At 41.0% G+C, this 72,089-nt stretch overlaps 1 protein-coding gene and 1 long non-coding RNA gene across 2 annotated transcripts; both read left to right on the top strand.

Annotated features, from left to right (window-relative positions):
* The first annotated feature begins 12,349 nt into the window (after window positions 1-12,349).
* On the top strand, window positions 12,350-27,999 carry LOC126281378 (glutathione S-transferase 1-like). The gene is made up of 6 exons (XM_049980296.1): window positions 12,350-12,419; window positions 14,957-15,110; window positions 17,846-17,904; window positions 18,000-18,141; window positions 25,194-25,361; window positions 27,719-27,999. The coding sequence occupies exons 2-6, from the start codon at window positions 14,970-14,972 to the stop codon at window positions 27,875-27,877; spliced, it is 669 nt and encodes a 222-aa protein (XP_049836253.1). The 5' UTR covers window positions 12,350-12,419; window positions 14,957-14,969; the 3' UTR covers window positions 27,878-27,999.
* A 36,803-nt stretch (window positions 28,000-64,802) lies between these two features.
* LOC126281379 (uncharacterized) lies at window positions 64,803-65,980 on the top strand. The gene is made up of 2 exons (XR_007551259.1): window positions 64,803-65,079; window positions 65,351-65,980. It is a non-coding gene; the product is annotated as an uncharacterized LOC126281379 (long non-coding RNA).
* The last annotated feature ends 6,109 nt before the right edge of the window (window positions 65,981-72,089 follow it).

The raw sequence follows: 72,089 nt of genomic DNA, 5'->3' as shown, positions 1-72,089 counted from the left end.
GACGTCTCTGTCATCATTGCAACAAGGTTGCGAAAACATGGCCGCTCTCCCGCGTGCAGCTGTGACTCCTCAGGATACTAAAGAAACGGCTGCGGTTACCACAAAAATACAAACGAGCTTCTCCGCCTCCATGACAACGCCTCACACGTCTGCGCACCCGACAGGAGCACGCAAAACTTGCTCGAACTGTTCTTCCTCATCCGCCTACAGCCCAGATCTCACATCTTCCGTCGTCTAATGTTTAGCCCAGTGAAGGACGCACTCCTGGGAAGCAGTGTGTGGACGATGGGGAGGTTATTGATGCAGCAGGGCGTTGGCTCCAACATCCACCAATAGTGTGGTACCATGCGAGCATACAGGCCCTTTCAGTAAGGTGGTGTAAGGCCGTCGAATTGAACGGAGATTATGTTAAAAAATAGGGTTTCGTAACTGAAAGACTGGGGAATAACATGGTGTTATGGAATCCTGAATGAGACCAACCTGCTTTCAGACAAAAAAGTGTTGCATTACCCATTGAACGCCCCTCATATAGTCTTCAGTGAAGTATGTTATAAATGCAGTAACTAACTATAAACAGAGAATTTTACAGGCATTAAAAGCCTTCTTTGAGCGTTTGTATAGTTAAGTGAATTCGAGACAGATGTTTAATAATGAAATTAATGACGTTCTTGGTGTGAAGAAAGGGAAGCCGTCAGGAAATGTTATGGTAGAAAGGACAAAAACCTTGCAAAATTATTCACAGATTGTTTCAGACATAACTGTGTTTCCTCAAAACCGAGATAATGCTGTAAGCATTCTATTTCACAAGAAGGACCACACGCAAAAAACAAAAGAAGCTAGAACCATCAGCCTCCTCTTCGTAATGTACAAGATTTCTGAAACTTCCTGGCAGATTAAGACTATGTGCCGGACCGAGCACCTGCCGGAGAAAGTCAAAGCGGAGTGTGCGTTGATATAAAATTTTCTGGCTGATTAAACCCGTGTGCCGAACCGAGGCTAGAACTCAGGACCTTTGCCTTTCGCGGGCAAGTGCTCGGTCCGGCACACAATTTTAATCAGCCAGGAAGTTTCATATCAACGCACACTCCACTGCATAGTAAAATTTCATTCTGGACACAAGATTTTTACCAGCATTACAGAAAAAAGCTCGTATACTCAACTTACAAAGGAATCAAATGGTTTCCTAATTGTAGAACAATGGACCCCTTGCAAGCCGAATGAAAATGCCGAGATAGTTCTTTTAAAAACGGCACAGTCACTTTTAAGTACCTGTCCCTGACCAATTTAATCTTCCGTATATGATACTGTGATGTCGACATGGAGTTAAATCGCACTGTTTCTTTTTTACCACCAAAACGTTCTGGTACAACATACTCAATTACATTGCTTAAAACTGCAATATTGGAAATGGCAGCAAATAACACAATTCTGTTTGCTGTGCGTATAGTAAGAAGAATACATAACTAAATTTATGGTTGATTTTATGGTGTCTATGGCGCGAAATTTAGTGCACAGAGCTGCCACCTCGGGAAACAAAAATGGCTCTAATCTGTCTGTGGAACATGTCAAACTCAGGTTGGATGACGTATAATTACATTATTGCTTGTTGCTTCAGCTCTATGCTGGAATTCATCAATTGTAGTAGGTGGTGAGTGGTGGAATACCATCCTCCCTGTCACCCACTACGAAATGGTTTCACAGGGTGAGAGATATGGAGAGCGAGCTGCCCGAGGCAACAGTCGAATTTGCTCTGTATCGAGATAGGTCAGGACGGTACTGAAACTTGTTGTCTCTTGTTGTCTTGTTGAATGAGATTTTGAAGCTAGGGCAGAGCAACCAGCCTCAAGAAGGCACAAATACAGCAGCTGCTGTCCAAATTACCGGCAATGTGAACTAGAGGACATCGTGTTGTGTCCCCAGTGGAACGCCATCCAACCACACCCGAACTTATGAGACGACGGTGAATACAATATGGTATCATTTGTCCTCATTAGAGCCCCCAAACACGGCCACGAGGGTAGTTTGATAAGTGTAGGAAATTTCCACGAAAGACTGGAACATTTTTGTTTTTCCATCACAATTTGTAAGACTGATTGTCCCAAGAATCCTATAAATAATTTCAACAATGTACAGCGTACCTATCGTTGACAGCCGTCTGAACTGGTCTGTATTGGTGAAGGGGAGGAAACAGAGTTGCATGCTGTTATTAAACATTTCATTTGAAGGGCTGGACTGCCATACAAATGAAAACAAAATGTGCGAGGACACAGCACCATCATTGGAGACCATTTATTTTTGGGCTAATGAATTTAAACATGGGTGAGCGAGCACCAAAGATGAAGCACGCTTTATCCGTCCAATTAAGGCCACAGGAAGAAAAGAACTGACAAAATCCATGACATGACAATGCAAGACTGTCAGACAAAAATTCTTGGAATTGCTGAGACTGTAGGCAACTCAACTGAGCGAGTGCATAACATCCTGCACAGAGAATTGACAGTGAAGAAGTTGCGTGCGAGCTGGGTGCCGCGATTGCTCACAATCGACAAAAAGCGCATCCGACACGACATTTCAACACAATTTCTGGCGATCTTTAACCGCAAGGCATTTTGTACCGATTAGTGAATTCATAAAACCTTGATGAATCATTGCACATCAGAGTCAAAACGGCAGTCAAAACAGTGGACGAAGGTTGATGAAAGTGCACGGAAGAATGCAAACACTATTTTGTCAGCTGGTAAGGTGAGGGGTACTGTTTTTTGGTATTCACAAGAATAATTTTCATAGATTACTTGGGAAAAACTGTTGACGCGCCCATTTCCTGGCACTACGTGCGTGACAAGTCTGTTCGATCCTTCACGGTCGAGCGAACAGCATACCTGTCCTGTCGGGCACTGGTCACATGGAGCCGTTGAGATCTGGCATGACGGTGGGTATGGCCTTCTCGAACAAATATCTTGGATATTGCATTTACAGTTTTGGCCTCGACCAACGCGAGCAGCAATACTGCAAAAGAAATAAACTGCTGTTTCAATAGGCCCCACACGAAGCGTAACGCGATCTTCTCACGAACACTATCCAAATACAGCTTACGAAAGAGAAACCCGTTGATTAATTCTTCCTTAACTCTTTCCGCCCTGAAAGAATGTTTTAACCTTATCTGAAATATACCAATTTCCATTCATTATAATCTGTAGAATCGGGTAAAAAACTGAAAAAAATTATCATGGTGACCGTTTATTCAAAATATCTCTAGCATGATCGTGCTACTCAAAGTACAGACAAGAGTAACACCCAAATGGCACTTCATGCATTTGCTGAAATATCTTATATATGTTAAGTAAAACCTTACCAGCCTAAAATTATGCAGGAATTCCCTTAAACTAACGAAATATGCGAAAATATGTTGTATTTACCTCGGAGACGCATGCCTCTGTCTTGTTTAAGTTTTAGGTGATATGTTGCCCTCCGGTAGTCACAAAATGGAACAAAAAAGCTGGCAAAACCGGGAACTCGCAAAATCGTTGCAGTCTGGAGTGACACAGAAAAGTGATGTAGTTGACCCGCGGCAAATTAAAAACCAAACCAAAACAATCGTGAGGGCCAAAGTGGAAAGAGCAATATATAGACTGTAAATGCAATTACTCCCAACTACTTCGAGCTGTTGCATGAAATACTTTTCATTTGTACATCCAAGCATGAAGTACACTTCATGCCAAATTGATATCTGTTGCATTCTGTCTGCATGGTGTTGCAATGTCAATGACCAGCAGCGTATGTAAGAGTAACTTCCGTGCTGAAACTCTGTTCACTTAATAATAGATCCCGATATTCTCTTCAACTTTTACTAGGCCTGCTGACGTAGCGGACTCAGTCGGGAGTACAAGGTCAGATTCCCCGTTCGTCCATCGAGGTGTGTATTTCCCACGGTTTCCCTGGATCGCTGAAGTCAAATACCGGAATGGCTCTTTTCAAGAGGATACGGTTGGTTACCTTCCCATCTCTGTCCAACTGGAGAATGTGCTCTGCCGCTTAATGAACAAGATACGAGCATAGACCAACTGTGTGATTGGACTGAACAGTGTCTAGCAAACAGAACATAGCATGACATAAAAGTGACTTCAGGCGTTCTCCAAGGGACTGTTAGGTCCATTTTTCACAGTACACGCAGGGTGTTTCACAACTACACCGAGAAACTTCGAGGATGTAGAAGATGACTCCAGAACAAAATGAGGATAGGAACCGTGTCAGGAAACGTCATCGAACCACGCTAAGGAGCGTTGAACTCGAAGACGGACGATGCCTGTGTACCTATAGATAGAGGGCGATTTGTAGAAAGTTAGGATACCTCTGTCAGTTAAATTCATGTGCTGATACTGTTGTTGCTAAGACTGAGCATACGCAATTTGCAGAGGCGGTAACATGGACCAGAACATAACAAGTCCAGTAAACAAGGGCCGTAAAGTGCATACCGTGATAGTTATGAGCAATTGTTCAACAGAGATGTGTTTCACAGTAGTGAAGATGAACAAGTGGTCGTAGCCCCTCAGTTATGCATCTTTTAACTCATGCGAACTGGACATTTCTTCTTGTTTTGGTCCATACTACTTGCTTTGAAAATTTCCTACCCTAAAATCTTAGCAACAACAATATCGGTACACGTATTCCACTGCCCGAGGCATCAGAACGATTTTCGATTATAGCTACAGACTCAGTCGTTTCCAAACCAGATCCCTTACCTCAAATTGATACATTTACATTTCTCCATCGTCCCTGAATGATTGTAACTTCACGGAATCAAACTGTGTTTACGTACATATAAGGGGTCGGCGCATATAGCTTCAGCGCTTTGTAGCTTCGTTGGATGAGACCTTTCGCATATGATGTTGTTGTATACAAAGAAGTCGCAACGCTAGAAAATTGTAACGAAATGCAGAAAGACCTGCAGAGGACAGACACTTGGAGCAGGGAGTGAAAATCGACCCTGTTCGTAAACGAATGTAAGGTACTGCCTACACACAAACAGAACGATCCGTTAGTGTAGGATTACACGATTGCATAAAAATCACTGGGAACCGTTACTTCCATAAAATATCGGGGTATATGCGTAAGCGGAATTCACAGCGAGCCACGCAAAACTAATCGCAGGAAGGGCTGATTATTTATTTAGCATATGTGGTTTTCAAGTACAAATGGATTCATGTTTAAATACATACAGACAGATAAAGATAAAATCAACATACATTATAACACATAAATAATGTCTCGTCTTATGGACATTCAATTAAGGATAAAGTAGGCAAATACAGGTGGTTACAATAAGGAATCTTGCCACAGATAAGATAAAATTATCATATAGAAGTTGTTGCTATAAGGTAATTCAGCAATCAAATGTGTGGAATCTATAGAGTCTCTTTAAAGTTCTATGTCTAGGTTTTCCATCCACTCAGCGGCTTCAGGGGAGGCTGCATAAAGTTCTCGAATGGATCCTTTAAACGCACGTTTAAGGCATTCCTGAATGATGTGATGGATCGTTTGCTCTGGATGTCCACAATCGCACTGTGGTGAATCACGTATGCCCCATCTACAGAGCATCTCGCCACTTCTGCCATGACCAGTTCTGAGTCTATTGAGTATAACCCAAGTTCTTATTGGCAGGTCTGTACCAGGTAGGTTTCCACCAGGCGATGTTTCATTGCAGTTCTTGGATAGTCCAGTCTGAGACCATTCATTTTTCCATGAATCCATAGCATCGTAAGAAGTAGCCATAAGGTTTTGAGCTGTTCTCCATGGTGGTTTTCTAGATCTTAGTCGGGAAAGATTTGGGGCAATGACCTGAATGATTGGAAGGTTGGTATTGGAGGAGATTTTACGCCATTCATTAACTAAGGCGGTTTGCCGCCTAAGATGTGGTGGAGCTGCACTGCAGTGAAAAGGAAGCCAAGGTAGTGGGGTGGATTTAGTGGTCCCAGTTACGGTTCTCATGGTATTGTTTAGTTGAGTATCCACTTTAGACATGTGGCTGCTGTTAAGCCAAACAGGGCTGCAATATTCCGCAACAGCGCTACAGAGGAAATCTTCAGAGTATATACATCAGCTCCCCAGCTAATATTGGCGAGTTTTGAATAATATTATTTCTTGTACGTATCTTAGCAGCAGTATCTATTAGGTGTGGTTTGAATGTAACGGATCTATCCAATTTAATACCAAGATATTTTGGGTTTGGGTTATGCTTTAACTTTCTATCAGCAAAGGTAACGTATAGGGGTCGGGTTGCCTGTTGGTTGTTTAAATGAAACACTGTAACTTTATTGGGTTAGGAATTATCTCAAAAATGGTTCAAATGGCTCTGAGCACTATGGGACTCAACTGCTGTGGTCATTAGAACTACTTAAACCTAACTAACCTAAGGACATCACACACATCCATGCCCGAGGCAGAATTCGAACCTGCGACCGTAGCAGACGCACGGTTCCGGACTGCGCGCCTAGAACCGCGAGACCACCGCGGCCGGCAATTATCTCCAAGATCTGAAATATTTACCCATTACTCCATTGGTTAAGGGAGTTTTCACACTGTTCAAAACTTTCGTGTTGCACAGCCAGGGCCATGTCATCTGCGTAACAAAACTTCCGCGCATTTGTTGTTGGTATGTCGCTTATGTACACACTGAAAAGTAATGGTGCCAATACAGAACGTTGTGGTAAGCCGTTGTTTGAAACAATGGTTCGACTCTTCTTTCCTTCTAGATGAACTTCAAGGGTTCTATTGCTGAGCATATCACTTAGTAATTTGTACAAGGTCTGGCAAGGGATAATCTCAAGTATCTTGCTAAGAAGACCATGTTTCCACACAGTATCATATGCAGCGCTTAAATCTACAAATGCAACACCTGTTTTAAGTTTCCGTTCATAACCGTTCTCCATATGTGTTGTTAAAGCCAGTACGTGGTCGCAACAGTTACGTTGTGGTCGACAACCGCCTGTTCGATGGGCATTCTTTCATTCACAGTCGTCCCAATACGATTATACAAGAGTCTCTCCAAGAGTTTGAAGCAGGTGCTCAGGAGAGAGATTGGTCTAAAATGTTCCGGCTTGTCTGGTGTTTTTCCAGGTTTTAAGATTGGCAATACTTTAGATCTTTTGAACATCTTAGGCACTCAGCCTTCTTCAAGGATGTTATTACAGAAGTTCACAAGCCAGCTGATGACATTTTTCCTACTATACTTAATAAATTCTGGGTATAACTCATCTGGCCCAGCTGCCTTCCTAGTTTTGATGTTCGAGATAGCCGTTTTCAGTTCTTCCACTATGAAAGGTGCTGGAGGATGTGGTCTTTCAGTATCTTGTCTCCACCGTGTTTTAATTACTTTCTTAATGTTTCTGGCGGTTTCTTTGTCAAGAGGTGCCCTGGGCATATTGGCTATACGGCCTGCAATTGCATTGGGAGTGGTTTTTGCTCTTTCACAGGGATTGTATGCACCAGATTCTAGTTTGCTGAGTAGGGCCCACGCTTTTCGACTGGACTTTCTAAAGTCTATACCTTCCATGGTTTTTCTCCACTTTTCTCTTCGGACGCTGTCAAGTGACTCGATAAGTTCCTCTGCCACTTCCCTGTCTCCCGACTCCTTGAACTCGTTATAGAGGCGTTCAGTTGTTTCATTCCAGGCAGGAAGGGCTGATGAGAGACTGAGATTCATCGGCCGAGTCATCAGGAAAAGAAATCTGTCAAAAAATGAAGTAGCTTGCAAAACCCTCGTTCTCCCAGTACCTGAATGTTGCTCCTCAGTATGGATCCGTACCAGATACGATTGATAGAGAAAATAGGGAAAATCAAAAGAAGAGCAGAACAATTCGTTACAAGTTCACTTAGTAAGCACGAAAGCAACACAGACATCATCAACCATTTCCAGTGGCAGCTGCTGCAAGAGAAGCTTTCTGCATCACGGTGTAGTTCATTGTTAAACTTACGAGGGGTACGCTCCTCTAAGAGTCGACAAATATACTGCTTCCTCCTGTGAAGATAAAATTACAGAGGGTCGAGTTCACAGGGAGAATAACTGTCAGTTGTTCTTCCCTCAAACTACTGGAGCAGGAAAAGGGGGAAGTGATAGTGGTTCACAAAGTAACCTAAGCCACGCACCGCAAGGTAGCCTGCCGAGAGTACATGTAGATGCAGATGAATCGAAATGTTCCTTTCTTCTCTCCAAAATTTTCAGATACTGACTTTTTGGGGATCCACGCAGTTCCTACCAGTATTCACAAATATTTTTGAATTCATGCAATTCAAATGCAACCCGAAGGCCATCTTTTCACTCGTTTTTGCGTGCTTCTTGAAAAAACTTCAAAACTCCTCTTTGTTTCTCCAACACAGAACGTATCACAGTTTCCATAGTTAACTGCTGATCTCTCTGTCTTTCGCGCACTTTTCGCCGTCACTTTAATAATAGTTCTCACGTGTGCTGGGTTGAAACTGGAATTGCTTGACTTGAGAAAAATTCCACTACTGTTACATTGCTGGACTGGCCCTCCGAGTTCATCGGAAAAAATCTGAGACCAGCTGCAACATCCGTCATGACACAGACTTAAATGGCCTAACTGTTAAACGTGGTCACGTATCCTACGGCTAAAATCTTACCCAACACATTCCACAGTCAATTGGAGCTCTCATTGGAGCTCCTGAAGATGTTTTAGTCTATTAGAACCATGGTTACAAATACTTAAATAGTTCGTTGGAATTAGCGGCCTCGATAACTGGAGGGGGGGGGGGTGAGTGGTGATGGGTGACAAATGAACGTATCATTACACAGTCAAACACAGAGCGCTGACAACATTTCTTTAGTTTCCTGAAAATTCTGAAAATAGGTTGTGGTGACATATTGATCTGTAGCGTAGCCCGAGGTCTAGGTTTGGTGTGAACGGTGAATTGGCGAAGCGGTATCGAACGCTTCAGTTAATTAATTTTTGTTACCCAATAGGCACTTTCTTCATAACAAAATGATCACACACTCACATATGTACAGGCCGAATTAGGAAAACAGCAATCATTTGCGTGAGTTAGAGGAGCTATCTTTCTTTAACACTGGACTGATTGCGCGCTTGTCTTGCTGATTTCTTGATAGTTCACATACAGTGCGGATGCCTTGTGCGAATGATGCACACTTTCATTGCACCACATGCCCAATTAACTTGGTAAGTTCCTGGTTTCCGATGAAGGCGTCATGTTTTGTACCAGTTCATTTAGTGTGAAAGCAGACTCGATCTGTCTTAGCGCAAAGACGACAAAGTGTGAAACTTCCTGGGAGATTAAAACTGTGTGCCGGACCGAGACTCGAACTCGAGACCTTTGCCTTTCGCGGGCAAGTGCTCCACCAACTGAGCTACCCAAGCACGACTCACGCCCCGTCCTCACTGCTTTACTTCTGCCAGTACCTCGTCTCCTACCTTCCAAACTTTACAGACGCTCTCCTGCGAACCTTGCAGAACTAGCCCTTCTGAAAGAAAGGATATTGCGGAGACATGGCTAGGCATCATGGACGACAAAGTGTGCTACGTTTGTTCATATTGAGATGGTATTGGTAATTTAAAAGCCTTGTCTGTTTTAAGACTGCAAACACGAATAAAAAACGATCTTCTGCTCATCTCAGAAATGTCACATGGGTGGGAATCATGCAGAGGAAATAAAATAATCCACATAAATCTCCTGTCCTGCAATGGATGAAAATAATTACACTAGTTACTAGAAACGGTTAAACGCTTCACATACAGTGACCTTAAAATTCTATAGGTTCTTTTCTTTTCCCAAGATTTATCCCCATTTAGTAAAATTTATTTCAGTTCTTAACTTTGTGGCTAGATGCTCTTTTAATACCACAATCTTCAATGTAACGTAAGGAAGAGAATATCATTAATGGCGACAGTGTCTGTGTTTATGCAGCAAAAGTATTTGCTACAGTGGAATGTAACAAATGCAAGTACTGCGTAAACAGGACAGTGTCACCATCCATGATAAACACTGAAAAGAAAAAAAAAAGTCATGGGATAGCGATATGCACTTATACATATGGGGGTAGCATCGCGCACACAAGTTACAAAAGGGCAGTGTGCATTGACGGAACTGTTATTTGTATTAACGTGATTCATGTGAAAAGGTTTCATCCGTGATTTTGGTCGCACGACGGGAATTAACGCAGAATGGTAGATTGGAGCTAGACACATGGAACATTCCATTTCAGAAATCGTTAGGGAAATCAATATTACGAAATCCACAGTGTCGAGAGTGTGCCGAGAATACCAAATTTCAGAAATTATCTCTCAGCACGAACGAGGCAGCATTAACGACCGAGAGCAGCGGCTTTTGCACAGAGTTGTCAGTGCTAACAGTCAAGCAAAAGTTCGTCAAATAACAGCAGAAATCAGTGTGGGACATACGATGAACATTTATTTCCGTTAGGAGCGTAGCGAAATTTGGAGTTAACGGGCTAAGGCAGACGGCGAAGGACGCGAGTGCCTTTGCTATTAGCGAAACATCGCCTGCAGGGCCTCTCCTGGGCTCATGACGATATCGGTTGGACTCTAGACGACTGGGAAACTGTGGCCTAGCCAGATGACCCCGATTTCAGTTGGTACGAGCTGAGGGCAGGATTTGAGTGTGGCACAAGCCCCACGAAACCATGCACCCAAGTTGTCTACAAAGCACTGTGCAAATTGGAGGTGGCTCCATAACGTCGCGGGGTGTGTTTACATAGAGTGGTCTGGGTGCTCTGGTTCGACTGAATCGATTCGATCATTGACTGGAAAAGTTTATGTCCGGCTACCATTTTCAGCCACTCATGAACCTCGTGGTCGCAAACGAAGATGTCATATCAGAGTCGATGGTTGTTCGCGATTGGTTGAAGAACATACTGGACAATTCGAAAGAATGATTTGGCCATCCGACCGCCCGACATGAATCCGACAGCCGGCCGGGGTGACGGAGCGGTTCAAGGCGCCACAGTCTGGAACCGCGCGACCGCTACGGTCGCAGGTTCGAATCCTGCCTCGCGGGTGGATGTGTGTGACGTCCTTAGGTTAGTTAGGTTTAAGTAGTTCTAAGTTCTAAGGGACTGATGACCTCAGAAGTTAAGTCCCATAGTGCTCAGAACCATTTGAATCATTTTTTTTTTTTTAATCCGACATGTGTGGTACATAATTGAGAGGTCAGTTCGTGCACAACATCCTTTACTGGCAACAGTTTCGCAAATATGGACGGCTATAGAAGCAGCGAGGTTCAACATTTCTGCAGGGGACTTCCATCAACTTGAGTCCATACCACGTCGGGTCGCTCCACTACGCCGGGAGAAAGGAGATCCGACACGCTATTAGGAGGAACCCCATGACTTTTGTCACTTCAGTGTGATCGCGCTGGAAGTGAATAAGATGACGACACAGAAACATCGCTCTTCCTGTGCTTAGTTTCAAATATGTGCGAGCATTTGTATTATGGCTACGTGACATACGGAGGTTTCGACCGCCAATGGTGGCTCGGTCGGATGGCCGAATTGATTACGGTGACTGCTCATGACAGGTGGGAAATAAGTGTTCGAGTCCCAGTCCGACATTTATTTTCATTTGTCAGTAGTGCTACTCGACGATGATATTATTGCGCTTGGGCTCCCATGGCTGATATCGGAAAGATGAGGTGGCGTTACAGTAACTAAATACAGTGGTGATTAAGGAAAACGTATCGCATTGTGAATGATTTCAGGACACTTGTGCATACCGTATCAAACGGTTCACCTTGTCCTCTTGAAGTATCACGATAAAAACTCACGATAAGCAGACCGAAGTGCGCTCACTCCCAGGTGCAATAATATTGAGCTCGACTCTTAGCTAACGCTAATACATATTCGCAATACGTAAATATATTTCATAAGAGAAGGAAAACGTGTGGGCACCTGTTGTGAATCGTGTATGCTTTGTTTTGTGTAATCGAACTTTAACTGTTTGAGTATCGTATTACCTGAGACGTAAATCCATCATTTGCTTAAAACAGCGTGGAAAACCGCCTGAAAGAAGGGTGCGCCAGCACACGATTGTTAAGTCGCAGCGCGGATTCGATCCATGCCTGGCCTACCTCCCTGTCCCGGAAACTAGCGCTCTGCCCGTTACGCTAGGCGAGCACGCCGTTGTGACCTTGACGGCAGCGGCCTTAAATAGCAAAATGACTAGACGAATTTCCTTGATCAGTGGCAGGAGAGGAAGTAAAGACTCCAGTGTTTTAAACGACGCGGCCCGATTGCTTCGTCAGGAACACCCACGTGTAGGTGACTCAGCGTTTCGAGCCGGGCAGTATATAGGGCACTGCCAAATCGGTGGGAGGCAGACGTGCTGTGTGCATCAAGGAGCTCACCTCGTTACTGCTGAAGTCTCGCTTCTCTTGTAAGTCTCCCATTTCAAAATTCTGTCAGTGTGGACCAATGAATGTTGTTCGTTGCCTAAAGTCAAAAGCACATTCTGTGTTATACAAATGAAGGGTATAAATGTCAAACTTTCTGACTTTTTAACAAAACGTGTTTCCAGTGCTATTGTGTTCTCTGTTGCATGCCCCTAGACTTGTTACAAGTGCCAAATAATGGAGAGGAAATGTTCCAAACAAACATTACGAGAAGGCGTGTGATTTTTATGCCGAGCAGTGATTTCCTCGGGAGTTCCAAGTGCTATATGTAACGGTTCCTTCCATTTAGTAGATGAATTGTATGTGTATGTGGGCGAAATTTTATTGCCAGGACACTTAGAAATGAAACAGGTCTATTAAAGCAACTGCCTACACGACACTTGTTCGTCCTCTGCTAGAGTACTGCTGTGCTGTGTGGGATACTTACCAGATAGGATCGATAGGGCATTGAAAAAGTTCAAAGAAGGGCAGCACGTTTTGTATTATCGTGAAATAAGGGAAAGGGTGTCACAAATACGATAAGCGAGTTGCGGTGACAACCATGAAAACAAAGGAGTTTACGTGGCGGCGACGTCTTTTCAAGAAATTTCAGTCACCAACTTACTCCTCTGAATGTGAAAATATTTTATTGTCACCATTCTACATAGAGAGAAATGGTCATCATAATAAAATATGGGCAAACAGAGCTCGTATAGAATGATTTAAGAGTTCATTTTTCTACACGTGCTGTTAGAAATTGGAACGGTAGAGAAATAGACTGAAGGTGGTTCGAAGAACCCTCTGCCAAGCACTTAATGGTGAACTGCAGAGTAGTCATGTAGATGCAGGAAATCTTGCTGCACGCAGTAGTTCTCAGGTTTCTTCATGCTTGTTTAAAATCGCCCGTTTGGGGCTAGTTACACGTAAGACACTTGTAATCTGCTCAGACCACTGTGTTGACCAAAATAAAAAGAGCACAGCTGTGTTTTCTATGGTGTTTCTGCTAAGCCTGGTATAGTTTGAAGAGGTAACACACAAGTTTTTGTTCATTTTTTGGGGGGTACTGTTTTTTGACCTGCAGCAGAGATTTTGCAATTATAATGAAACGAAGAAACGTAAGCACGGCCTGTGTTTGGCAAGATTTAAACAAGATTGTTGAGTTAGCTAAAGCTGTGAACACACTCCATATAATTGCAATGCATGCGGATGAATTCTTTGATTTGAAAGATGCTGCTAAAACATGGTCAATGCAAGCATGTAACATCACGAACCAAATGCAGTTTACACGTTGTCAACTTAAATTAAAGGATTAAGTAACCACTAGTACGAAAGCTAGTTAATACGTTCAGCTGAGCAGTGTAATTTACAAGGTACCTCCGTAGCCAAGGGCGCTTGAAACTAGGTTAGGCGATGTTTTGCGCGGAACTGAAGGTGTGGTAGCTGTGAAAAAGTCCTGGATTAAATTCCAAACGACCCCGCAGTATCTCGTTAAGTGAAAGACTGTAAAAGAAATTTTTTTTCATGTTCCTTACATGTGTTCCATGCTAGTCTTGGTCACAAAGACAACATCGAAACGGTAGTCTTTCACGCCATTCATTCTCAACTTTAAGTAGGTCGTCAAATCGAGAGCATTGGAAATGCGAATTTTGTGTTTTAGAAATTTTTTCGGCAAAGGAGACATATTTGCAGGGTCTTTAACAAAATATCGTCAAAAAAAAAGCGTGAGGTCCGGGTATCTAGGTGGCCGAGTACAGAATGCAGAATGCAGCAAGTACGACCGATCCAACGAATCTACTTCACTGTGTTTGCTCAAAGATCGAAATTTTGAGCTTTCTTTTACATTCTGTGTAACTATTATGACGTCTCACTATGCATTAAATTGTTACTTCTGTTTGTAATTTCTGTATTCGTTTTGTGTTGCCCTGTCCATGCACATAAAGGCTAATACCACGTTTTGTACAGCTCAATACGCACTCGGATGTGCTAGATTCCCACTCTAAATATTTCCCAAACTGTTTAGAACTCGAACGTCTGATCGCTTTCACCATGGGCGTATTTATTGTCATTGTGTATGCAAAAGATGCGCCACTATTTCATACACGAAAGCGGCGTAAGAAACTAGCTATAATATAAATTTGCTCTCGTCGCGGTGTGGGGCAGAGGTAAGCCATTCGATGCCGGAGCAGAAGATGGCGTCGACTTTGTCCTAATAATTATTCTTAGTTCATCAGACACAGTAAGGAAAGAAACGGAAGTAAGATAGCATCTACAGAGGAATGCACCAAAAGAGTGTGCTCGTAGAATTAGGCGTACCGCTGATAAGCGTTCGAAGTGTGAAATCGGAATGACGTTCCGTATGCACCGACTCCCAATAAAATAGCGGAAGAAACGCGACCTGCCAAATATAAATTTTACAGTCACAAGAACAAGTTGCCGACTGTCAGTGAAATGGTACTCCAGCACTTGAGTTTATTAACAGCAATGCTTGACGTTGTAACAGCAATGCCCATACTGATTTAGGTTGATTTCGGTCTGTTTTCAGACTGTACGCAGGCATGCCTATTACGCTGTACTATTATCCAGCAAGTCCGGGTCCGAGACTGGTCCTGGCCACAGCTAAAGCAATCGGCCTAGATGTCGACATCAGACTTGTTGATCTGCTCGCGAAGGAGCACCTAAAGGAGGAATATCTCAAGGTACGTTGCTCAGGATTTTTTCCAGACCAGCTCAACTTAGAGGTACTATCTTTGTTTAATCTTTCTATTACTTCAGACAGCCATTTTCAGAACTCATGTTCATTAGTTATCTTAATGTCTGTTGTAAAGGGATTGCCGGTCGGGGTGGGTGAGCGGTTCTAGGCGCTACAGTCTGGAGCCGCGCGACCGCTACGGTCGCAGGTTCGAATCCTGCCTCGGGCATGGACGTTTGTGATGTCCTTAGGTTAGTTAGGTTTAAGTAGTTCTAAGTTCTAGGAGACTGATGACCTCAGAAGTTAAGTCTCAGTGCTCAGAGCCATTTGAACCATTTTGCAAAGGGATTAAAAAGTCACCCCAAGAGTACTTGGCAAAATTTTACGAGGGCTATTTGGAAAGGAAGATTCGATCGGTCACGAATGGAAACCACAGTGAAAATCAAAAATGTTTTATTTGGAGCACCTTCCAGCTACTTCTCTACATAGTTGCCGCTCCGACTTAGACATTGGTCGTAGCGTCGTACCAACTTCCCAACACTCTCGCCATAGAATTCAGCCGCCTTTGCTTTCCGCCACTTCTCTACGCTGGTCTGCAGTTCTTTGTCTGTGGCAAAATGCTGTCTTCATAGCCAGCGTTTCGTGTGAGCAGAGACGACTGTCAGAAAGGGCGGTATGGTTGGTGATCAAACACTTCCCATCAAAAATGGTGTCCTGAAAGCCCCTGCAGTGTGCGGCCGGGAACTGTCATGAGGAAGGAAATGCATGACAGGAACGTTTGTGGGGGTTGCGTGAAATCAGGCGTAACCTCGCAGCGGGCAGCAATACTTGGCGGGAGGCACTACTGTCCTAGGCATCTTTACGTGCTCACTGTGCACTCACAACTGAAGAGAGCGACAAGACGTGATCGACAGTCATACTAGACACACTGCCCAACACATCCGTGCAAAGCTTCATCAGATTTTGACTGTTTCGCGACCTATTGTACCTTACTTTCTGAGTAGCCCTCCTATACTGAATAGACAAAACGACGTTAATATTTTCCTGTTAACCACACACGTGGTTTGATACAGCTCTCCACGTGTTCTGTGCCAGCTTCTTCAGCTATACATAACTACTGCAACCCACATCCAGTTAAAATTGCATAACAGTATTTAAGCCTCTGTCGCCCTTTACAATTCTTAATCCCCACATTTCCCTCCGTTGCCAATCTGAGAATTATTGATGCCTCAGGATGTTTCCTATCGACCGATCCCTTCTTTTAGTCGAGCTGTGGTACAGATTTCTGTTTCCCCCAACTCGCTTCAGTACTTCCTCATCAGTTATCATATCCACCCATCTAATTGTTACAATTCTTCTGTAGCACTTCACTGCAAAACTTTTATTCTCTTCATTTGTGAACTGTTTATTGTCAATGTGTCACTTTAGTACGAAGCTACCCTCCATGCACAGTCTTTCGGAAAGGGCTTATTAACATTTACATTTATATTCAAATCCTCTTTTCTTTCTCTAGCCAGTCTACATTTTACATCCTCTCTAGTTCGACAGGAGAGAAATTCTCTCTTAACAGGACATCGTTTATAATCATCCATATATGATCAGCACTGAAAAATTATTCTATGTTATCCTCTTGCGTAGATTATATGAACTGCTGTCTCAAAGATATTTATATATACCAAGGACTATTATTGGGCGTCAAATATTTTAGATTTGTTTACATATAGTATCTAGTAAAAACACGTTTCACTGAGTTGAGACATTATATATTGTTCGCTTAAGCTATGATTAAAATTTAAAATATGACCCCATAGCCAAATACCCAAACGATTCAGGTCCAATTAACGGGGACGCCACTCTCCAGACCTCCTCCACCAATCCACCTCCCCTAAAACGCTGTGCTGAGGTACTGCCTCATGGTCTTCAGAAAATCGGGTGCTCCTCTTCTGTGGGTCGGACATTCTGATACTATTTTTCTGGACTAGTTTCTGGTGTGGCGTGTGGATATGGTAGATGGTAATCACTATTGACTATTGACTATCGACAGGCTAGCTGACCGTCGCCAAACGACGATTTCTGACTAGGCGCTTTTACGTCTAAGTATGTCAGGACAAATCAAGCTCCAACAGGAAACTTAAAATGAAACTAACATCAAAAAGCTGCTAAATTTTATCATCCTTCTCTTTTTTCCAATGCTAGATTATCTAGATTCGAGAGTTTATCATATTTCCTGTTCGTCCTTCTTCGAATACGACTTTAACAAGGCTTCTTACGAGTAGTTTGTATCCCTTGTTTGTTTTGTAGTTAATCTGTTCACTTAATTTTTACGTCTTCCTGTAGCGCGACATTTCGAATGCTACATGTTCCTTGTCCTACAGCTGTGCTGCTGTTTTTCGTTTTCAAAAACATTTGTTTCGTTCCAAACATACAATTTTAGAAACGTTTTGTGCAATTCTAGCATAATATTTGACACCAGCGAATTTCTGCTTCGATTTGATCGCTAAATTGTTGCTATTATGGTTTACACCATTCCTCATTAGCACGTATTTCATTTGTTCATCCTCGACTAGACTGTTGGGTGTTCTGAACATATACTATTTTTTCCTACTTTCAGTCGGAAGAGTAATACGTGATCGAACAGTGGCTCTGATTCATATCCTCTATGCTCATTCACATTTCATTTGAAATCTGTAATAACCCGCGAGTATCACCAGCCAGAACACTGAATGACTGTTTTTGTTTCAGATTAATCCAGAACATACGATACCAACTTTAGACGACGACGGCTTTATTATATGGGACAGGTAAGCTACATTTATTTACAGTTGTTTTCTCATGTGGTGGAAATGGGTTTCTGTGTAACGTATGACATGCATGATAATACTGTGCACTTTGGCAGCCATGCGATCGCTACGTACCTCGTGTCGCAGTACGGAAAAGACGACTCTCTGTATCCGAAGGACCCAAAGAAGAGGGCGCGAGTTGATCAACGGTTGTATTTCGAAGCTACAACGCTTTTCCCACGGTTGAAGGCCATTACAGTGAGTACAGAGATTCACGACTATTGCGGATTACCAATTCTATCCTTACTCAATTCTGGGCTAGAACACATATTAACTGAATTAAATACATTGATGCAAATTAAGGGAAGCACTGGCTGTACAATTACAAAAAATGCGATGACGTGAAATATCAGAGAAATGCTGTTGGTAACACATCGGAATTCTACGTCAAATCACCTGCTTATCATGGACAGGTCATCTGAGCAGTGAAATCAGTTCAGTTCATGTATGTTCCTACGGCAGGTTAAGCCGCGCACTTTCGTCAAACAGGTGGTGCTATTTTCCGCTGGGAGAGCTTCAGGTTGTTGATTCTGGATAACAGGAGGAAAATATGACATTGAATGTTTGATATGGTCATGAAAGTGTGCTCGAATACAATGATCTGTTCCATAAGAACTAGGATTACAAAAATATCGGTAATGTGAAACCCAAATGAAATTGTACGCCACTTCGGCGTCAACATAATTAGCTGTTCGGTGGGAGGATCATATTAATAATATTTCAAACACGATTCACAATTAAATAACAAAGTTCAATAAACATTTATTTTCAAAGGTTACATTACACACTACTTATAACGAAATTATTTAGATCTTGATTGCAGCCGGGCGATCTTGGGCACCTTGCCACGGTTCGCGCGGCTCCCCCCCCCCCCCCCCCCCCCGCTCCCCTGGGGAATAGGAGTGAGTGTTATCCTTAGCTGAAGTTACTTTAAGTAGTGTGTAAGTCTACGGATCGATGGCCGCAGCAGTTTGGTCACATAGGAACTTACAACAAATTTGCAGTTTTCTTGATTATAAACTTTTTCCAAAAGAATACAAAATCAAATATAGAATTAGTATTTTTAAATAGGCGTCATCGCAGACAGTCACAGCCTGGCGGATTCGGTGGCCATAATACATCACCCAACAGGACCTACAGGCATGGGTAGAGGGTAGTTATATTGAAATCACTACAACGGAGTTACAGTCCGCGGCTCGTGGTCTTGCGGTAGCGTTCTCGCTTCCCGCACACGGAGTCCTGGGTTCGATTCCCAGTGCGGTCAGGGAATTTCTCTGCTTCGAGATGACTGGGTGTTGTGTATCTTTCATCATCATTCACTCGCAAGTCGTCGTAGTCGCGTTAAAGAACTTGGGCAGCGGCGGCCACCAATGCCATAGACTCATTATTATTATTAACGGACTAACAACTAAGATTACGTTTCAAACATAAACAGCGCACCAATAAAAATTTTTTGAAGTAGTAAGCTAAAACATTTTAAAATCTTAAACCATAGCACGGTAGAAAATACCTGCAAATATCAAAATATTTTGAATACTGGTCTTGGATTGGCATTAACGGCCACAAATACAATGACGTAAAAAATCGCAACAACAAGGAGGAGTTGTGCGACATAAACGAAAGTTGGTGGATGTGTGTCTACAGCTCAGACCGAGCGAGGTGGCGCAGTGGTTAGCATACTGGACTCGCATTCGGGAGGACGACTGTTCAATCCCGTCTCCGACCATCCTGATTTAGGTTTTCCGTGATTTCCCTAAATCGTTTCAGGCAGATGCCGGGATGGTTCCTTTGCAAAGGCACGGCCGATTTCCTTCCCAATCCTTCCCTAACCCGAGCTTGCGCTCCGTCTCTAATGACCTCGTTGTCGACGAGACGTTAAACACTAACTACCACCACAGCTCGGAGATGACGTCTGTTCAGATTTCGAAGCAGTCGCACAAAGTGCCGCTACTAGCGCCACTACGAGGAAGCAAATTAGGTTTAATATAAATACACGCTCAGTCGGTTGTGAGCGTTAGTTACCTTTGAGACAGGACGTGGTGAGCTGATGTTAGTCTAGAATGCCTTAAAGGCGACAGAGACGCTATTATGAACTCATTATCAGCACCTCACTGAGCTTGACCGATATCTGTTATACGGCTACGAGAAACTGGATGTTCCTTCTGCGACACTGCAGAGAGAGACATGGCAGGGGTGTAGCCACTGTGCATGACTGATAGCAGCGGTCATCACGACAATGTGTGGTCGCAAGAAGACCATGTTCCGGACAGCACGTAACATCATCGAGAGGGAAGACCATTGTGTTCAGCGTATGGCTGTGTCGCATCGTACTGCACCTGCAGCAGCACTTTGAGCAACAGTTGGCACCACAGTGACACAACGGACTGTTAGAAATCGTTTACTTCGACAGCAAGCGCCCTGTAACGTGCACTCCACTGACCCCAAACCACCACCACTACGACATCAGTGGTGTTAAGCGAGAGCTCACTGGAGGGCAGGTTGGAGATCTGTTGTGTTTTCTGATGAAAGCTGATTTTGCCACAGCGCCATTGATGGCCGCGTGTAGGTTAGAAAAAGGTCAGGTGAAGACCTGCACAATCTGTCTATGTGCTGGACAAACTGGACCTAAGCTCTGAGTTATGGTCTGGAGTGCAATGTCGCAGGAGCATTCTCGTGATTATCCCACGCACCCCGACTGAAAAACTGTACTTCAGTCTGGTGATTCGACCTGTTCTGCTGCCATTCATAGAGAGCATTCCAGGAGGTGTTTTCCAACAGAATAACGCTCATCCACATACTGCTGTTGTAACCCAACGTGCTCTACAGAGTGTCGACATTTTGCCTTGGCTTGCTCGATCACCAGATGTTTCCATTCGAGCACATATTGGACATCATCTAACTACAAATTCAGCGTTTGTCGATATCGTCCCCACATTGACTGACCAAGTTCAACAGCCGTGGAATTACATCCTACAAACTGAAGTCCTGCACCTGTACAGCACAATGCATTCAACATTCTGGCGGTTACATCGGTTATTAATGGACCAGCATTTCATATTTGCGATGGCTCATCTGGCACCTACATTAACCTTGGATCTTGCAGTGTTATTTACATAAATATGTTACCTAGAGACATGTTCTACATTACTTATGTGTTGGTGTTGCGATTTCTTCCGTCAGTGTAATTTAAATCCTGATTTTTTTTTAAATTCAATCTCTTAAAGAACATTCCAATATGGTTCCAGAAGACCTCTACTTTAAACAGCCCTGATCATAATAAATGAAATTAAAAAGGTTAACCTAAAAACAAGTACCTTCTTGAGGTTTAATTACTACAAGAAATTCTGAACGGTAACGACCAGCTATGCAGTAAAATTTATACTGATTTGGTTAACTACAATTAAATGGAAAATGCCGTATAACAGCCCTTCAATAGCAGCTGCTGTTTCTGGATCCAACTGTTTAATGGAACGGGTATTACACCCACTGCTGAATGCGCTGCGATGATTCCAAAATCTCATTCAGGCTGCACAGCAGCTTTACAACTTAACAAACACAAACTTTTCTGCGCTATAAAGGTGTTCTAATCAGTTTGGCCAATATTGTGAAGTCACATAATTCTCAAGATTACGATAACCAACGAATGGAACAGCTTTCCTCTCCAAAATGCTCTAAGAGAATACATTGTAACCTGAAAACAAACGCTAAGAAAGTTCTCTCAACAGCTTGGTGTTAACTAACGATCAAATGTTAGTTACAAAATACCAGACGCACAAAGGTTGTCATGTGTATGCATTGCATTACATTCACCATAACTGACAACTTACGACATAATAAGAACACCAGCGGAATCAATTACCATTTAAATTAGTAATGTTTCCTACATTGCAAGAGAGCCGGTTATACAGTTCTATAATCAATTTACAAATTAGTCACACGCTGGTAAACCACATAAAAACCGCAGCACTTCATTACACGAACATCAGTTTTAGTCCTGACAAATAGCTGTGTCAATTAATACGTGCACATGCCCGGTACAGACAGTTAACATCAGAGTGCATGAAATCCAGAGCAAGGCGTTCCGCTGACGAGGGCCACACAGTACATCCCAGAACCGTGCAGGTGAGCTGGTATACTACCCCGAGTGGCAAGGCGCCTCAAACCCACTCCCATATTCACTCCACAAGAAGTGGTCTCGGCTCGCCGCGCTTGCATTCGGTGCTGGTGCTGACTTCCTGGTGCCTGGCTGAACCATCTCGCCACGACAGCTTCCCTTCTGTCTGATCACTGCCCGAATGCACCCTCTTCCACTCTCCGCACCCTCTACTCCACCCCGGCGTGGCTCTGTCGAAGATAACAACAACCGTCTGGAAATAAGTTCCATAGGAGCCCACATGTCTCAGCAATCAACTCTTCTTTTACATGTCAAGCTGAAAGCCATGGACTGAGACAGTCTGGTAGACACAGTATGTCTTGACTTCCGAAAATCATTTGACTCAGTACCGCATCTGTGCTTACTTATCGAAAGCACCGTCGTAAGAGGTATCGAACGGAATTTCAGACAGGGGTTAGCATTTTTGGTAGGGAGGACGAAGCGTGTTATCAGAGATACAGAGTAGAAGCAACTTCGTGTGTGCTCCAGGAAAGTATATGTCCCTTGATGTCCGTGTTCTACATTAATCTTGCGATCGATATTAATGAAGTTTTCTACAATGAAGTGTAATATGAGAAGAGCTGCACAAGTATTCAGTCAGATACTGATAAGTTTTCACAGCGGTACTAAAATTGACAACCTGCTTTAAGTGTTCAGAAACATACAACTGCGCGCTTCACAGAACGAACATACGTAGTATCCTACAGTAAAAACTTTGAGGTTTGCCGATGACATTGTAATTCTGTCAGAGACAGCAAAGGACTTGGAAGAGCAGTTGAACGGAATGGACAGTGTCTTGAAAGGAGGATATAAGATGAACATCAACAAAAGCAAAACGAGGATAATGGAATGTAGTCTTATTAAGTCGGGTGATGCTGAGGGAATTAGATTAGGAAATGAGACACTTAAAGTAGAAAAGGAGTTTTGCTACTTGTGGAGCAAAATAACTGATGATGGCCGAAGTAGAGCAGATATAAAATGTAGACTGGCAATGGCAAGGAAAGCGTTTCTGAAGAAGAGAAATTTGTTGACATCGAGTATAGATTTAAGTGTCAGGAAGTCGTTTCTGAAAGTATTTGTATGGAGTGTAGCCATGTATGGAAGTGAAACATGGACGATAGTTTGGACAGGAAGAGAATAGAAGCTTTCGAAATGTGGTGCTACAGAAGAATGCGGAAGATTCGATGGGTAGATCACATAACTAATGAGAAGGTATTGAACAGAATTAGGGAGAAGAGGAGCTTGTCTTACAACTTGACTAGAAGAAGGGATCGGTTGGTAGGATATGTTCTGTGGCATCGAGGGATCACCAATTTAGTATTGGAGGGCAGCGTGGAGGGTAAAAATCGTAGAGGGAGACCAAGAGATGAATACACTAAGCAGATTCAGAAGGATGTAGGTTGCAGTAGTTACTGGGAGATGAAGAAGCTTGCACAGGATAGAGTAGCATGGAGAGCTGCATCAAACCAGTCTCGGGACTGAAGACCACAACAACAACAACAACAACCTACAATTGCAACTAGCTGCAGCTAGAATCGATCAACTCATGCAAATATTTGGAGGTATAAATTTGTAGTGATGTAAAATGGAATGACTATATAGCCTCAGTCGTAGGTATAGCAGGAGGCAGAAACCTAGGAGAGTGCAATCGGTGTACAAAGAAGATTACTTACAAATCACTCATGTGACCCATCCTAGAATACTCCTCAAGTGTGTGGTACACGTACCAAATCGAACCAACAGGGGATATTGAACGTATACAAAGAAGTTCAGCACGAATGGTCACAGGCTTTTCACGCACGTTAGAGTCCTACGGAGTTAAAGAAAAAACTGGACCGGCATAGAGATGAAGACAGATTCATTACCAGAACCGGCTTTAAATGATGATGCTAGGAATGTACTACAACCCCACACGTATCGCTCCCATAGGGATCGCGGGGATAAGATTAGACTGATTCTACACCAGACGTTCATTTCCATTTTCCTTAAATGATTATACATTACTCTTTTACCTTTTAGGACTGCAAAAAAAAGTATGTTGGTAGCATACTGGTAGCTGGAAATTCAAGTAAAGAGCGCTGATATGACATTACTCATACATGATGATCATTTGTTGCAACCAAATAAGACGTATTAAATATCTTCTTCTTTGCTGCAGAAGAAGTTGTTTGTTCACATTGAGTGTGTGGAACAAATGTTTCTTGAAGCTTGTATGATTTGATTCCCATTAAAAAATAGTCACAGAAAATTTGCGGAATTTAGTAGCAATCTCACATACATTACTCTTGTACTCAGTGGAGATCACTGCTGTGGCCGTATCATAATACATTCCATGTCCAAACATGTTATCAGTAAATTCAATCTGCTGACACTTGTCTGGCATTTCAACACGTATGGCACCAAGCCTAGCAAACTAGTAGATATCCTTCTAGTCAAGGTGTATACATTGAGTAAGTTTGCATACTATCTCGATGCAGTTAACCAACTGTAACTCTTGCGCTGTGCCGTAAAATTTTGTGTACGAAAAGGTATGATATAAAACAAATGAAACTGATGACGCTAATTTGTATTCTACTAGATATGTTTTATAAATAATGGCACGCCGCCAGTGGTGACCAAGCGGTTCTAGGCGCAACAGATTTCCTTAGGTTAGTTAGGTTTAAGGAGTTCTAACTTCTAGGGGACTGATGACCCCATAGTGCTCAGAGCCATTTGAACCACTTTTTAAAATGATGGCATCCTTCAAAAACGGTGCCCATTTTATTCCACATAAATCTGCATTCGTTCATTTCATTGTTCAAAACATAGGTGCATGTTGTAATTCTTCAGGCTTTCACAGTGAACTAATGACATCTTGGGATATGTGCATATTGTTTTGCGTGTATCTGAAATTTTTGTCTTTGAGTGGAGTGCAGACACACGTCCTTGGTAAACTGTCTCTGTGTCGGCTTCGATAAATTTTATTATAGTATCAACACAACTAAGTGTCGGGAAAATGTCGTGTATTAGTACGCCACGACAAACATTTACTTAGAATGGCTCTCTTGTATCGGTGCTGTATTGCACACATTATACATATATATTGTATTCTTCGCAGTTTCCACTACTGTTTCTGGGTAAAAAAGAAGTAGAGCCAGATACGAAGACAGCCCTCTACGACGCCTTGGGACTCCTTGAGAAGTACCTGGAGCCGACGGGCTGGGTGGCTGGAGACGGCGCCACCATCGCCGACATCGCCTGCGCCGCCACGGCTTCCAACCTTCTGGTGAGTTCACACAGCGCCTCTGCATCCAGATCCACTCGTTCACGAGAGCAGTGCCACAAATCGCCATGTTCCCGCGGCTATGGGTCTCGATATTCTTAAATTTTATCAGCCTTTCCAAAAGAAGAGTGAGCAGTGAAAAAATACACTGGCTGAAAAAAAAAGGAGAGAGAGAGAGAGAAAGGAGCACCCAGAAACAATGAAGGAAATGAAACAAAATTTCACGGGTTTAGAGGGTATGTGATATTATTTCAGGAATTGCAATGTCAAGTCAAATTCACAGATAACTTAACAATATGAGACTACTTATCGGACTGCAAAGGCTGTAGCCTGGGTGCATCCACTGGTTCGGCTGGGAAGGGTGTCACAAAGCTGTTTTATCTTCTGAGGCAAGTTGGCTCACAACTGTTGTAAATGGACCTTAACACTGACACTGGGTCACAACTGACATCCGAGGTGGTGTCACACACGTTCTATCAGAGGCAGATCTGGGGACCTTGCTGACCGTTGTTTCATCATATTTGCCTCAATCACTACCAGCCCTGACCTGAAGTCATATTCGACATTAGGTAAAAAAACTTGTATCACCTGATGACACAACTAAATTTTGGAATCGAGTTGTAATCAATAAAATGTGTAAGGCATTCTCTGGTGAATTTAAACACATTGCTGCCCTGTTTGTAGAGATAAAATATTACAATTTTTTATATATACAAGAATATAGTGCAAATAAATTCCTATAAAGAGGGTGGGATTAACTCATCTAAGATCGATTTTGAATTAATTTTTTTCGAGATTTATCCTGAAATATTATAAGTGCATATAAGTGAACATTGTAAGATCAAAAGTACGTAAATTCGTTATAACAGTTCGTTAAAGGTGTTGCTAAAATGTCCAGAGAGCACAAACTAGCTACTAAACGAATTTAATTGATATAACGGAAGATACTAGTCTTTCCTGTTAGAGATGTTACAACTGTCACTGAACTAATCGACGAATTTTATTGCGTTACCCGTCAACAGTTCTTAAACAAAACAAAAGAAAGTGATTTTTAAAAGCAGAGTCAAAATGAAATACATTTTTGCGTTTAAGTAACGAAAAAAGAGTAAAAATTATACTTACTTTAGACCAAGCCCCAGTTATAAGAGTGGTACTGCTGGAATACATATTTTATTTTGTAATTATGCCATTAGTTATAGGGCGGAATAAGCGATAGCACAAAGGCATCTTTTGTAATCGGAGTAATTGGGCGCTGTTAGAAAATAATTGATCAGATAAAAATTTAAACGTTGCATTGTGTAAATGAGAAAATACTTCCGGAAACCTGGACAGATAGACACATTGTTGAGCCCTGCAAGAGACACGACGGGAGTTGACTTATTACTGGAGTAACTATGGAACAGTAGATGTTAAATGGGAAAGAGTACGCGACATACGAGAGAGGGTAGCGAAGATTATACAGAATCATGGTTTAACAGGTATTCAGGGACGATGTCATCGACTTGAGGGGCCAAGAAATTAATAGCACCAAATGAATGACAAGAATGATGAGCGGGACGATGTCATCGACTTGAGGGGCCAAGAAATTAATAGCACCAAATGAATGACAAGAATGATGAGCATTTTCAAAAACGTTTGACTGTAAGACACTGTTTCAGTCATTTAAGATAAAGGGCTCAGAAGACCGCAGGGAGTCACGGGAAAGGCGATTTAAGATACAGTACAGTCCAATAAAAAGCATAATAAAAATTACCATGCTAAATCATATAGAGTATACGTCTATGTGGTGAAAATTAGTTTGCTATGCAGGTACAAGTTACAATTAAAATATAATTATAAAAGCGACATATGAAGTTCTTCGAGCTGCTGGTGGTGTGTAAATGACAAGATCACAATGCTACCTTCTGCTTACAGACATTGGTGCATCGAAATTTAAATTACACGCATAACTATTCAAATGGTAGGGTCCTTAGAATGGATATACGACGAGTTGAAGTTCGAAACACGTTATTAGTATATCACAATATATAATTATGCAGGACGTATGCGTTTATTACTTATTTTATTAATGTATGAGTGTGCTGTGTTGTCAACTCTAAACTTACAATTGTCACAATTTTTCCCCTGAAATCTATAATAAAACTTAGTTTCATCTACAATCAGTCGTTGCAACCTCTGATTTAAAATGGGTGTTGTAAGCTACTAGAACAGTTAATGGCGATCCTTACCTTTACAGTGCGGAATAGGACCAGAGCAGCAACTGTAAACCTTCAATTGCTTCCAGTCATACGCGCAATTTAAATGATTCATAAACGACTTTACAGCTGTACGACTCACACGTTGGTCTTTCTGATTTACAGGAAAGCGGCGTAGATTTCACTGCGTTTCCGAGGACTCGGAGCTGGCTGGAGCGCTGCAATCGCGATATTCCTGGCTTCGAGGAAGCCAACGCCGAGGGGGCGAAGCTTGGCGGCCAAGTTATCAGCAGCCGGCTACCGCCAAACGCCCTGGCTCTCTGAGCAGAACAGCAGGCGGAAGACGTCTCAGCACAAAAAGAAACCTAACCAAACAATTTCCTTTGACCTTATGTAATTTGTTTATTTATTATCCAACAATAAATTTCATCCAGTATGTCTTCGCATCCCTTGGTGTTTATTCATGCATCCGTCCAGAGATAGCCACAAAAGCTTTGGCATCATTAAACTTGCTAATGGCATTCTGTCCCTAATCACCCCTTTCTTGCAGCGATTGATTTGGTTGTAAAAGTTGGCATTTTGGCTGCTGATGGAATGTTCCTTAGAGAAGATGACAGTTCCAACAGTAGCACCCAGCAATGGTCAACAGATGCAAATAGCAGTTCCATAACATTTCATCAGCAGTGTTTAAGCAGCTCCAACAGTGGCACCCAGCAATGGCAAGTAGGTGCAGACACCAACAAGTGACATTATCTCAGTAGCAGCAGTTCCATCAGTGGCACCCAGCAATGTCGACAGGTGCAGACAGCAACAAGTGACATCAATTCAGTGGAAGCAGTTCCATCAGTAGCACCCAGCAATGTTGAGCAGGTGCAGACAAGAACAAGTGACATCATTTCAGTAGAAGCAGTTCCATCAATGGCGCCCAGCAATGTTGAACAGGTGCAGAGAGCAACAAGTGACATTATCTCAGTAGAAGTAGTTCCATCAGTGGCACCCAGCAATGTTGAGCAGGTGCAGGTAACAGTCCATAATATTCACTATCAATAATTAAACAGTGCATCAGAGTTCATCAGCAGTAATTAAACATTTCCAAGTGGCACCCATCAATGATAATACGTGCAAGCACGAACAACAGTTTGAATGCACACACAATTGCTTTTACAAAATTGTTGTCTATGCTCTTACACTAAATATACAAATTATAATAGACACACAAATGATATCACATAATTGTCATATTAACTACTACAAATACTCAAATACCAGTATGCCTATAATATTTATGGGTGTCAGTGCAAGCCACAACAAACAAGTAAAATAATATTAAGGAGGTAGGTCGATACCAATTATTTGAGATTATCTTTGTAATTGAATATTGTTAATTGTGTAAATGCAATTCTGTCAAAATTTGATGTTCAACATGTGTATCAAGTAACAGTGGCAACAATGTATAACAGTCAATAATAGTTAGTCAACGTCATAGTCATCATGTCAAGGCCAATGTTTGCCAAGCAAAATCAAAATGTACTGTTGCTGAACAACTGTCAGTGTGCCAAGATATGCAAATACTTCCTATCTCCAAAAAAATGTACATATTGCTTATTGATTTAACAAAGTGTGTGTGTAGACAATCTTCCTTCCACTTGAGTGTTCTAGTCTGCCATCTTCATCCTCCTTGTTCCATATAAACCAACAAAACAAGTACAGATAAAATCCTAGTGCAAACTTCAATTCATCGTCCCATACAATCTGAAGACACAATGTCAACACACAACCTCTGTGTAATCCACCTGACCCAAATTTTCTTCTCATTATGAATTATGAAATACATTTTGGTTACCTTGTCCATCATTAAATAAAAGAAATGCATACATGACCTCTAACAGCCTTTAGTTTGAATAACTTTCAGTAAGTAGGTACGAGTACGGAGTATGAATGATCACATAAGACTTTTAATGAATAAATCGTAATATTCCACAGTGTGAACACCACTTCAAGAATCATGGCAAAACAGAAGCGAACATGTGGAGTTTTTTTTTTCTTTTGTGACAAGTGTCACTTGCTATTTCAATTGCTCACTAAGAATACAGTGTAATAACTGTCAATGGTCTAAACATAGTGTTGGTATTTCATGTCGTTAACTTCCTTTCTACTAGCATAAATTTATACTAGCATAAATTTTCCATAAAACCTCCAGCTCATGTGACCTCAATTAAGTTTCTCGTACCAATGTCGTTCGTAGAATTATAGCAGTACATTTTCTTATCTTAAAATATAAAGCACTGAGCGTAAGCAAAACATACAATAGCGAGTAAATATACCAGTAGAGACCAGAATGTCAACAAGTGGATGTAGCACAATCCCTACAACGAGGCTCTGCCAAGCGAACAATCTATAATTAATACTATAGTGCGACCTAAACTCCATGTTCGTACACAGTATATCAGCATTTCTATATACCAAATTAAAGAGCAGTTATGACAACAAAACAGAAATGTGTAAATAAATCAATCCATACGCAAAGCAGCAAGTATATATCTTACATAATTAACAGGTCATTAGCATCATATCAGCATAAGCAAATAAATGCTCATATGTAATCTTAATAAGTAAACATGAAGGCGCAAGCAGATAAATCACAAAGTATGACTTACATACATAACCATATCAGCACAACTAATAAGGTAACATTTATAATTTAAATAAATAAGCACAGCAGACACATAATAAAAAATACGATATCAGTGAAAAAGTAGAGCAGCCAAGCGATGCATAATATACATAAGTAACAACCCTGTTCGTAATCAATCATTGTCAAAATCGGTTAACACAAAGTATAAATCACGTAATCGCGATCAGCAAATTACGTATAAAGTACATACCTAAGTAGAAATATGTTACCTGAAAAACAAACTCAATTAATAGTTACCTTTTTAGTTTATTACTTTCTTCTTCGAAATTACATTCTTCATGACATTTTCTCGATACCAAGCCCTATTAACGTCGGACACACACAGAATTTACCTGAAGTTCTTAAATATTTTATACGACTGTATCCTGAAAATAACCGAACGTTAATAACGTAATTTATCAAGTCACTATAGCTTTATACTGAATTTAATCGGAGAAATTAGACTGTATGCTTGTTTACGGCTGTCAGTGCATTCTCACTGGGCACTCGATCAGCTGTAGGTACGCGTGACGTAGGAAGTAATTGTTTGCGGTCAACGACTGCCTTGTGCGGCGCGCAGACTTGACTGTTGCTTTGAGTATGTGCCACCGCCAGAACACGGCGCGGTATCCTTGTATTCTCTGCGTGTTTACGTGTAACTGTTAATTTCTCAAAAGTATGTCATTCCACAAAAATTTTAACGTTCGATATAGGATGTATTCCCTTAGAGCGCCGTGATTTAAGAGTTTCTTCTTTGACAGTGTTATCATGAATAATGTTGCGAACTCTATATGGACCGTTATAAAGCAGAAAAAATTTGTGACACAAGCCTTTTCCTTTGTGAGACAAAGGATGAGACTTAATTAACACCTTTTGAGCAACGGACAAGGTTTTTAAACGACCAGGACGTTTGGCTGATTTCTCTCTTCTAGCAGCCGCACATGCAATATTTTGTAGAGCCAGGTTCACAACTTCAGAATGCCGCATTTTTCGTGTAGGCCGAAAAGGAACGAGTCCAGAAATCCGATTTGTCGGTGCTTTATTTTTTAATATCAATATAGGCGGTAAAGGAGTTTAATAATTAGGGAGTATATTCAGTATGTTTTGAAAAATATGAAGATACTGATCCCACGTTCTGTGATTCTGATGGCAATAAGACGACACAATTTATTGATTTCCTTCATCCATCTCTCCGAAGCGTAAGATAGAGGGTGAAAAAGTGAAATGAAAATTGGTTTAATCTAACGACGCCGTAGAGTAGGAAGCCAAATTTTAGAGCGAAACTGTGATCCATTATCTGATATAACTTTATCAACATGACCCACTTCTTTAAGAAAATGTTTGATGAAAGCATTAGATACTGAACGAGCTGTTGCTTTGCGTAAAGGTGTAAAACACACATATTTTGATGTCAATTCACTGCTACCAAAATGTACTCAAAACCATTAGTAGAACGAACCACTGGACCGAACAAATCGACTGTGGCCATCTCCTTTAATTTCGCTGGAATGATAGGAAACAACGGTGCTCTGTGTGAAATAGTTGGCGACTTAGCGTTCTGACATAATTTGCATTTGGCAAGATCAAAACTAATACGTTTTTTCCATATTACTGAAGTAGCAATTTACTCGTAATTTATGAAAGCATTTACTGGGAGCAAAGTGTGCATAACTGAAATGTGTATACCAAATCAACTTATTAACCCACTCATCAGGAATGCAAACTAACCTAACAGAGTTGTCAACAGATTTTCGTTTAAAAAGAACATCATTGCAAACTAAATAATACTGTCTAATCGCTAGGCTTTTCCTTTGTCATAAGGCTGGTATCTATTGTCCTGTCTGTTTCGTCTGTCATATTCAAAATTACCGTTACAACGTCCATTCCCATCACTATCCCTTTTCTCTGAAAATCTATTGTGATTACCGTTACTGAAAAAATTACAAGAAGTTCTGTCGTCGTTGTCATACTCAAGTTCTTGTAACAAAGTCTTAAAAGTTTCGATGTCGTCTTTACATCTTCCGGCTAAAGCAATGTGTCTCTTATCGATGGTGGCAGCTTAGTTAAACAAATGCGAATTAATTCAGTCGGGCTATAAGGGTTGGAAAGGAATTGATTCTTTCGAATTATATCTTCAAAGTATTCTGCCGGCGCGTGGAACTCAGACTGTTTAAAATTACGCTGCATAATAAGACTATGTTTGAGGCTGTCTTGCGTTTTTCGGACCAATATGCCGATAGAAATGCATGGTAAAAATCATTTAAACTATTACAGTCTCTAATAAGTGCGCCCATGCGCGTCGCCGGTTCGTTTTTTATCAATATCCGGGAAACTGTCACTTTTGGGTAAAATAGTCATATCCGGTTAGTCTTTACTGACTCCTTTTCTAGATAGATTGATAGTTGAAGAGTTGTTTTGATAGATACAAAGAATAGTAAAAGAGTAGGCAGCAGTGCAGAAAACTAAAAGGGAAGTAGCACCACTACAGCTCGGGGCCCTGTGCACGCTACGGCACATATTCACTTAGTGTAGCGAATCCCCTGAGGACTTTAATAGCCGCTCATAAATTCCAGTTTGTGACTTAGTGGCCAATTTGGTGGAAGTGCGTACATAAATCGATCTAACCATTAACATGGATGTATGTCATTCTTGGAATTGGGAAAGATCTTAAATTTCCGAACAGTTAAGAAGTGTTTATAGTCAAAGTTTTCGCCTCGTGGCGACAAAGACCTACCGCGACTGTCCCCGTCCCAATGTCGATTATTGTCAAGTTCGCGCGCCTGGCGCTCTCTTGTTGCATCTCGTAAATGAAATAAATTATTTTCTCCAAAACCCGCTGCTATCGGTGATTCCAAATTTCTTCTACTGTCTTTTCCTACGATTTCGCTTTCAATTTGTTTAACTTGCTTTTGTAACGCCTCAAACTCCCTTTTAACGCGTTCATTAAATTTTCCCTGATTGTCAACATGTTTATTTATATTCTGGTACTCTTCTGTTTTTGCAAATGGCAATGGAGCTGTATCATCTGAATCTCTGTCCCCATTTAAACTAAGATTTGTCAATTTATCTTAAATGTCCTCAACTCTTACCGATAAGTCACCTATTTGTTCTTTCTGTTTATTTACGCCTTCCGTAAGTGTCACGACTCGGGTTTCAGTATTGACACATTTAGTAGTTAACTGTTCATACTGTTGTGTTACGTTATTTATTCTGTCATTTGGTACGGAGTCCTCGATTTTTTCAAATATTTCTTCCTTATCCTGTGCATGTGGAAGATTTAACTCTGAAAATTTTTGTACTATCACGCGATCTCTTTCTTCCTGTTGTCTATCCTGTTCCTTTTGTCTAATTTCTATTGAAATTAATGCATTATTGTGAGCATTCAAAATTGGTTGTACTTCTTCTCTAATTTCTTTCTTTAATTCATCTTTCATGTTTTTAAAACATGTCGCTATTCGTGAGTCTAACCGTGTTTCCATTGTTCCCATCTCTGTTTTTAATTGAGATCGTAACTGCGATCCCAAATTTAATGCTGCACTCATCAACTGTTCCATATTAACTGGTTCGAAATTCTTTTCGCCCCTAACATTTCCCGTAAAACTAACTTCCTTCGTCGTAGCTGTAAGGCTATCTGTGTTCGATACTATTCCAGAATCTTCTGTCGTTAATCTCGTATTCTGTGAACTTTTTGATTGAGAAAAATTTTGAACTGGTTCCGGACTATTTTCCCGGCTTATTAAATTGTTTTCTACTTCATTATTCATCATACTGTTCTCCTGTGTTGGCGAGTTCGCCATATTAACAATTTCGTTATTCTGACCATCCATCATTTTTGCCTTTTTCATCGATCGCGTAATCATTTACACAACATACAAAACTCGTCACTATACGAAAGTTACATACAGTATAACACTTCATCACCAACAATATCATTCACACGAAATGCTTCCCGACAAACTCGATTAACGAACAATTAAAATCTTCATAACTGCACAAAACTGTCAACCCGTATACGAGACATCAAAAATTAAATTCTGCAAAAATACCATGAGAAGAATGACAAGACAACTACAAACGTTCAATTACCAAAGCCACACATGCATCATAGACTACAATTTCTAAACTACAAATTACTACAACAATACTACCGTCTGCTATTTTTACTGTCAAAAGAATTCCAAGGGACGATCAGAAGCAGCGGTCGCCACGTGCATGGGGGCTTAATTATAACGCAATAATTTTAGTAGCTGTGTATCCGGTTACGAAGTCGCGTAACCAGTTGGCCCTGAGTAGTATTAGTACGCAATCTGACTGCATAAAATAACAATAAAGAATGAAGGGAAATTTCCGTTAACACAATTGATTAATTAAGTCCCCTGAAACTACAAAAGCTAAGAAACAACAAAGCACAAGTGTAACTGTTCTGTGTGTGGTAGTGTGATTCAACGTAATGTATGTGGCACGGTTCTTCCTCAACACGACAAGATATTTTAAACACCATTTACAACGAACTAATTGAAAAACCAGAAATACTATAATTGCACATAGAAACCAGAATTACAAGTCTAACACATGAACACGAGCCAGATGCTTTGTTGACTGAACCTGTGACCAAGAGGCATTGTCATTAAGAAAATGTGAAATTATTTTTTTTTACCTCCATATATATTGACGAAAAATACACTGTGATCAGTGCAACATCTTCCACCTATACATTACACCAACCGAACAGCACCTACTGTCTCGCCCAACAGAACAACAACTACACACGACATGCTCTCACTAGTACTGCTCTCAACAAGCACTGCCCACGACAACCTCTGAACTACTGCTGCTCACGGCAACCTCTGAACTACTACTGCAGGCGGCGGAATAATAATCTTTGGCGCAATCTCTGGCGCTGTGACTGAGTGTAGCCACCTTTCAGTATGTGGACGTGGCGTGGACTGAATAAGTCTTTGGAAGTCCCCTGCAGAAATATTGAGCCATGCTGCCTCTATAGCTCTCGATAATTGCGAAAGTGTTATGGGTGCAGGATTTTGTACACGAACTGACCTAATGTTTGACGGCAGTCATGTCTGACGATGTTAATGGCCAATCATTCACTCAAATTGTCCTGAATGTTCTGCAAACCAATCACGAACAACTGTGGCTCGCTGACATAGCGCATTGCCATCCATAAAAATCCCATCGTTGTTTGGAACCTGCAAGTGGTCTCCAGTAGCCGAACATAAAAATTTCCAGTCAATGATCGGTTCAGTTGGACCAGAGGACCCAGAACATTCCATGTAAACACGGCTCACACCAACATGGAGTTACCACTAGCCTTCACAGAGCCCTTACTGACAACTTGAGTCCGCGGTTTGCTGGGGTCTGCGCCACAATCGAGCCCTACGGCATCCTTTGATCGCCATCTTGAACCGCGTCTCATGACCAGGTCACGGTTTTCTAGTCGTCTAGCGTTCAACCGATACGGTCACGAGCCCAGGATGGGCGCTGCAGCCGATGTCTGCGGTTTGCAGACACTCGTGTCGGTCGTCTGCGACCATAGCCCATTAACGCCACTGTCCTAACGTATGCGTTCGCCGTACGTCCCACATTGATTTCTGCAGTTATTTCACAAAGAGTTGCTTGTCTATTAGCACAGACAACTTAACTCAAACGCCGCTGTTCTCCGTCGTTAAGTGAAGGCCGTCGGCCACTGCGTTGTCCGTGATGAGAGGTAATTCCTGAAATGTGTTATTCTCGGCGTATTTTGACCCTGTGAAATCTCGGAATACTGAATTCCCTAACGGTTTCCTGCATGAATGTCCCATGCCTTTCGCTCCAACTACAGTTCCGCGTTGAGAGTCTGTTAATTCCCGGTGTGCGGTCCTAATCACGTCGGAAACGTTTTCACACGAATCACCTAAGTGCAAATGACAGCTCCGTCAATGCACTGTCCTTTTATACCTTGGGTACGCGATACTACCGCCATCTGTATATGCGCATATAGCTATCCCATGAGTTTTGTCGCCTCAGTGAATCTCTCTATGTTGTCCAATCCGACAGTATTATGGTTGGCACTTTTTTGACACGTAACAGTTTTGTAAGGAGTTTAATGATTCGAAAATTATTACTCTCCGATCGATTTTATAAGAAACGAGTATTTTTGCAAAAGTAATTACTTACGCTTCGAAAGTAAATGTGTTTAAGATTGCTGCCGTTTGTGGCTCAGATGTAGCAATAATTGTGCAACTGATTTCTTCTGTGTCGGGAAAGAGTTTCATTGCTTTTGACATGTTATTATCACATCGATGTGGTTTTCCATTCAGTTACAGCTGTGATGTCTTATCTGGTACGTCAAATAACTTAGGTATTGCATTCCACACAAGTCTCCCACGTTCCACACTGAATTATTTGACTGGAAATACAGTGAAAAAAACTTTTCGTTGCTGAATAGATACACGACGCCCTTCTGCAATTGGACAGGTCTTGTGCTGTTTACTAGCGATTATCTTATTCTTAAAAGAAAACAGCATTCTTCATTAAATTTCTGTAGGTCACAAGAGAATCGTAAATAAACTGCCCCTTAACGTGCCTTTTCATAGCTCCTAGGGTTCTTACGAAACCAAGGAAGGAAAACGTGGTGTAATTTTATAGCCGTTGCCAATTTTTATGGCATTACATACAGTACTATTGTAAAACTGTTACAAATCGACATAAACGATACTGTTGGTACTTATTCCGTATCGTATTCGGAAATGTGGCTTTCTGTCCGCTTTGAACGTTGCTGTCACAGTGCATAACAAAAATGATCAGGAGTATCGTGACGTATGTGTTAGATTGTGCTAATTTTCTGCCAGTGCGCAGTGTCTCTCAAAACAAATTTGGAATTCCGAAGAACAGACAACAGTCCTAGCTTAAAATGTCGATTATAAATAAAATTTTACCATATTACATTACTCTCTTTGTTGTTGTTGTTGTGGTCTTCAGTCCTGAGACTGGTTTGATGCAGCCCTCGATGCTACCCTATTCTGTGCAAGTTTCTTCATCTCCCAGTACCTACTGCAACCTACATCCTTCCCAATCTGTTTAGTGTATTCATCTCTTGGTCTCCCTCTACGATTTTTACCCTCCACGCTGCCCTCCAATACTAAATTGGTGATCCCTTGATGCCTCAGAATATGTCCTACCAACCGGTCTCTTCTTCTCGTCAAGTTGTGCCACAAACTTCTCTTCCCCCCCAATTCTATTCAATATCTCCTCATTAGTTATGTGACCTACCATCTAATCTTCAGCATTCGTCTGTAGCACCACATTTCGAAAGCTTCTATTCTCTTCCTGTCCAAACTATTTATCGTCCATGTTTCACTTCCATACATGGCTACACTCCATACAAATACTTTCAGAAACAACTTCCTGACACTTAAATCTATACTCAATGTTAACAAATTTCTCTTCTTCAGAAACGCTTTCCTTGCCATTGCCAGTCTACATTTTATATCTTCTCTACTTCGACCATCATCAGTTATTTTGCTCCCCAAATAGCAAAACTCCTTTACTACTTTAAGTGTCTTATTTCCTAATCTAATTCCCTTTGCATCACACTACTTAATTCGACTACATTCCATTATCCTCGTTTTGCTTTTGTTGATGTTCATTTTATATCCTCCGTTCATGACACTGTTCATTCCGTTCAACTGCTCTTCCAAGTCCTTTGCTGTCTCTGACAGAATTACAATGTCATCGGCGAACCTCAAAGTTTTTATTTCTTCTCCATGGATTTTAATACCTACTCCGAATTTTTGTTTTGTTTCCTTTACTGCTTGCTCAATATGCGGATTGAATAACATTGGGGAGAGGCTACAACCCTTTAAGATAATGTAAATGTTGCAAATAAGTTTTCTGATCAGTTCACCCATACTTCATGAAATACAGGAAGGTCAAGAAGTGGAATTTTCTTCATAAACCGCCATAACACTACATACACCCAATTTTTTTCCATAATATTCTGAATATGAAGCCTGGCACAACCAAAAATTCAGTTCAGATACAAAGCAATTTCTAATTTTAATATAATATAAAGTTAATTGTTTATTAAAACCAATTATCGCCTGTGAAGGTTCTCTCATGGCATTCCTCGCTTTCTCTTAACGGCCCTTGGTTCGTGCTGACTGCTGTTCATTGCCCACAAAGTCTAGAATTTGCAAGCCAATACCGCAACTGACGTCCACTGAGTGGCCGCAGGTGGCCTTCGCTTTGCCTTCCATTGGACCGATGGCCTTTGACCTGTATGGAAGGATATGTCTGAAAACACCCTTCAACAATCACGAGAGCATTATGTGCTGGAGAATGTTTTCGTGGCCATCCGTGGACGATGGTGTCCACCAGCAGGACAATGCAACTTGTCACACAGTTGGCAGTGTACGTGTGTGCTTCGAAGAGCACCACGATGAGTGCCAAAGTGCCACACTTCCCTGGCCACGAACCCCCCTCCCCCCGCAATCAAACCCAATCGGCAATCTGCGGAACTACCTGGATCGTGTTGTTCGCACCATGGATCCCCAACCTGGCGCAGCTGAACTCGGCATTGAAGCCGACATGGTTCCACAACCTTGTAGGTACCTTCCAGAACCTCACTCTCTTCCCACGTGTCTCGCAGCGGTACTAGCTACAAAAGGTGCGTTGTTCAGGCTTTTCGTAGGTGATCACATTAATGGAACTGGACAGTGTAGCAATATGATGGTGCTTTGATCCATCAACACAGTATGGATTTGTGAACAGTTGTTCCGTTGAGTCTCATTAAATGAATCATGGCGTGATAACCACTTTATCATTGGGCTACACCATTTCGTTTTGTCTGATCTAATAGCGTGCTACAGTACTATGCATGGGGACTTCAGTACGTACCAGAGCTGCATACACATGCCTGAAACAAACAGAAAATAAAAAACCTAAACCTATTTTTTCGAAGTGTTCGTTAGAACTTTGACAGCTCGTTGTGTGGTTTCGTCAACAGTACTACACCTATAATTGTATGTTACCTTTCTCAGCACACTGTAGCTTCTAAGAGAATTCTCTCACCTTCTTAGCTCAACAAATGTAGATCCGTATTTCGCACATCCTTTGACCTTAGAAGAGTCTTTGGCCATATAAGGTATTTAAAAATGTGGTCTGCTGTTTCAACTGGGTGGCTAATGCGGTATGATGATCTACTGTTTATCGTCTTTCCTTCTCAGACAGGAAGTTACACTCACGTGCTGATCTGCTGTCCCTGAACCGTAAAGTTGTAGGGATTCTTCTCTCAGCAGGTATTTTGCCGCCTAATTGATAGCTTCAGTTAAAGACAAAGAGACAGTCGGAAAGTTACGAGACATGGTAGGCAGTAAATACGATAAAAATTGGCATATGTGTTGCAGTAAAATACACGAACCGATCTGTCTTCTGTGGTAGTGGCAAGTGTCAACATGGATTCCTCCAAAGTTCCAAACATGCACCAGCTATTAGGGGAGGGGAGGAACTCAATCGAAGAATGCTTTGGTTTTTTATTATTACTGGAGCACATCGACAATCTCGTTGCTTATGCTGGTGACATAAGTTACACCGAGTATGACATTCTCCATAAGCAAGGAGGATTTAAACGTCCATTACAGCACCGTTTTGCGACAAATTGTTGTGGCTAAAATCTGTGAGCAAGTGGACTGTCAGGGGCAATTATAGAAGAACAGATCTGTAATATTAAAGATAAATACGTGTGGTTCTTTTAATTATTATCTACGCGGTAAATTCTCTAAGTTCATCTCTACAAGCCATGACATTGAGGCAAAGCTACCATTTCTGCTGAACGGGAATGACAGGTTTACAGCAGATGAATAATGGGAAATGTCGTCAAAGAAGCACTGGAAACCATTTCGAGGTAAAATCTTGTTGTACCATATAAAAAGGAATTGGCTGCCACCAAAATGTGTGTATTATTGGAAGATCTCCCTGGAATATTGCAGCAGCATCCTGTAGATTTAATGCAAATCCTAGATGTAATGCAAGATTTTGCTGGTATTTTTAACAAAATGGAGATGTGTCTACCTAACATGAAATCAAAACTTCTATATGCAATGAGGCTATCAAGGAAATAGCAGTGTGATTGTGGATGACAAGTTTTAAATTTCGCAACAATAAGGCATTTGGTATAAATTGTTTTATGCGAATAAGCTCCAATTGAAGAATAAACTTACATAACGAATTTATATGTCAAATAACAAGCACAGGAATGAACAAAGATATTGGTAACCAACTTATTGAGTTTCGGAAGGGTCAAAACATGTGTCTACGACAAGCTTTGTCGGTTAAAGTAAGTGGTATTACGAGGTTGGAGGATGCGATACACGGTCACGAAATGACGTTGTTACGTAGGCTTCTGCAGCCGTTGCAAAATGATCAAAAATATTGCAAGCATTGTATCATGACTTTGTTTAAAATACACTCCTGGACATTGAAATAAGAACACCGTGAATTCATTGTCCCAGGAAGGGGAAACTTTATTGACACATTCCTGGGGTCAGATACATCACATGATCACACTGACAGAACCACAGGCACATAGACACAGGCAACAGAGCATGCACAATGTCGGCACTAGTACAGTGTATATCCACCTTTCGCAGCAATGCAGGCTGCTATTCTCCCATGGAGACGATCGTAGAGATGCTGGATGTAGTCATGTGGAACGGCTTGCCATGCCATTTCCACCTGGCGCCTCAGTTGGACCAGCGTTCGTGCTGGACGTGTAGACCGCGTGAGACGACGCTTCATCCAGTCCCAAACATGTTCAATGGGGGACAGATCCGGAGATCTTTCTGGCCAGGGTAGTTGACTTACACCTTCTAGAACACGTTGGGTGGCACGGGATACATGCGGACGTGCATTGTCCTGTTGGAACAGCAAGTTCCCTTGCCGGTCTAGGAATGGTAGAACGATGGGTTCGATGACGGTTTGGATGTACCGTGCACTATTCAGTGTCCCCTCGACGATCACCAGAGGTGTACGGCCAGTGTAGGAGATCGCTCCCCACACCATGATGCCGGGTGTTAGCCCTGTGTACCTCCGTCGTATTGCAGTCCTGATTGTGGCGCTCGACTGCACTGCGCCAAACACGCATACGACCATCATTGGCACCAAGGCAGAAGCGACTCTCATCGCTGAAGACGACACGTCTCCATTCGTTCCTCCATTCACGCCTGTCGCGACACCACTGGAGGCGGGCTGCACGATGTTGGGGCGTGAGCGGAAGACGGCCTAACAGTGTGCGGGACCATAGCCCAGCTTCATGGAGACGGTTGCGAATGGTCCTCGCCGATACCCCAGGAGCAACAGTGTCCCTAATTTGCTGGGAAGTGGCGGTGAGGTCCTCTACGACACTGCATAGGATCCTACGGTCTTGGCGTGCATCCGTGCGTCGCTGCGGTCCGGTCCCAGGTCGACAGGCACGTGCACCTTCCGCCGACCACTGGCGACAACATCGATGTACTGTGGAGACCTCACGCCCCACGTGTTGAGCAATTCGGCGGTACGTCCACCCGGCCTCTCGCATGCCCACTGTTCGCCTTCGCTCGAAGTCCGTCAACTGCACATACGGTTCACGTCCACGCTGTCGCGGCATGCTACCAGTGTTAAAGACTGCGATGGAGCTCCGTATGCTACGGCAAACTGGCTGACACTGACGGCGGCGGTGCACAAATGCTGCGCAGCTAGCGCCATTCGACGGCCAACACCGCGGTTCCTGGTGTGTCCGCTGTGCCGTGCGTGTGATCATTGCTTGTACAGCCCTCTCGCAGTGTCCGGAGCAAGTATGGTGGGTCTGACACACCGGTGTCAATGTGTTCTTTTTTCCATTTCCAGGAGTGTACAATTTCATAAGTGTGAAATTATCCAACTGTGCAATTGCGTAAACATGTGTCACTGATGTAGTAAAAAAATGTTTGTCTCTCAGTTAAATGGTCAGATAGCTGTGTAATTTATGTGTTAGAGAAATATGGTACCGATGTGTAAAGTTGTATAAGCAAATACCATATTAGCTAGGGCTCCTTGTGCTTGAGACACATGGTACACAAAGTAAGCGTGTACCCCCCCCCCCCCCCCCCCCCGAGGATTAACGTAGTTATACCCTCAGGTGTTACAGATTACAGCAATGGAATGAAGTGTATCACGGAAAACGTTTGTATCTTTGTAATTCAAAAATCTTTAAAAATAAATGTTTTACGTACGAAATTAATCACTCAAATACGTGCACTGTAGCGCTAAACTATGCGTCTTGTTGTAAGATAATCTCTGTGGAAGTGTCTTAGTTATCGTCCTCTGTAAGCAAAGTTCTGTTGAAATCAATGTACTTACCCCATCATAAACGAAAGTGAAATGCTTTGAGTATAGATATCGTAGTTATTACGTACCTTACCGTCATCAAGAAAGTACTATAATGTAACGTATTGTTGGGCTACGAAAAAGGCTGTCTCATTGTAGCTATACCACAAAAGTTACTACTAAAGCATGTTTTCTTTCCAGAAGAATTCAGAAAAACTGTGCAGATATAAAACAGAAACACAGCAAAAGCAATATTGTAAATGGCCACTCATTAGTAGGGTCGTGATAAAATCGTGTAGCTGTCACATAAATTAACCATTGTGTCATCTGGTATCTCACAGAAAGTACTTTAAATCCAGAATGTATTTTCAAGTAAACCAAAATGTTGCATTAAAATCTCATTAACAGTATATGTTCTAAGTATGTAATCCTGATAGTCGTTACGTAATGTGCAACTAACAAGCAAGAATGTGCACACACAGTAACACTGTGTCCTCTGTTCACCATCACAATGCAGTGGTAATTACTGTCTAAATATGTTCCCAGGTTCTAGACCGGATAGTTAACTTCAAAACATTGTTCCATGTTAACAGTTTCTTCTCTGTGTCAAATTGTACTAGTAGCGTAAAGTGAAAAATTTTATGGCAAAGACTAAGTTAAAAAGCAGATTATCTTTCAATAAACGGTTTTACATATGAAATGTGGTGCAGTCCTTTACCCTTCCTAGTGCACAGAGTTTCAACTTAAAAGTAATTATCATGTTGCATACGTCGGTAAGGAATGCTAAAATTTTTCTCAAGGTTAGCATCTATGTGATTTTTCACTGAGCCAGCCGGCGCACGTGGCTGCCTGCGGTGCGAGTCATTGTCTGTCTCTTTGTTGCGCGTCGTTATTGGGATTAGGACACCTAACTTCTACAAATTCTCCTTGCCGAGAGGGCCCAGCCCTGTTCGAATCCCGCCAGTTCTGATACAATTCAGGTCTGTCGTTACGATTATATCATCTGTCCTCATGTCGGTAATTTCTGTAATTAATTTCTTGTCGGTCACGTGGAGGAGAACTTCTCCCTGAGTCGTAACTGCCCGGAGGACCGTTGCATCTGAGGTTATTCTGTCTCCCTTGATAATAATTATTTTGGTTCCCATATTGTCTGTTTCTCCGATTGTCTCTGTGATAGTCATTACTGCGGAGAGGTGATCTTTCCCTGTAATTATTACTACTCTGCCAACAGTTGTCATATGGGTGGTGTCTGTTTTGGTCACGATTTACGTTGTAAGAAAAGCCTTGTGTCCATTTATTATTTCTGTCATCGCGCAATTGTGATGGATATAACCTGTAATCGTTGTGTTCCTGTTTTCGCGTCCCGCGATTGTCCGTGTCAATTTCCAATTCTTGTAAGAGTCCCTGAAAAGCTTCAATGTCGTCTTTGCAACGTCCTGACAAAATAATATGTCGTAAATGTTCAGGCAATTTGATTAAGCAAATGCGGATGAGTTCTGAGGGGCTGTAAGGGTTTGACAGGTACTGATTCTTGTACAATATGTCTTCAAAATATTTCACAAGACTGGAAAATTCAGATTGTTCGAAATGTTTCATCATTATGATGCTGCGTGTTACTCGGTCTTGTGTAGCTTGAGACCAATATGCTGAGAGGAAGGCATGATAAAATTCTCCTTCACTGTGACAATCGTGAATGACCGATCGCATTCTTACAGTTGGTTCATTCTCTAAGTAGCCACACATAAATTCTAACCTGTGCTCTAATGACCAGTTGGGAGGAAAACAATTAGAAAATTGATGGAGCCACGCTTGTAGGTGAATGTCGTTGCCAGAATTCTTAAATGTTTTGAATTTACGTGTAGTAATGAACAGCTTATAGTCCAAATCATCGTGTCGGAGAATAGCATATCGGTCATTGTTACGTCGTGTCGGCGGTTCCATCTCAAAATCTTCCCATGTTGAAACGCGAGTGTCCTCTGAAATATGTAATTTTTGTATTACTTGTGCCAACTGATCTTGTACTTCCCGGGTTTCTCTTTTGTTTTGCGTATTAATTTGATTCTGATTTTGTTTGAATTTCTTAATTTGTTCATACTCTTCTGTGTCAGTGATGGCTACAGGTCTTGTGTCATTCAAATCATCATCTACCTTTGCAGATAAGTTAGCGAACTGATCCGAAAGTTCGGCTACTTTCTCCGATAGTGAACTTATTTCCTCAGTGTGTTTTTCTGAACCAAATTTCAGAGTATCCATTTGTATTAAAATCGTATCTACTGTGTCCTTTAAGTTTTCCTGAGTTTTTGCAAGTTGCGTAACCGAATCGGTAGATGCAACTGAGTCAATTTTAGCTTGCAAGGCCTCATGATTTTCATGAACAATAGTTTGCAGTCCTTTTATGGCTAATTCGTGATTCTGTAATGTATTTTCATGCCGCGAAAAAAGTAGGTTGGAAATGATCACAAATTTTTGTTTTTACGTCATTACAGACTTTTTGACATTTCGATTCGATTTTATGTAACTCAGTAGTTACATTTTCACGTGTTTGTTCAAACGTATGTTCCACTGAGTCTAACTTTTGAAGCTTTTGTTCCATTGTGTCTAGCTTTTGAAGCTTTTGCTGTGTTTGTCTCTGATTTTGTTCCGTTGTGTCTAACTGTTGCTGTGTTTGTCTCTGATTGTGTTTCATTTGTTGCATTAATTACAATAATAATGTATTAGTGTCTGGAATCTGTTCCTCTATGCTTTTCGGCAGTGCATTTGCACCGACAACAGTCACATTTTGACAAGCAGAAAATGCGTCTTGACTTATTTGAGAAAACGGTGAGGACGCACAACCTGAATCTACAGTATTTTCAAGATTGTGTCCTGTCATTTCGGATTCCTGAGGCGAGCTGTTGCCCACCGATCGATCGATAATGCTTCCCTGTCCACTAATTGTTTCACTGCCTACACCATTATTTGCAGGCCTCTCCATTTCCCTGTGCACAATTACCAAATTACTGCTTTGAATATTAGTTCATTCATTACTCGGCGGCGCTAACACACTGCTTTCGTCTTCACTGTTATTTCTCAGTTTACTTTGGAGCCTAGTATTACGTTTTTCACACGCCATTATTGTCACAGTATTTCACACGACAGCACAGAAAACCACAATTTGAAGAGCAAAATAAGAAAACACATTAACATAGCATTGAAAATAATATCTCGTTAATTGCAAGCGCAGCTGCGAAATACTTGGTGCAAATCTACAAGCATACCACAACTGTTTTACTGTACAAGAATGAAAAACTACAACTACAAAGGAAATTCTCTCTACAATTACGCGCTAGCAATAAACAAAGGCTGCACTAATTACACAAACTACAAGAAAAAATCAGAAGATTCCAGGGAGGTATCCTCAGCTAAAGGTCGACATATGAAACGTCCCCTTAGACGAATTATACATGACTGTGCTTAAACTGACAGTCAATATTTTTTTAGCGCAACGCAATCTGACTTTCAGTAATCCCTACAAGAGAATGGCCCTGACTAAATTAACCTATACGTTTCACAAATCACTTACCTCACAAAAATCTTCGTTACTCGAACTACTGCAATACAGCGAGCGCCACTACTGCCAGGTAAATAAAATATTCAAACTACGGAAGGCACTAACTACTGATAGGCGTAGTTAGCAAATGAAAGATTTTAATAGAGAACAAACAATGTGTTTACCTTAATAGTCATAATATACACTCCTGGAAATGGAAAAAAGAACACATTGACACCGGTGAGTCAGACCCACCATACTTGCTCCGGACACTGCGAGAGGGCTGTACAAGCAATGATCACACGCACGGCACAGCGGACACACCAGGAACCGCGGTGTTGGCCGTCGAATGGCGCTAGCTGCGCAGCATTTGTGCACCACCGCCGTCAGTGTCAGCCAGTTTGCCGTGGCATACGGAGCTCCATCGCAGTCTTTAACACTGGTAGCATGCCGCGACAGCGTGGACGTGAACCGTATGTGCAGTTGACGGACTTTGAGCGAGGGCGTATAGTGGGCATGCGGGAGGCCGGGTGGACGTACCGCCGAATTGCTCAACACGTGGGGCGTGAGGTCTCCACAGTACATCGATGTTGTCGCCAGTGGTCGGCGGAAGGTGCACGTGCCCGTCGACCTGGGACTGGACCGCAGCGACGCACGGATGCATGCCAAAACCGTAGGATCCTACGCAGTGCCGTAGGGGACCGCACCGCCACTTCCCAGCAAATTAGGGATACTGTTGCTCCTGGGGTATCGGCGAGGACCATTCGCAACCGTCTCCATGAAGCTGGGCTACGGTCCCGCACGCCGTTAGGCCGTCTTCCGCTCATGCCCCAACATCGTGCAGCCCGCCTTCAGTGGTGTCACGACAGGCGTGAATGGAGGGACGAATGGAGACGTGTCGTCTTCAGCGATGAGAGTCGCTTCTGCCTTGGTGCCAATGATGGTCGTATGCGTGTTAGGCGCCGTGCAGGTGAGCGCCACAATCAGGACTGCATACGACCAAGGCACACAGGGCCAACACCTGGCATCATGGTGTGGGGAGCGATCTCCTACACTGGCCGTACACCTCTGGTGATCGTCGAGGGGACACTGAATAGTCCACGGTACATCCAAACCGTCATCGAACCCATCGTTCTACCATTCCTAGACCGGCAAGGGAACTTGCTGTTCCAACAGGACAATGCACGTCCGCATGTATCCCATGCCACCCAACGTGCTCTAGAAGGTGTAAGTCAACTACCCTGGCCAGCAAGATCTTCGGATCTGTCCCCCATTGAGCATGTTTGGGACTGGATGAAGTGTCGTCTCACGCGGTCTGCACGTCCAGCACGAACGCTGGTCCAACTGAGGCGCCAGGTGGAAATGGCATGGCAAGGCGTTCCACAGGACTACATCCAGCATCTCTACGATCGTCTCCATGGGAGAATAGCAGCCTGCATTGCTGCGAAAGGTGGATGTACACTGTACTAGTGCCGACATTGTGCATGCTCTGTTGCCTGTGTCTATGTACCTGTGGTTCTGTCAGTGTGATCATGTGATGTATCTGACCCCAGGAATGTGTCAATAAAGGTTCCCCTTCCTGGGACAATGAATTCACGGTGTTCTTATTTCAATTTCCAGGAGTGTATATAGCAGTTCATGACATCCATTCTTACAAATGTACTGTTTCTGATGGACACACCTCCAGATTATCCATTCTCAAAAATCCGCCATCTCACTTCCCCACATCTACCATTGCTGGCGGCTCGCCTCCAACTGCGCAACGTTACGCGCTGTTAACATCCAGCTGCCCAACACTACAATGGCACACAACAATGCTAACTAGCCACAGCCAGTGATTTTCATACAGAGTGCTAAGTGGCGTTACCAATAAGAAAACCTAAATAGCCTACTTACATACTTAACAATATAAAGAATTAAACCGTCACTTCAGCTATGTCCTAAGGAAGGCCATTGTAATATGGCCGAAACTTCGGTTAAAATGTTAAAGTACTATACAAAATAACGCAATACAACATCCAGAAGAATTTCAGTCCACTACAGAATGGTTCTTATGTTTGACCCTGTGCTAGACTATACCTAAGTATATGAAATACCAACAAACAGAATTTTCAGTAAGCTCCACTACATGCTTTGCCAGTTTTCCATTTGGTGTCAACTAACCAATAAGTTACAGAGTAGTTGCTATGTGCTGCATCAAGACCAAGAACAGATTATAAGCCACGTTCTGTCTGCCTATAGTTTGAATCTTAGCCTGCAAGCCTTAATACAGATTTCAACAAAAACAACGTATTACACTGAAGTGCTACATTAATGCAGGATAAAAATATTTTTAGCACTCCAGAACATTGTAAAATTAGAGCTCTCAAGGCTGGAAACGTCACAATTAATAAAATATCTCGGACGGTTATGCCTTAGCCGAATGGATTTCACATTAAAACGCAATGTTTCAAACCCATTTGCACAGGATATTTTCAGGGGGGATCGTAGCTTCTTTGAATGTCCGATTCACACCCTGGCTCGCCACTGACAACAGTAAACTTCCGTTTATGCTGTCTTCCGCGCAGTGCCATGACGTCATACGCTTTGAATACCGGAGTGCAATTGGCCGTTGTTCGCAGGGAGGCGGTGATGCACAATGAGGGGAGGAGGAAGAGATGGATAGAGAGAGAGGGTGGAGTTTAGGATGTATATCCAATTCCCATGCATATTTATCAATTGCGACGCATTATAGGGATCTATAGTAGCACATATTTACAATTTCTACAATCTGCACAATACCAAATGTATTAGCCACATCAGAACCGATCGGATGAAGACAATAGCGAGTGAATGGAGACGCTTGCCCTGCATTCTTTCTCAAAAGATTTTACACAAACTATTCAATAAAAAAAATCATTTTTTATTGATTTATAGCTTTATAGGTCAGTTTCGTGATTATGTGCGCATCATTTCGTTAATTTTAATAGTTGTTGTGATACGAGGATCACTCCAAAAGAAATGCATGCTATTTTTTTTAAATCCATCTTTTATTCTACATGTTTGAAAGTTTTACAGTGTGTCGATACATCCTTTAGGAACAATATTTTCATTTCTCCACAAAATTTCCATCCCTCTCAACTGCCTTACGCCATCTTGAAACCAGCGCCTATATACCCGCACGGTAAAATTCTAGATCAACCTGTTGGAGCCACTGTTTGGCAGCGTGCACAAGCGAGTCATCATCTTCAAACCTTGTTCCACGAAGAGAGTCTTTCAGTTTCCCAAATAGATGATAGTCACATGGAGCCAGGTCATTACTGTAAGGCAGGTGTTTCAGTGTTGTCCATCCGAGTTTTGTGATCGCTTCCATGGTTTTTTGACTGACATGTGGCCTTGCATTGTCGTGCAACAGCAAAACATCCTGCTTTTGTCGATGTGGTCGAACACGACTTAGTCGATCTTGAAGTTTCTTCAGTGTCGTCACATATGCATCAGAATTTATGGTGGTTCCACTTGGCATGATGTCCACAAGCAAGAGTCCTTCGTAATCGAAAAACACCATAGCCATAACTTTTCCAGCAGAAGTTGTGGTTTTGAATTTTTTTTTCCTTGGGTGAATTTGCAGGATGCCACTCCACTGATTGCCTCTTCATCTCTGGTGAAAAATCATGGAGCCATGTTTCATCACCTCTCACAATTCTTCCAAGAAATCCATCTCCACCATTCTCGTACTGTTCGAAAAGTTTGCTGCATACCGGTTTCCTTGTGAGCCACTGTCAACATCCTGGGAACCCACCTGGCACAAAGATTTTTTAACGCCAACACGTTTAGTACTGTGCAAACACTTCCTTCCCCTGTCCCAACATAGCGTGACAATTCGTTCACTGTAATGCGTCTGTCAGCAGTCACCAATTCGTTAACTCTCTGCACATTGTCTGGAGTGTGTGCAGTACGAGGCCTGCCGCTGCGGGGACAATCCTCAATATTGCCGTGCCCGCTTTCATCATGTAACCTGCTTGCCTACCAACTAACTGTACTCCGATCGACGGCAGCATCTCCATACACCTTTTTCAACCTCTTGTGGGTGTTCCCCACTGTCTCGCTTTCACAGCACAGGAATTCTATGACAGCACATTGCTTCTGACGAACGTCAAGTATAGCAGCCATCCTGAAGACATGCTGTGACGGCGCAACACACGGGAGCAGGTTGAACTAAGTTTGACAGACAAGCGGGAAGGATGTATCTACACACTGTAAATCTTTCACACATGCAAACTGAAAACTGTATTTTTACAAAAATGGTGTGCATTTCTTTTGGAGTGACCCTCGTATATACATGGATGTAACACACTACACGAAATTCAGAAAAGTTTGCAATGGAAAATAGAGATCGCAATGATTTTGCGTTTGGTATATATTGCATAATATGTTGCTGCGAATGAAATTTAGCTAACATACTGAATTCTTCTTTAGACTTAGATAGAGGTGTCCGTCACCAATCTCGAGAACATTAATCTACATCTACATCTACATATATACTCCATTAGCCACCAAGCGGTGTGTGGCGGAGGGCACAATTCGTGCCAAAGTCGTAATTCCCTCCCAATATTCCACTCGCGGATCGCATGAGGGAAAAACAACTGTCTGAACGCCTCAGTACGAGCTCTAATTTCCCTTATCTCTGAATGGTGATCACTGCGTGATTTGAAAGTTGGTGGTAATAATATATGTTCTACATCCTCGGTGAAGATCGGATTTCGGAATTTAGTGAGCAGACCCTTCCGTTTAGCGCGTCGTCTATCTGAAAGTGCATCCCACTTCAAACTTACTATGAGATTTGTAACGCTCTCGCGATGGTTAAATGTGCCTGACGTAGCACATTCATTTACAATCACGCCACACCAGCGATAAAGCCAGAGTGAAATATCCACAAAATTCCTCATATTTCATAAACGGTTTCAGCTATCGATATGACATTTTGGAAAACGATAGCAGGCAAAGAGGAGAATACTTTGCCATATCGTTATTATGACAAGCTTCATTATCTACTGTGTTATTATACTAGCTACAGACTTTTTCAATGAAAGAATGTAGTTTTTAAGGGCCATAGATAGATGATGAAATGGAACAACATAAGTGAAGATGTGGTGTCACCGCCAGACACCACACTTGCTAGGTGGTAGCCTTTAAATCGGCCGCGGTCCGTTAGTATACGTCGGACCCGCGTGTCGCCACTATCAGTGATTGCAGACCGAGCGCCGCCACACGGCAGGTCTAGAGGGACTTCCTAGCACCCGCCCCAGTTGTAAAGCCGACTTTGCTAGCGATGGTTCACTGACTTCTACGCTCTCATTTGCCGAGACGATAGTTAGCATAGCCTTCAGCTACGTTATTTGCTACGACCTAGCAAGGCGCCATTATCAGTTACTATTGATATTGTGAACTATGTACCGTCAAGAGCGACGTTCATCATTAATGGATTAAAGTTAAGTAATCCACCAGCTACGTCCGTTGTTTCTAAATTCTAATTTCCTTGTCCTGTTCCAGACCTCACGCCAGCTTGCGTGAGCTAAATCGCGTGCCTTTCGGACTCCTCTAGTAACACGGTGTTGGCTCTCCTGCCAACCACAACAGGAGACATTACACCTTTTTTTGTACCGAGAAAGTGCTTTCTCATAAGCCACTGGCCTTACTTTTTCGCAGTTCCTCACTTAAGAAACTTAATAAACCATTATTTCAGAATTGTCTCGCAACTGTGTCGGCACAAGTTGTTAGTGAGGTGAGACTCTGTAAACTTCGCAGTGTCTTGGCAAAAGGAGCAAATTTTTACATGGCATTACTCAAAATTCGACACTCAGAAGGTTCCCTGAAAGTTACCTATGGTTAAAAAGCCAGGCAAAAATCAGTCGCTGCATTTTTGGCAGAATTCTTTTTATATACTAACCAAAACAGACGTGACAGATCTTTTTGTATGGTCACCATGCAAGTGTGGGCGTAGAGGGTCTCCACTTAATATTTACAAAAAATGTGAGCGTAGGCTTCGGTTTAGAACTGCACTTCCCCTCCAGCGATCCGCATTTTCCCTACAACCCTGCATCGTGACCAAGCCCCATCTCAAACAACCACATCTGTCACGTAAGTTTCGACCTCAAAAGGGATTCCTGTTGTTCCACAGCCTCCATATTCACCTGATCTGAGATCTTGTTACCTTTTTCTCTTCTACAAATGCTGCTCTGCTGGAGTAATATCTGTTTATTTAAACAAGTTTTCATGAGTTAGACCTAGTAAATAACGTAGTAGACACAAGTAGTACTTGTGAGCAAAACGGTACCTACAGGGTAAAGAACTCCGACACACAAAATGTGACACCACATTTGAGGTACCACAGCTCAAAACGAAAGTCGTAAAGGGTCACCGAATAGTTAATCATACAGGAACAATCCTGGATGAGAATACAACTTAGACACCAGAATTAATGCAACTGAAGGTAGCAGCGGTAGACAGAAGTCTTGGAATGGTGATAGGATGCAGGTGGTTGTATTCAGACCTCAGCATAGCTACACTGTCCTCCAGAAGTGGCAAGCCCCCAGTTCCACTATTAGCTAGACATTTTACGCCACGTTGCCCACTAACGAGTGTTGCATCCATACTCGGTCAAACAGACTCCAGGCTTGCACGGCCCACCACTGACCATAGCACGACGAGCACTACCACAATGACAACTGACATGGTCACTGCCCTCTCTCGGTAACCAGCGTAACTTCCCCCTTGTATCACTGCTGCCTCGTTCTGCACCCATCTAAATAGGCGATCGTGATCAACTACACTGGGGCAAAACGCAGGCACAAGAAAGAGCCAACACACTCACCATTCCAGAGATAAGTTACAGCTCAAACTCGAAACGCCAATGAAAGTTGCAGTTCCCTTATATGGAAGAGATGTCCATAAACATAATTCGTTTCATCAAATGTAGAAAAAATTGCTGCATATGATGTGTGTTTAGTAGAGTCGGGTAGATTATTTGAATATAAGGAAACAACAGCCTTGTCACAGTGGTAACACTGGTTCCCATCAGATCAATGAAGTTTAGGTATGTTGAGCTTCACTAACACTTGGATAGGTGACCGTCCAGGTTTGCTGAATGCTTATAGCAAGAAGATTGCACTCAGCTCTTGTGAGACCAACTGAGCACGTAGTTGACTGAGAAGTAGCAGCTCTGGTCACGAAAACTGACAATGGCTGTCAGAGCGGTGCACCAACCACATGACCCTCCATATCCACATCCAGTCACACTTATTGTCTGAGGATGCCATAGCACTCGGTTATTACCATTCGGTCTTTCGAGATCTGTTCAGATAGAGAGAGTTTAACCAAGTTTATCAGAAATATGCTTCGAACACATGTAATGTACACTTATTTGACTTGACTTTATTTGTTGCTGACAGTGTTTCTGCTGAGACGGTATTATTTTTGTAAAATAAAGAACAATTACCTGTGAGACCTTAACTTTTCCCAGCGAATTGAATGTTCCCCCGGCAGCAAACCCGTAAGTTATTTGAACAACAATTACCTACAACTACAATCAGGACTTCATTTCAATTCACAGTGCAGTTCGAGCCCTGGGGGATCATCTTCAGATGCTGTGCCACTCTACATCTATTATTTTTCAAGATTTAGGTTAATTTTGGAAGATTACAGTGGAATACACAAAAGTGGGCACACTGTGAATAAAAGTTTACAAAACTAATACAAATCGAAAAGTAACTTACTGTTTCGAGTGGTAGATACATGGTTTTGAAGCATAGTAGGAGTAAACATGTTTATTCACATATATACATTTTTCATTCTACAGCACATTTTGTAAACACAGGTCAAAGAAGTCAAAGAATTTTAAATATGCAGCTCCTGCAGTACTACAAATACACAGGTGTCATTGTTTCAAAGAAGCTACATTATTAATTATACACGATATCATTTACAAAACAAATATTTGTGAATATGTCAAATGTGAATTATGTTACCAAATTGTTTTAATATTAAATATTTGTTTCTTCAGAAAAAAATGAAAATTTAAAATTGCTGAAGAAACTATGACTGCAGAACTCTGTTGATTCTTCGTGTTTTCAGAATACTTTTCTTTTTGTATAGCATCATTTCTAACTGTTCTAAGAGATCATGTTTTTTACTATGGTTTTCTGTGTGGAGTACAGTTAGTCTGTTGTGGCTGTCACTTAGTCTGTGTGTATTAAGGTACATGTCCTTGGCTTTTGTGGATTTTTTTAAGTGATTAAGAGTAAAAGCATCAGTGTGTTCTTTTTAATGTGTGTGGAAAGTTTGTACTGTTTTGGCTACATAAAATGAAGGGCAGCTGCTACACTATAATTTATATATTTCACTATGGTCCATTAGTGGGGTGTTCTTGCTTACTGTGTGAGGTAAATAGTGCCACTGTTCGTGCTTCGTGGATAATGATATTTTAATATTGCTGTTTCTAAGATGTTAATTATCTTTTTGTGATTCTGTACCTAAATAGGGAATGCTTGTGAATAAATGTGTTGTCACCCGTTCTTCATGCAGTACTTCTGTTACTGATGTTAGCCTGTATTTTGTTGGATACTTTGTCAACTGATTTTGCTGAATATCCATAATTTATTGCTTTTGCTTTGACTGTATCAAATTCTTGTGTAAATGCTTCGGTGTCTCAAAGGTAATGAGTGTTCCCTTAATAACATTGATCTAAATGCAGTGTAGATGAGTGTATTGTATCGTTTTTTTTTATTCATCCTGTAAATCGTGTACATGGTTACTTCAAATGATATAGGATAAGTCAAGTTTTATATACAATGCACAAGTTTATACACACTGTGGCATAGAAAACAAGTCACTACAATTTGAATACTTGTAAGTACTTAAAATTAATTTCACATGATACGAAGGACTAACAGTTTCTGACGAATTACACTGTGGATCAGGGTTACCAGTTATTACATATTACAAATTTTAGTGTTCTTTTAGCTGACAGTAAATTGTGTTCTAAGTGTAGCACTAGTGAATAACAATGATTACAATACATACAAAATGTGGCCATTACCAGCAGAAGCTGATAAACTAGGATAATGTTTTCTATATTGCTCCGGAAATTGATTTCTCACTAACTGATGAAGCCAATAGGCAGTATGTGCAACTGCGTCTTCAACAATAGAACGTAAAAATTTTAAAGTTATGCATCAGGTATGGAAACAGAATTTTCTGGTCATCTCTACCTATTATCATGAAAGATGCAAAGCGCAAATTCTGCAGCTAGTTAGAGAGGTGCTAAGGATTTCAATCCAAAGTATATTGTGTTTGACAGAAGTATCTCAACACAGGTATGAGACAATAAATGGTTATTGAGAGCTCACAAAGTGAGGGATTGATAGTTCCATTTAATGAGTTACCACTGACTGATGTCATACTATGCGATACTGAAAAAACGCAGGAGTTCTGGCGCTTGGATCATGTTATGATCAGAACATATGAGACATGCCAATATAAGTAGAGATAGCACCTGCTTTAAGCCCCAATTACACAATGTGAGCAAACTGTACACCTATGCTCCAGCACCCCAACCGTGAAAATCTGTAACTACACGCTGGTTCACGTAGACCTATTACACCATCCACATGGGATACACCTGGCACACATGTCCAGTAGAAAAACAGAAACAGAAATACAAACGTAAACAGAACTGTCTAATCTATATACAGGGTGGTCCATTGATAGTGACTGGACCAATCATCTCGCCAAATAAGCATCAAACGAAAAAACTATGAAGAACGAAACTTGTCTAGCTTGAAGTGGGAAACCAGATGGCGCTATGACTTGCCCGCTAGATGGCGCTGCCATAAGTCAAACGTATATCAACTGCGTTTTTTTAAAATAGGAACCCCCATTTTTTATTACATATTCGTGTAGGACTTAAAGAAATATGAATGTTTTCCTTGGACCACTTTCTTCGCTTTGTGATAGATGGTGCAAATGCATAAGTACGTGGTATCATTTCGCCAGTGCGGACGGTATTTGCTTCGTGATACATTACCCATGCTAAAAAGGACCGTTTACTAATTGCGGGAAAGGTCGATATCGTGTTGATGTATGGCTATTGTGATCAAAATGCCCAACAGGCGTGTGCTATGTATGCTGCTCGGGATCATGCACGACATCATCCAAGTGTTCGGACCGTTCGCCGGATAGTTACGTTATTTAAGGAAACAGGAAGAGTTCAGCCACATGTGAAACGTCAACCACGACCTGCAATAAATCATGATGCCCAAGTAGGTGTTTTAGCTGCTGTTGCGGCTAATTCACACATCAGTAGCAGACAAACTGCTCGAGAATCGGGAATCTCTATAACGTCGGTGCTGAGAATGCTACATCAACGCCGGTCGGAGTGGCTGTGCGGTTCTAGGCGCTACAGTCTGGAGCCGAGCAACAGCTACGGTCGCAGGTTCGATCCTGCCTCGGGCATGGCTGTGTGTGATGTCCTCAGGTTATTTAGGCGTAATTAGTTCTAAGTTCTAGGTGACTGATGACCTCAGAAGTTAAGTCGGTTAGTGCTCAGAGCCATTTGAGCCATTCTAAGCAACATCAACATCGTTTGCACCCGTACCATACTTCTATGCACCAGGAATTGCATGGGGACGACTTTGAACGTCGTGTACAGTTCTGCTACTGGGCACAAGAGAAATTACGGGACGATGACAGAATTTTTGCACGCTTTCTATTTAGCGACGAAGCGTCATTCAGCAACAGCCGTAACGTAAACCGGCATCATATGCACTATTGGGCAACGGAAAATCCACGATGGCTGCGACAAGTGGAACATCAGCGACCTTGGTATGGTGCAGCATTATGGGAGGAAGGATAATTGGCCCCCATTTTATCTATGGCTATCTAAATGGTGCACTGTATGCTGATTTCCCACGTAATGTTCTGCCGATGTTACTACAAGATGTTTCACTGCATGACAGAATGGCGATGTACTTCCAACATGATGGATGTCCGGCACACAGCTGGCGTGCGGTTGAAGCGATATTGAATAGCATATTTCATGACAGATAGATTGGTCGTCGTAGTACCATACCATGGCCTGCACGTTCACCGGATTTGACGTCACCGGATTTCTTTCTGTGGGGAAACTTAAAGGATTCTTGCTATCGTGATCCACCGACAACGCCTGACAACATGCGTCAGCGCATTGTCAATGCATGTGCAAACATTACGGAAGGCGAGCTACTCGTTGTTGAGAGGAATGTCGTTATACGTATTGCCAAATGCATTGAGGTTGACGGACATCATTTTGAGCGTTTATTGCATTAATGTGGTATTTACAGGTAATCACGCTGTAACAGCATGCGTCCTCAGAAATGATAAGTTCAGAAAGGTACACGTATCACATTGGAACAACCGAAATAATATGTTCAAACATACCTACGTTCTGTATTTTAACTTAAAAAACTTACCTGTTACCAACTGTTCGTCTAAAATTGTGAGCCATATGTTTGTGACTATTACAGCGCCCTCTATCACAAAGCGAAGAAAGTGGTCCAACGAAAACATTCATATTTCATAATAATACATATACATTACATTAATAATACATATACATTACATAATATGTAATAAAAAATGGTGGTTCCTATTTAAAAAAACGGAGTTGATATACGTTTGACCTAGGGCAGCGCCATCTAACGGGCCAACCAAAGTGCCATCTGGTTTCCCCCCTTCAAGCTAGACAAGTTTCGTTCTTCGTAGTTTTTTCGTTTGACGCTTATTTTGTGAGATATTTGGCCCAGTCACGATCACTGGACCACCCTGTATATAAAAGAAAGTCGTATTAGTTACACTATTTATAACTCAAGAATGTCTGGACCGATTTGGCTAAAAATTGGTGGAGAGATAGCTTAGAACCAGGAGACAGACACAGGATACTTTTTATCCCGTTCAACCGCTATAAAACGTGGTATAACAAAAAGGCATCTACCATGGAATAACAAAACACAAATGACAGCCACGGTTAAGTACCAGTATATATCATTAACTAGTTGACCCGGCGGAATCTGTTCCACCTTAAAGCCAATAAATAATCGGGTTTTGGATGTTAAGTTCAATTTTTATGAGGAAATACAAATAAAAAATTTAAGTATTTTAATGATTCTTTATTCTTTATATTGTTTGGTGCATACCTTCCACTCTTCATTTAAGTACCTTATTTATTTATTGTAGATACAGGATGATGGATGTATTCAATCGAATTGCAAAAACGAGGCCCACCACACGCACACATTCTTATTTGGTTAGTGGAAAGAATTCAACGAGACCTAACACATGCTATCATGTGCCGAGATTCCTGATCACGAAGCCGATCCAGAACGACATGATGTAATTACAAATACTATTCATGGACTGGGTGGCGCCAGCAATCCCCAATCACCTTGCATGGTCGACGGAAAGTGTTCAAAACGATATCCATGAAAATTATCGCCGGAGACTGTCGCTGGCAACAATGGTTATCCACTGTATCGGCGTCGATCGAACCCGATGATCAGTCGAACTATCACAACAAACGTGAAAAGAATGGATTTCATTGTCGACAACAGTTGGATTGTTCCATATTCGCCATTTATCTCCAAATCGTACAGGACACATTGCAACGTTGAGTATTGCAATTCAGTAAAGTCCATAAAATACATATGCAAATATGTCACAACAGGCAGCGAAATAGTGGTTTTTTACATCCTATCCTCCAGTACCAACGACGAAATTGCGCAATATCAAGTTGGTCGTTATGTGAAATTCAATGAGGCTATTTGGCGTATATTCGCATTCCCTATTCACGATCGTCATCTTACTGTTGTGCATTTGGCGGTGCATCTGGAGAATGGTCAACGAGTATATTTCACGGCTTCGAATGTTGTTCAATGTGCTGAAACACCTCCAGCGACTACATTGACCAGTTTCTTTGCGATCTGCCAAAGTGATCCTTTTGCACGAACTGTGCTTTACTCGGATATGCCACGTTATTACACTTGGAATGCTTCGTCGAAGAATTTTCAATGACGGAGGCAAGGCCATGCGGTTCCTAGTTATCCAGATGTGCGTTCTACTGATGCTCTTGGTCGTATGTATACAGTTCATCCAAAGCATGATGAATGCTTCTATTTGCGGTTGTTGCTGGTAAACATGCGTGGGCCAACGTCATTTGAAACACTTCAGACTGTTAATGGTATAATATTCCCAACATATCGTGCTGCATATGAAGAACTCAATTTACTAGAAAACGATAGCCATTGGGATACAACAATCGGTAAAGTCATTATCTTTGCTTCTCCAAGTCAGATACATACATTATTTACTATCAACATTTCAACATGCTTTCCATCGAACCCATCTAACCTGTGGCACAAATACAAGGATAATATGTCAGAAGATATTTTACATCAAATTCGTATCAGTTCCAGAAATCATGATCTTGAAATTAATGAAGAGATACATAATCGGGCTTTACTCATGATCGAAGATATGTGTTACCTCATGTGCGGAAGTTTATTAGTCAGGTTAGGAATGCCAGCGCCAAATCATGAAATGAATGCCGCATTTAATCGAGAATTGGAATGGGAACGTGAATATGACCACCAGCAGTTAGATTTAGTAGTTCAAACGAACGTACTCGTGTTGAACCCCCAACAAAAGGAAGTTTATGATACATTAATGAAGGCAACTGGTGATGGAAATGGTGGTTTATATTTCCTGGATGCCACTGGTGGAACTGGCAAGACATTCCTCATGTCAGTAGTTTCAGCCACTGTTCATGAGAGATCCAACATTGCGGTTTCAGTTGCTTCTTCTGGAATAGCAGCCACATTGTTAGAAGGATGCCATACAGCTCATTCAGCATTAAAATTACCGTTAAATCTTCAAGTTATTGAATAACCAACATCTAATATTACAAAAAATCCATCAATGGACAAAGGTTTATCAGCAGCCAAGATCGTCATCTGGGACGAATGCACAGTAGCGAATAAACGTGCATTAGAGGCACTTAACTGAACATTGAAAGATCTATGCAATGACTTCAGATGTTTTGGAGGAGCAACGATTTTACTGTCTAGCGATTTCCGCCGAACACTACCAGTACTTCCAAGAACAACGGCTGCAGACGAAATAAATGCTTGCATCAAATCATCGAATCTATGACACTATGTGAAGAAACTTCAGCTGACAACAAATATGAGAGTTGCATTGCTTAATGATACATCTGCCGAAGATTTCTCTGAGCAATTGCTGACTATCGGTAATGGTCGTGTACCTGTCGAAGAATCGAGCGGATTGATACCATTTCCTCATAATTTCTGTTGCTTTGTCTCATCGAAAGACGAACTTACCAACAAAGTATTCCCAAACATCATTACTAACTACAAAAGTAATGAATGGTTGAGTGAGCGAACAATTTTAGCTGCTAAGAATAAAGATTTAGCTGACCTAAACTACATAATTCAGAATGCGATCATTGGTTAAAAATCATTCATTCAAATATGTTGACTGTGTAGCAAATGAAGATGAAGCCTGGCTTACCATTGCACAATTTATACCTAAAAGTTAGCTTCATAGTAATCATGCTTTGAAACATAAACCAACCAAAAATGTGCAACGGTACCTGTTTAGTGGTAAGTAAATTGATGAACAATGTTATTTATGTTATGATACTCAAAGCAAAATTCGAAGGTGCGGAAGTCCTCATTCCGGGGATCCCGATGAACCCAACCGATATGCTGTTTGACTTTAAAAGACTTCGATTTCCGATCCGTCTTGCATTCACTATGACCATTAACAAATGACAAGGCCAATCCGTTAAAAAGTTTGTGGTTTAAATCTGGAATATCCATGTTTTTCAGATGCTCAGTTATATGTAGCATGTTCATGGGTCGGAAGACCATCTGTGTTGTTTGTTCTTGTGCCTAATAGTAAAACAAAAAATTTCGTGTATTACAAGGTACTTAATTGAAGAGTGGAAGCTATGCACCAAACAACAGAAAGAGTAAAGAATCATTAAAATACTTAATTTCTTTATTTGTATTTCCTAATAAAAAGTTGAACTTAACAACTAAAATCTGATTATTTATTGGCTTTAAGGCGGAACAGAGTCCGCCAGGTCACCTAGTCTCTTATAAAGTCATTCATTCCACAGTGCAAAACACAAGAGGGACTGCATGCCATATTGGAACGTCCTTCAATTAAATTATCTATCTGACTCAAGGTTACTATATAAGAAGAAACTGCTTTTTATCACTATTTATTAAGTAACTGTTTTTCTCTCAGGTAAATTATTACTGTTCTGAATTACAGACCCAACAGTTCGTTTTATATTATGAGACTTGGTTACACAGGTACATGTATGTATACAGCATTTTGCATATGGGGGACCCACTTGTTTTTGGAGCTATTGACCTGGCAGTGACAGTAAATCTTCAGATAAGGGCAGCACTTTAAAGGACCAGTACTTAAAGGTGCACCTGCGTTATTTTTCCAAGTTTGGACTATGTATATGTGCTAGTCAGAGTATTGCAGTCGTCTTCTGTCGCACTTGGCCAAACTGAATGGACTTTCTCCTCTATCACTGCCAATTTCTCTTTTGTGGCATGCTGAAATAAAGCAAGAGATGCAATCAAATCAAACGTGAACTTTCATAAAATAAGGCATTAAGATTCAAATCAAAAACCGCTGTATAATGTTATATGCATATTACTCAGAAAGAGACAATTGCCGACATACCTTACTCTGATACAGCGGGTCATACATGCACTTTTCCTTCCTGTGTGCCTGATTTAAGACGCTTAATGCCTCTTTTCTCCATTTCGTTTCCACAATATGAAGCTATCAATAGAAAAAATAGCTTTCACAAACAGGTACTATGAAAGAGTCTACTGCAAAAAAAGCTTTATTCATGTATTTATTAAACCTACTTATTGAAAAAAAATGCTCAAAATCCCCAGCACGAAAATCTGAAATCAACCACTAGCAGTCTAACTATATTCAAACAACGAGCGGAAAGCTCTGTGGTACACATTTTGTGCGAGTGATCGCTACCTAATGCACATGCACAGATTGACGGCAGTTTAGAACTTCTCTCTATTCTGGCGCACAGATACTGTGTCTGCTAATTTTCGTAGTTTCACCTGTTCTACCACTAGATGGCTGTTTTGCTAGACCAGTACCATTTACAGCAGAGCATCATGTAATACTCATTTTAAATATATATAAATAGACAATGGATTAAAGGTGGATCCCCCTTTTTGCAAGTACACAAATTTTTGTTTTGTTTTATCACCCAAATCAATGCACACCTGCATATCAACTGAAGAAAGAATCAAAGTAATTGGAAAACATCTACAGTGGACAAACCTTATCCCCAAAACACATACGCAGGAAGTCTCAACTATTTTGGAGGTAATTACAGGTCAAAATTATTTCAAAGTTAAAGATGAATTCTACGTCCTTCACGAAAGATTCTCCATGAGGTCACTGTTAACTGGCCTGCTGGCCATCATCTTCCTTAACCACCTTGAAAACAAAATCTTTGAAGAAACAATAAAAACAAAACAGTACAAAGTAATATTCTGGTACAGTTATGTTTATGACATAATTTGCTCGACAGATAAAACGCATGATTGGACACAACAGAATACACAGATCCATCAATACTGCTCATCAAGAATACCCCTCACCCTTGAAACTGAAGATACAGATACATAGATTTACTAGACATCACAATACAAATCCAGAAACATGAACACTGGTTTTCAGTGGATAGAAAACCAACATCAAACACTACAATTATTCGAGGCACAGCACAGCACCCAACAAGCCACAAGTAGGCCAGCCTAAGACACACCCTACATAAACACATAAGTATGTACATGCATACCTGTTCCATAGATCATAAAAACGACATTTCTTAATGAGTTGGAACATGTCACTTTAACGTAAGTTTTCTTTCCACCTTTTTTTTTTTTACTGCTTCATATCTAAAAATTCATCTGTGAGTAGAAGGGGTTGTCATTCAAAAATTTTTTTATTTCTTTTTAAATGTTGGTTGGCTATATGTCAGACTTTTAATGCTATTGACAAATGACCAACGATTTTTGTGGCAGCATAGTTCACCCTTTTCTGTGCCAACGTCAGATTTAAACCAGAATAGTGACGATCACGCTTTCTTCTAGTGTTGTACCTGTGTACTATATTGTATTTTTTAATTGGAATGGGTTATTAATAACAAATTTCATAAGTAAATGTATGTATTGTGAGGGTACTGTGAATATCCTGAGTTCCTTAAATAAATGTCTGCAAGGTGATTTTGGGTGGGATCCAGCTATCATTCTCATTACATGCTTTTGTGCGATGAATACGCCATATGAACGCCATATGAAAGCAATGAATGTAAATATGCATAGTAAGCTACTTCACTGATATATCTGTCACCAAAATTTGCAATAATCCTAATAGCATGAGTAGCTGAGCCTAACTGTTCCAGCAGATCATAGATGTGTTTCTCCCAATTCAATTTACCATCAATGCACACACCCACAAATTTTGAAATAGCAACAGACTTCCGTTCATAGTCTATATTTATAAATGGTTTTATGACATTTACTTTAGTGTACAGAATTGTACATATGGTGTTTTCTCAAAATTTAGTGATAGGCCATTTGCAGACAACCACTTAACAATTTTCTGAAATACATTATTCACCATTTCCTCAGCTGATTCTTGTTTGTTGGGTGTGGTTACTGTACTTGTATGATCAGCAAAAAGAACTAGCTTTGCATCTTCATGAATATAGAGTGGCAAGTCTTTAATATATATTATGAACAATAAGAGCCCAAGACTGAAACCCAAGGGGATTTATTAACACTAAAATCCGACAAGAAAAGTCATCTATGTTTGGGTTTCAGAAAAATTGCACCTCAGTCTCTTATGTGCCGAAACGAAATAGAGTGGCATTACTACTATCAACGTTGCACCACAATGGAAATATTGACGAAAATACAGGGAATGATAAAAAACCAAAAATTATCACTTTGTATAACCTTACTAAGGGTGGAGTTGACGTTGTAGACGGAATGAGTGGAACATACAATGTAGCTAGAAACACAACAAGATGTCCAAAGGTTACTTTTTATCCCATCATGAACACACAGCTGCTATAAATGCTGCTATTATTTTCAACTCAAATCAGAAAGAACAACTGAGAAGAAGAGAGTTTTTGAGGCAGCTTTAAATGCACTTGTGCATTATCATCTTCAGCAAAGAGTAATGTCACAAACATTGCTAAGGAAGATAACTGAAAGAACTGGAGAGCTTTGCAGTGCGAAAATTTCTGAAGTGGAATCAACTGCGACTTCACGAGGACGGTGTGTGGGCTGCAGAAGCAAAAACAGAAAAACAAGATATATTTGTAAGAACTGCCAGGAATAAATTTGCCTTGACCAAAATATTAAATTTATCCTTTAAATATATTTACTGAACTGATTTTTAATGATATTACTTCATTTAATAACGCTTTCCTCCAAAACATAAAACTAAATGCAAATTCAGAAAGATAGAAACTGCAAGGGTCTGTGAGATCAGCTGCGTGTTCTGAAGGACGACGTATCAAAGTTCGCGGCGTCAAAGAGAAAGAATACATTGAACAAACGAGAAACGACAGTCGTAAGCGCATCACAGACGCAGGGAAATGTCGAATGGGTGTGTCCAAGCTACATCGATGTAACAGGACGTAGTATTTGCAAACGAACAGGAGAAAACGTGAGCAAATACTATCAAAATGCAAAACAGAGTCCATGAATATACAAACCAAAGCTTCACAAAATCGTTCTCGATGTCCACAGGTCCAGATCAATTACACGAAATCGCGTTTGATGTATAAAACAAACTGTCACAGCTAAGAACATGGAAAGCGCGACCACGGTAAGGACAGAAATGAACATATGCCATTAATTTCACCAAAATATACAAATTAAAGATCGTAGGATAAAATTAATGCAGACGGTTTTCTAACATGCCTCATGTATGCAAATGTCTTTTCTTCTGATTTAGACTTGTGGCTTATTTTGCTGTGCAGGCACATGACACACTCACTGTAAAATAAAATCTAAAGTGCACATATGATTTAAATGACAGCATAATCTGATGCATCATACTCCATAACCTAAAATAACTAGTATGTATGTATTTTCAGGAAAATAGCAAGAAACCCACTGAGGATGCTACAACTGTGGTGAAGCACTTTTGGGTGATAAAGTAAAACAATAATTTGTGTACTTACAAAAAGGTGGAATCACCCTTAATTCATTAACCTTTTTCTGCAAGCACTGGAACTGAGTCCAAACTCAAATAGGCCTATGATGTAAACAGACTGTTGTATTATAGAGGATGAGAATCTGAAACTCTCAGGAATACCTGTAATACTACCTTTATCACATAGTTCTCCAGTTGGCCAACTCTTAAAGTTGCTGGGCATAAAACTGATGAACTACAAGAGGAAATTTTCAACAAATGATGCCTTCAAGGGATGGTCTATGGACAAGTATTCCACAGGGGATACTTAGGATCCACTATTTTATGTGTATTAATAATCTTGTGATGCATATATGTTTATTGTAAATGGTGTCGAAATAGCGGTAAGAAAATGTGTCTAATACAAGTATAGACTGTTCGGTCAGGAGAACTAAGGAAACTGAATCCCTTTCTCCAAAACCAGATTTCACTCGATTATGCCTAAAGTGATACAATGTAGTGGTAAAATATTGACATATTTTGTGAAAATATGTATAACACTGTTGAAAATAAAGAATGATAACAGTCAGAATTTTGTGAGATGTGGTCAGAGGTAAAAATGTAAAATGAGTGTTATGTTGGATATTTCTGTTGACAATGAAGAAAGATACCAGCCTTAACTTTGTGAGTTGTAGTCACATGAAAATGTAAATAAATGGACATAATAATCCATTGGCACTACTGATGAGATGACAAGAAAAATTTTATTGTCTCTGAGGTCAGTGTCTATAATATTATTACAAGGAGATGGGAGGTGTCACAGAATCCAATATTAAGACAAGAAATATCACATTAAGTGTACTTTGTGTCTAAGACCTGCCTTGGGAAGACAGCAGAAGCATTTGTGCAATCATTTACTCAAGCAGTATCGGTATGGGACTGGGCTTTCATTGGCCATAAGTTTCCTTGAGAATTACACTGAGTTCTGTCTGGGAGCACCCTTTTACCTTGTTGGTTCTTTACAGGTTTGAGTCCTGCAACTGCCCACATGAAAGTCGCTCTTCAGTTGCATCAATCGAGGTAGGCCTTTGTCAGTCAAACATGTAATCCTTACTCCCTCTCATTACTTCTTTATGGCTGTCCATCCTGTCTTATGGCATTGTTGTGCACACAAAAGAGTATAGCATTCAAGATACTACAAGATAAATAGTTTACTGATAGACTGTGTGTGTTTGTTTGTTTTGCTGCTGTTGATCATGGTAAGAAGCTGTGTCGGGTTTCTACTGACAAATCATCTCTCTGCTCTAGACTCCTGCATTAGGCAACATGCATATGCAACATCACCGTTGCAGAGTTAAGTGCAGTACGGTACTAAGCATACGTACTGTGGGGTGAAAGCCCCATAGCTATAGTAGTATTAAGTATTTGAATGTTGTTAATTTTATCACATTAATACACATGTATCTTGAAATATATGCTGTTCCAAGTCACATTTCATGGCCACTGTTACAAGGAGTGGAGACATTATTTCATTTTTGCAGTCATGTCAAGAATAAAACAGAGCTCCTAAAATGTGAATACGTATTAGCAGCTACATGTGACAGTGGATCAAGGACGCCATTCATCGGTATTACCAGGTAACTTCCATGTTAAGTGTTAATTGGCACTGGACGGGGTGGTCAAGCGGTTGCAGGTTGCAGGTTTGAATCCTGCCTCGGGCATGGATGTGTATGATGTCCTTAGGTTAGTTAGGTTTAAGTAGTTCTAGGGGACTGATGACCTCAGAGGTTAAGTCCCATAGTGCACAGAGCCATTTGAACCATTTTGCTAATTGGCAGTGGGAACAACCACGGGTGTTAAATCATCATCAGCTGATTAAAATACAGGGCTATTCAGAATCAAGAAACAGATTTCAGACATTTATATCTTCCAAATTACAAACGGTAGCACCATAATTCCAACGTTTCTGGACATACAACAGGTTAAATTTTGAATTCTAGAACTAGACTTGCTTCAGAACTGTTTATTTGCTCAACATGAAAGTGATTAAAATGACTTCATCTTCAGGCAAGATGGTACCCCGGCTCATTTCTCTAAGTACATCCAGTGTTACCTGAAGGTCACCATTCCAGGTGTTGGACTGGAAGAGGAGCAGAAGATTACCTTCATCACCAGTGATCTCACAGATCTCCATATCTGACTTATATGTATGAGGTTATGTAAAAGACCACATTTTTATTCCTCCCCCCCCCCCCTTTTGTCTGACACCCTTGAAAGTCTGTGACATCACATTGTTGAAGCTGTGAATCAGATAACAAGAGACCAGCTGCTTTGTGTGTGGCAGACAATGGGCCACCATTTTGATATTTGTCATGTAACACTCACATTGAATACATAATAATTTGAATTTTCTCTTTCCAGGAATGTTGGAATCATGTTCCTATATTTTGTAGTTTTAAATCTCTTCCATGTTTTTGAATAAACCTATAAAATTGGTATTTTATTCATGAAAAACATGAAAATAACTCTCCCTTTTTTTTCAGAAATAGAACAACTAGAATAACACCAAAGACTTTCTACGTAATGTTGAAACATTGTTAAGATATAATACTATTAATCTCACAAATACTTTCATATTCCCTACTTGATAGGTGAGCTGCATATTCCCAAAAAATTTTCCAATAGAACAATGCTGAGCATTTGCCTTCCCTACTGCCAGTCTGGTACGCCCATTCCATTTCATATCACTTTGCAATGTTATGCCTAGATATTTGAGTAATGTGATCATGTCAATCAGCACACTACTAATGGTGTATTTGAATGTTGCAGTATTGTTTTTCCTAGTCACCTGTATTAACCTACATTTTTCTGCACTGCAAGTTGCAGTTGATCACACCACCTAGAAATTCTGTCCAGCTCACATTGTCTCCTCCTACAGTCACTCAATGACAACACTTTCCCATAGAGCAAAACATCATCAGGTAATGGCAATAAATTGGTGTGCAGCCTGTCAGTCAGATGATTTATGTGAACATAGAGTAACAGTGGTCCTATCACACTTCCGTGTGGCACTCGTGGTGATACACTGGTCTGTGATGAACACTCACTGTGAATGACAACACTCTGGCATCTATTTTCTAAGAAGTCTTTAAGCCACTTAAATACCCAGGAACCTTATCCACTTGCTCTGACCTTTGTCAACAGTGTGCAGTGGACACTTTCTGGAAAGTTAAGAATATGGAATCTGCCTGTTGTCCTCCACCCATGATTTATAGGATATCGTGAAAAAAAGGCGGACCGAGTTTGGCTGGAGTGATGCTTTCTAAATCTGTACTGATTTGTGATTACAAGCTTTCCTGTTTTTTTATTACGTTTATTTTAAAGAAATTTATTATATTCAGACTCAGAAAGTGTTCAAAACTTATGCAGCAAATAATTGTTATGGATATTAGTCTGTAATTATACTGACAAATTTTACCTGCAGAATAACAATATAAAATATGTATTTTTTTAAGAATTCAGAACCATGTCATGGGAATATTCAAATTACAAGGGAACTATTAGAACTTATCAATGGTGTGTTTTTCTTTCTTTCTACCACACTATGCTTCATAAACATAAATTTATGTTGCATATTAACAAATTTCTCTTTCTCAGAAATGCTTTTCTTCCTAATGCCAGTTTGCATTTCGCATCTACCATACTTAAGCAATCATGAATTATTTTTCTGCCCAAATAGCAAAACTCACCAACCACTTGTAATGCATAATCTCCTAATCTAATTTCTTCAGCATTACTTGATATAATTGGACTGCATGCCATTACCCTTATTTTGCTACTGTTGATGTTAATGTTATAACCTCTTTCCAAACCACTGTCTATTCCGTTCAACTGCTCTTCTATTTCCTTTGCTGTCTTTACAGTGTTGTTAGCAGGCCTCAAAAAGTTTTTATTTTTTCTCCTTGAAGTTTAATGTCTTGTGTGAATACCTCCTTGGTTTCTTGCACAGCTTGCTTGATGTGCATATTGAAAAACATTGGCGAGAGGCTAACACTTTCTCACTACTATCTCAGCTACTACTGTCCTTTGATGCCTTTCAACATTTATAACTACAGTCTGTTGTCAATATTAGTTGTAGATAACCAACTGCTCCCTGTATTTCACTTCTGCTGCCTTACAACACAGTATGATTCCTGTATTTATATTCCAGTCAACATTGTCAAAAGCTTTCTCTAAATATACAACTGTATTAACCTAAAATTGATTATACCGTATTTACTGCCCTGTATGTTCCTGCATTTCCCTGGAACCCAACCTGAATCATTTCCACCATTTTCCATGATTCTGTAAATAATTTTTGTACTACTTTTGCAGCTATGACTTAATTATACTAGTTCAATAATATTCACACCGATTAGCAACTGCTTTCTTTGGAATTTGAATGATTACATTATTCTTAAAGTCCAGTAGTAACAGTAATTTGTCTATTTCTTATATCTTAGTGTACCAGGTAGAATGAGTTTCGTCATGACTGTGTAATATCTCTTTATATTCGATGAATTATTCTGATACAATTCTACCCTTGATTGACGTTTACTAATTTTCTATCTTCATACTCGCAGAATCCTTGCGCAAAGTAGTTTCATACAATATCTATGCCATGACTGCATAATTATTCTTTGTAGTACTCTCACTGGTGGTTGTTAGAAAAAAGCTTCCGAGATTGTCTTCGTGCTGATTAGCCTGAGCATTGTTTGAAGAATTGTAATCTAAATATTGAGGTTTATGACAAAAGATAACTGATACGAAATTGTACGCTCCTTCATACAAAAGGTGTGTAACAATTTACATTAATTGACATTTGAAAGTTAATGATATTCATCGATATATTGCGTAGTTGTTAATCGGAAGGGAACTTCCAAAAGACTGGATACAATGCTGCATTTAATAATCCAAGAGCTCCATTACTTCTTCGGAAGCTTAAACTTCATCAAAGCCAAATATCCGCTTGATCTGCGGTTTTCCAACTGATTATACAATGCTCCCAAAAATACGAGGCATTTTATTTGTACAGATTAGCAGACTGCAGCAAAGCACGAGCCTGCAGAGAAGAAGAATCATTGCCTGATTTCATTGTAACAAGTGAAATTTCTGAATTATTTTGAGTGACTGAGTTATGACTGGGTTTCCTATTATGAATGATTGATTGCTCGAACGAATTGAGAACTACATAATTATAATAGAGGAAAATATTCCATGTGGGAAAAATATATCTAAAAACAAAGATGATGTAACTTACCAAACAAAAGTGTTGGCATGTTGATAGACACACAAAATTCAAGCTTTCGCAACCAGTGGTTGCTTCGTCAGGAAAGAGGGAAAGACCTAAGGGTGTGAGTTTTAAGGGAGAGTGTAAGGAATCATTCCAATCCCCAAAAGGACTTTACAAATGTCTGCTTGTGTCTGTATATGTGTGGGTGGATATGAGTGTGTGTGCGAGTGTATACCTGTCCTATTTTCCTCCCTAAGGTAAGTCTTTCCACTCCCGGGATTGGAATGACTCCTTACCCTCTCCCTTAAAACCCACATCCTTTCGTTTTTCCCTCTTTCCTGATGAAGCAACTGTTGGTTGCGAAAGCTTGAATTTTGTGTGTGTGTGTGTGTGTGTGTGTGTGTGTGTGTGTGTGTGTGTGTGTGTGTGTGTGTGTGTGTCTATCAACATGCCAACTCTTTCGTTTGCTAAGTTACATCATCTTTGTTTTTTTAGATATAACTACATAATTACATAGACAGGAGGAAAATTACAACTGGTTCCCTTAAGGACCTCAGTAATTCTGAGTGACCTTGTTTCAACGTTTTCAGTGTTTTGTCAAATTCACTCGTAGAATTGTATCTCCCACCACATCTTCATCTATTTGTGCTTCTCTTTATGTAAGTTCTTGTGTCTTCAAGTTTCTTTCCCTTAGTCTACATATACGTTTCAACTTTCAATATTCCATTCTTTGTTTAGTATGTTCTTGCCACCTGAGCTCTAAATTTGCTAACAGTGATTCCCCTTTCTATGAAGATCTCTTTACTTTTCCTATAGGCAGTGTCTATGTTTCCCATAGTCATGCATTCTTCTCTAACGTTGTATTTCTCATCTAGCCATGGTGTTTTGGCAATTTGCACTTAATGTCAATCTCATTTTTTAGATATCTGTAGTTTCTTTTGTCTGATTAATTTGTTGCATTTTTACATGTTCTCCTTGTGTTACTTATCTTCAATAACTAATGTGTTACCCAAGGATTTCTATTGAACTTTGTCTTTCTGCATATTTGATTCTGTGTTGTCTCACTATTTCATCTTTAAAAGCTACCCATTTGTCTTGCACTTCTTTCACCTGTTTTAGTCAACCATTGTCTACTTATGCTACCTTTGAAATTGTCAGCAACTCTGAACCCAGATTTGCCCCTGGAAATCTTTTACAATTGAAAATTTCATTTTGAAAGCTCTGTCTTACTATTACATTATTAATCTGAAAGTTTATGGTGTGTACTTGGTACAACTAATTGTAAGTTACGATCAGAAGACCCATCAACAGCTCTAACTTCTCTCAGAAGCCAATGTAACCACAAAAATGATTTGAAAGCATCACATGCATCTACGTATTGAGCCCCAGCGGGCAGAAGAATGACACACTACCATAGTTTACTCTTTAA

This window comes from Schistocerca gregaria, chromosome 7 (assembly GCF_023897955.1).
Source record: "Schistocerca gregaria isolate iqSchGreg1 chromosome 7, iqSchGreg1.2, whole genome shotgun sequence".
Classification (NCBI taxonomy): domain Eukaryota; kingdom Metazoa; phylum Arthropoda; class Insecta; order Orthoptera; family Acrididae; genus Schistocerca; species Schistocerca gregaria.
This window is presented reverse-complemented; position numbering and strand designations above follow the sequence as displayed.

What these genes read in the sequence shown, in the direction of transcription:
- LOC126281378 (XM_049980296.1), top strand. Translation starts at nt 14,970, where the DNA reads ATGCCTATTACGCTGTACTATTATCCAGCAAGTCCGGGTCCGAGACTG. An exon ending in GGCTTTATTATATGGGACAG is followed by an intron (nt 17,905 to 17,999) that starts GTAAGCTACATT and finishes GCACTTTGGCAG; the next exon opens with CCATGCGATCGCTACGTACC. An exon ending in CCACGGCTTCCAACCTTCTG is followed by an intron (nt 25,362 to 27,718) that starts GTGAGTTCACAC and finishes TCTGATTTACAG; the next exon opens with GAAAGCGGCGTAGATTTCAC.